Source organism: Salarias fasciatus, chromosome 4, assembly GCF_902148845.1.
Source record: "Salarias fasciatus chromosome 4, fSalaFa1.1, whole genome shotgun sequence".
Lineage (NCBI taxonomy): Eukaryota > Metazoa > Chordata > Actinopteri > Blenniiformes > Blenniidae > Salarias > Salarias fasciatus.
This window is the reverse complement of record NC_043748.1, coordinates 20,275,495-20,346,306: the sequence shown is the minus strand read 5'-3', so window position 1 is coordinate 20,346,306 and position 70,812 is coordinate 20,275,495. Positions and strand designations below refer to the sequence as shown.

At 47.0% G+C, this 70,812-nt stretch overlaps 2 protein-coding genes across 6 annotated transcripts in view; both read left to right on the top strand.

Moving 5' to 3' along the window:
* The first annotated feature begins 19,404 nt into the window (after positions 1–19,404).
* Positions 19,405–55,579, top strand: syt3 (synaptotagmin III). The gene is made up of 11 exons (XM_030088749.1): positions 19,405–19,712; positions 30,513–30,908; positions 32,302–32,410; positions 33,429–33,605; positions 39,193–39,319; positions 44,663–44,881; positions 46,347–46,467; positions 50,131–50,302; positions 50,914–51,043; positions 53,059–53,152; positions 53,611–55,579. The coding sequence occupies exons 1-10, from the start codon at positions 19,562–19,564 to the stop codon at positions 53,146–53,148; spliced, it is 1,692 nt and encodes a 563-aa protein (XP_029944609.1). The 5' UTR covers positions 19,405–19,561; the 3' UTR covers positions 53,149–53,152; positions 53,611–55,579.
* Positions 55,580–63,220: 7,641 nt separating this feature from the next.
* The window catches only part of med25 (mediator complex subunit 25), a 7,615-nt gene continuing 23 nt past the window's right edge, over positions 63,221–70,812 (top strand). Inside the window, exons 1-20 of one of the 5 annotated variants that reach the window (XM_030088746.1) lie at positions 63,221–63,337; positions 64,017–64,152; positions 64,236–64,281; positions 64,351–64,475; positions 64,556–64,654; positions 64,760–64,880; positions 64,962–65,118; positions 65,975–66,096; positions 66,177–66,252; positions 67,339–67,607; positions 67,944–68,054; positions 68,137–68,222; positions 68,309–68,366; positions 68,441–68,548; positions 68,716–68,892; positions 68,994–69,107; positions 69,343–69,414; positions 69,665–69,835; positions 69,920–70,037; positions 70,351–70,812. The exon at positions 70,351–70,812 is cut by the window's right edge and continues 23 nt beyond it. In XM_030088746.1, coding sequence (XP_029944606.1) covers positions 64,028–64,152; positions 64,236–64,281; positions 64,351–64,475; positions 64,556–64,654; positions 64,760–64,880; positions 64,962–65,118; positions 65,975–66,096; positions 66,177–66,252; positions 67,339–67,607; positions 67,944–68,054; positions 68,137–68,222; positions 68,309–68,366; positions 68,441–68,548; positions 68,716–68,892; positions 68,994–69,107; positions 69,343–69,414; positions 69,665–69,835; positions 69,920–70,037; positions 70,351–70,454 — 2,259 coding nt within the window. In that variant the 5' untranslated portion in view covers positions 63,221–63,337; positions 64,017–64,027 and the 3' untranslated portion in view covers positions 70,455–70,812. Of the gene's footprint in view, positions 63,375–64,016; positions 64,153–64,235; positions 64,282–64,350; positions 64,476–64,555; positions 64,655–64,759; positions 64,881–64,961; positions 65,119–65,974; positions 66,097–66,176; positions 66,253–67,338; positions 67,608–67,943; positions 68,055–68,136; positions 68,223–68,308; positions 68,367–68,440; positions 68,549–68,715; positions 68,893–68,993; positions 69,108–69,342; positions 69,415–69,664; positions 69,836–69,919; positions 70,038–70,350 lie in introns of all 5 variants that reach the window. The other 4 variants (XM_030088744.1, XM_030088745.1, XM_030088743.1 and 1 more) reach the window with 4 other exon arrangements.

Genomic DNA, 70,812 nt, shown 5'->3' with positions numbered 1-70,812 from the left:
CTCATGTTCAATCGCAAAGCTTCAGAAATGCTCCGTTTCCATGGAGACGAAGTCAAAGTGTTTTCTAAAATCTCTGTTCCGGCGCTCCAAGCGCCGTTATCGTATAAAAAGACATGTAAAACAGAGTTTGATGTTTCCTGAGGATCGATCGGTGACTGTAAACCCATGCGAGCACATTTGACCTTCGACCCGTCCAGACTGTTCTTGGCCTTCGTCCATTTTCAGTTCCGCGATTCTAATGGTCAGATTTGTCCTGAGCTAAAGTTTCAGTCCACATCCATTTGCTCGGTTTCCTCCCGTTCTGAGGCTTCATCCGACTCATGCCAGGTTTCGTCGGCGCTCTTCGGAAAGAAAAACTTGTTTGGCAGAATCTGCTCTCCACGTCTGTCCCCTTCGGCTCGACACGACACACACTGCTAGCGCTAACTGAGTCTGTCTCTTCTGTCCTGGCTTGCCCAAAGGGACAACCAGGAAGAGTCACAGTGTGGAAACCCAGATGTTTGAGAGCTAAACACTACAGAAATGTGGAGACGGCTGGGAGGAACAAAGGCCTTGGTGTCCGTCAGGTTCTTCATTAAGAAGCAGGCGAGGCGGCGCATATCAGCAGAGGATTATCGGCTCCGACGCTGAAAACCACAGACTCTTAAATATGTCTTAACAGGAGACCTCCAGCAGAGATGGTTGTGTTTTTTTTGTCCCATGTCCCTGGAGAGAGAGCGTTTTCAAAAAGATCCATTTCACTGGCTGCAAACACCGTCGCCGTGGTAACGAACACCCAAAACGGAAATGAAGTTTTGCGTTTTTTTATTGGGAGTCGAACCTCAGAGAACTGATGAGCTCCACTTGAATTAACCAGAGCTGAGATTAGAATCTCTGGCTTTATCAAGATTTACCCGGACTGCAGTTCAGTTCTCGCGGGTCTAAAGTGCAGAATCTACTCACTGTTCCATTATTCAAGGTTTTTTTTTTTTTTTTCCATTTGAAGGGAGAATATTGAAAAAGGCCACATCTGTTGAGGAGAAACGGGGCTCGACGCACGACGTCTCTCCAGCCGGGGCTTTTCAGGTCTCCTCACGAAGCTCGAGCTGCGTTCAGGCGTCACTCTGCTCCTTAATGCTGGAGTCCAGGTCTCCGGTTCCAGTTCATGAGGAGGTTAAATGCTATATCCAGAAATGGAGCCCGAGCGTTTTCTAAAAATTACGCCTTCGAGGTCAATTTGTCGTTTGGTTGTTTGGTGACGTATAATGATACCAGCGCTTTTGAATTCTTAGACTCGGTCCTTTAAGACGTCTCTATCTGTCAGCGGATCAGAAAGCCTTTCTGTTGAAGTCAATAACAGGTGTCAGCTTATGTTGCAGAGGAGGTTTATCTGCAATCTTTACAAGTCCCCAACTTTAAGCTAAATGGCGGATTTCCCTCCTCACCGCACATCCACCTCGTGTTTTGACTGGGGCTCTCACTTTAATGCATTAATCAGATTAAATAATTATACCCGAAATTAACGCATTAAAAAAATTAATTAAAGATTATTTATAGGACACTTGAGTGGCACTTCAATGTGAATGGAATTGTTGTCTTATTTAGAGGCATGTTTTACTTGTAGTATTCATGTTGACTTTAGTTTGCTTCAGTGGCTTTTTGAGACTCAGCCTTATTTTATTTCAGAATTTTTTTTTAATCTATATTTTACTGCATTTTTAAATAGTGCCCCAGGCCGAACTGTTTTGCTGGGATGTACTTAAACTTTTTCTTCTTTTGAATTTCATTAATGAAACACACTAAAAGTGTTACTTGAGTTGCCAGATTGGGCTCAGAATTTATTTTGGACGAGACGTCCTGACTGAGCTTCATTCATCATCAAGAAACATGTGGATTTCAAATCTTTTCTTTTGTTTTCATTTGATAAGTCAATTCTGTAACGTCCTAGAATTCCAATTCTTCACTTGGGGACCGAAAGCAGACATGAGATTAAAATGTGATTAATTAGATTAATTAATTACAAATCCTGTAATTAATTAGATCAATTTTTTTGATTGCATGACAGCACTAGCTTTGACAACTAAAAGATACCGTTGCTGTCGGTGTGGATTTCACCTCTGACCAGTCGGAGGCTAACCCCCCGGAATCAGGGAGCGCTGGGACAGCCTCTCGGACCGGGGCGTTCCTGGTGTCTGCGCGGTCCGTCTGCGAGGTGAAGCTGTCCCGAGACTGAACCTGAGACGTTCTTATCCCGACGCCCGCCTCGGAGGCGGCTCTCCAACGGGCAGCGGTAATTAGTTCTGACAAAGTGAAGTGACGCGATGCATCGTGACACAAGCAGACAGGAGGATCTGCAGCAGCCTGGGAGATACTGGGAAAATTAACCCTCTGTGGGAGTGTGTGTGTGTGTGTGTGTGTGTGTGTGTGTGTGTGTGTGTGTGTGTGTGTGTAAACCACTACAGTAAGTCAACACTAACATCGTGACCTGAAATGCCACCGAACGCCGGATGTCTCCAGGATGAACTGGAGGAACCAGAGACCTTTTCCTGGTGATTGTGTGGAGAGTCTTTAGCTGAGGGGGAAACACCAGAGAATGATTCATGGACGCTGTTGACCGAAAACGCCTGGATGAGCAGCTCGCTGCATCTGCATTTCTGCTCTGCCGAGCCCGTTCACCACGGATCGGGGAGGTTTGGGGCCACGTGAGGCCCCCGGACGGTCCCGCTCCGGGACCGAATGAGGTCTTTAATCACTGTCAGCAGGAGAGCGACTGTGTGGCGCCCGGATGAAATAAAGCATCTCGTGTCATTTTTCACCCGCAAACTGTCAAACTTGCTTTGATCAACAAAATTCCAGAAGACCTGGGAGAGAGGAAACTTTCACTGCTGAAGAGTCGGTCCCAGAACTTCTTAGGTCTGTCCCAGAAACTTCATTATTACTTGATTTGGTGTCGCAGCGACTCATTGAAATCATTGCCAGGTGATGGGAGGAGGATGCTCTGTAATCTGGATGTTAGAAACATTCACAGCGTTACTCCTTCTGTAAAATAAACCAGTTTGTGACATGACGGTAGCTTCATCCCGACTTTTCTGCACTCTTTCGGCTCCTCGATTCGCTGCTGCTGGAGTAGCTTCGGAGCTGCAGGGAGTCTTCACGCTTGTCACAGCCGGTCGGGTCAGAACGAACCCCAGCGCGATCGCTGTTGTTCCTCTTGTTTCAGAGTCTGAACGCTAATTCCCACACCGAAGCAGCGGAGTGTGTGAGAGGCGCCGGTTTGGAAACGTCTCAGTCGACGTCGGACCGACAGTTTGGATCCGACCGAGTTCAGAAGCAGGAAAAACCCTTCATGTGTGAAATGTGGAAACTCCTGCTGCTGCTTCGAAGCCTTTATTCTGTCCTCAAATACACTGTCTAAATTAGTTTTAATTAATTTGCACAAATTTTTGTGAGTTAATGCGATTAATCATGCTTTAAAATTCTCATTCAGTCAATGGTAAAGTTATTTTTGTCCAGTAATCCCAAGACGGTTATCTTCTGGATTTAACCCATTTATGGAGGATCGCTGAATCACTTTGAGAAACAGACTGTTTCTTTCTGGGATACTGTTGGGTTTTATTTCAAGGCTTATATATATATTTTTTTAGTTTCGTAGTGTTTCAAAGTCAGTTGAATGTAAACAAATGTCAGTAATATTTAATAAAATCTTTGGAAATGTGTGAAACTGACTAGATGTCCTAAAAATCCAACTGTCTCATCCTTTAATCTACTTTTGTTTTTTTAATATAATTTCTAATAAATTGCCGGTTTTAATGTCTCAAAAGTTGTGTGTCCTCCTGTTCTCATGGAGGTGGAAACGAAGCGTTTTCAAAAACGTCTTTTAACAGCAGCTCTGAGAACCAACAACTTTTTTCTTTTTTTGCATTTTCACTTGAAAACTGTGCCATGAGTTCAGCCGCAGGGAGACGCCAGCCTCCCCGGCTTCCCTCACGCTGTAACCAAAAAACCAAAACTGCTGTCTAACGTCTGCCTCGGTCCGATCAGTGGAAGCGTCTCTGGTTCTCCTGTGCTGAGCAGCCTTTAAAGCCCTGGAGGGGGCGGAGGGAGAGACGACCAACTGCTCACAGCTGAGAACGATGGTCTGGCCCTGCACCCCTCCCCCGGCTGCTCCAGCTCCTCCCCTCTCTCTGCCATACATCCCGGCTCGGCCGGATGAAATTATGAGGAATAAAGCATCCAGGAAGAGTTTCCACACCTCCACCTGCCGCACTCTGCAAACAACACCTCCTCCTCCGCTGCGCCGTGCACACGACTGTGTGTATATGTGTGTTAATTTCATTTATATCCACAGTTTTTCTCTCAACAATGTGGAGATTCTGCATGCGATTGGCCCAGAGATGACCTGAAATAAACCTGGATTGATCAGACTGTTATTTATTCATAAAAATGCTAAACGGCTGCCTTTAGTAAGAATGAATGAACTTGACTTAAGTGAATCCCGTTTTGATCTCTTTTGCTTTTCATTAGGATCAAACAAAGATCAAGACGAAGATTCCTACATTAACAGTGTCTTCCAGTCAAAAGCTCCTCTGAAACATTCACTGATCTACATCCTGAATTTCTTCTTCATACTGACAAATTAATAAAGGACGGGTTTATTATAATGATTCATTTCTGATTCCATTAATAACAACTTGCCATCCTGTCAAAAATAATCACATGCTGTCAGTCATCAACTTTCAGCGTAAAAATTAAAGCGGTCTGAGCTCGACAAGGGTCAGGAAATGATGCTGAATGGAATATTTGCATTGTGTCGTTGAGTGAATTAACACCTCATAATGACATGTCAGTGTCTTCGCCTCTGTTGCGGAGACGAATGAAGGATGGATGATGGGAAAACAGCTCGGTTGGGAGGCCCGGGGCGGCCGGTGATTGACTGGAGAAGGAGAGTAAACAGTGACCTCTGCTAGCTGTCACAGCGCAGCGCGGCGAGACGCTGAGGCGCAACGCGAGAGGACAGGGACGCAGAATAACAGCGAGGGGGACGAGGACGAGGAGGAGGAGGCAAAATGCTTCTGCAAACGCTTTCAGATCACAGTTTAGAATGTATTTACGAGGGTTTTCTGCAGGGGTGGAGTTGGCAACGGGCCAATTTTTGTAATTTTTTGTTTGGTCACTTGGATTGGGGGAGGGGGGTTGCACGCACTTAATTAGCTATATATATTTTTTTCAATCTAAAGAACTATCCAATCTTGAATTTTAAAACAATTATATCAGAAATATCATGGTTTAAAAAAGCAGCTTGTGTTTGTTACAGGTGGCTGCTTCACTCAGTGAAGTCAAAAAACAAAACAACAATAAGCTGAATTATGAAACACCTGACAACAGCAGCCTGGATCACTGTGGCTGCTGTCTTCAGTCAACACACATTCTTGTCTTTTAAGACAAGAATGTGTGTGAAGTGTGGAAAGTACATTTTAATAAATAATTATATTTCTGTATTGTGAATGATCGCTTTTCCTTAGAAACGAACATATAGAAGCGCCGACTGTGAGTCTTTACACATGTTTGATAAGACCTCTGACCTGAAAAGAGCTGGATTGTGACTTTGGGACCTGAACGCCTCACGGCTGCAGCTTCACTCCTGAGAACAACACGATGATCCCTGAACAACAAGATGATGAGAAAACAACAACAGAACAGTAAACAGCCACGCAAAACCAGAAATTAAAGCTACCAGAACAATGTTTCCCTCGTTCTCTCCAAGCCGCCGCTACGCCGCTCAGATCCTCCCCCTCAGAACTGAACTGTCCGTCAATAACAACCTTTACATTCTGTCCCAGATGCTCAGCATTTAAATCTTCTTTCCACCGTCCCAGAAGTTGAGCTCGCGTCCCGTCGACTGATGCTGGAGCACGAAGGAATCGTTCAAATCCAGCTGGTTTGTCGGTGGCTAACAGCTAAGCTAACAGCTGACTGAGATGCCTAGCAGCAGGACGCTTATACGAAGTGTCCCTGAATGCAGCACGGAGCTGTGCAGCTCAGGTTGTTCTCTGAATCAGAGGGTTTCAGGTGTTTCACAGGTGATGAAGGCGGTTTAGGAGGAGCTGGATCCTAACAGGTTAATGGACGGACTTACTGCCTCCGTGGAGCAGGAGCCTCAGATTCTTAAAATCATCTGGCGGGCCAGATATTATTGTTTTCACCCGCGGGCCGCCAGTTGCCGACCACTGGTTTTCTGAAACAGACACAGTCGAGTCTGACTCCACTGAAGAAGAAGAAGAAGAGAATTTTTTTTTGTCCATCTAAGCCTCGCTTACAAGAAAACATTTTCAAGAGAAAATAGAAAATCTTCCTTGCATTTCGGGTTTCCGTTGCACAGAGCAACTGAAGATGCAACTTTTCAAAAATGCTCAGACTCGGTACAAACGGGTGAAAATGCAACTTTCCTGAAGCGCTGCGACTGTTTCTGAGCACCACAGCTGCAGGAAATACATCTTCTGCACGACCAACAGCACCTACTAGTGGCCCAATATGAAAACTACATCATTCTCAGCGTTTCTGCCATTACGTTTTCAAAATGTTTCCATGAAGATGAGAACATTTACTGGAACCAAAATTAAAAAATGAGGCATTTCCACTCAAAGCATTGTGGTGTAAGAATCATCATGGTCAGTGGACTGTGACCAATTCCAAGACCAATATCTTGTTTAAGGATGGATGGAGCAGAAGGGGAATTCAACATGCAACCTCACAAACATACTAGATACTTTACACTCGACTTACTCCTTGGTAGAATGTGAAAATGTGAACTTTTCCCCTGATGCTAACATTACAAGATGACTGGTTCTACTGGAATGGCAAACAAAAAGGTGTTTAAATGGAAGTGAATGGGACAGTTTAGACAACAGAGGACACATACATACACACACACACACACACACACACGCACACACACACTCTTCCCTCAATCATAACCATGATTAGCGTAATTCTAACTATACCCGAACCTTAAAAAAAGCCTTCATCCAGAAACACAGCCTTTCTTGCTGCGGATTGATTTTCCTGAATAACGCCGCTCATGCTGTGAGTGTGTAATCAGATCCGGGTCCTGACAACAGTATTAAATACACACACATCACGTGCACTGCGCGGAGACATCTGAAGAAGTGAGCCATATATCACATGGCGAGGGAGAGTGAAGAGCACACGGCGTTCGCCGCGGTAATGTGACGTGGCAGCCGGCCCATATGCAGCGAACATCTTGAGGGGCAGAGGGATGACTCGTCTTACATAACCGGGGAAGTTGGCACCATCTCAGCTGTCGGCACAGCGGGAGCCCCAATCCCAGGGTTCACGCCTGTTTTTGACTCATTCAGCCGGAGGATTACCTCCTCATTAGGCCGCAGACCAACTCCTCGCTACTCGCCTGATAGCTGCGATTAAATTCAACTTGATGGATGTGAGGAGATACGTGACATGTGGATGTGGAGGGAATGTCTCTGTAACAGTCTCCTGCTGTTTGATCTACTAATGCAGCCATTTTTTGGGGGATTTTCCTCTGGGAATAAACAGAAGACCCAGCAGGGCTCCCTGAGGCACGCCGCTTTAATGAAGCATTTTGACAGCAGCGTTTTGAAAACCACGTTTTCACGTTGAGCAACTGGCAGGTGCTGTTTTTTGTTTTTTGGAATGAAACCATCCATATACAGTATATGCAGAGAATGACACTATAAATATCAACAATGGGAGAAAACACACGATCGTATAGACAAACTGCCAAGTTGGATTGTTTCTACGGTGACCGTCAACTCTAAAATTACCAAGTCCAGGAGGATCTGGACTGGGAGTCATGACACTCTGGAGGAAAACGCTGTTCTCTATCAGCTTGACGTAGCGCCAGTTCTGTGTTTCCACCACTTTAACGCCGACGCGTTGCTGAGTGTGCAGGTCCATTCTTCACCTTCTCCCGCGTGGACGCCATGAGCGCCTCCCTCTTTCCACACGGCGGGCAGACGGCGGCGTGAGGAGGGGTGTGGTTTAATGGAGATGCGGTGACGTGGTTCTTACTTGGCTCGTTACCGATGGAAAAGCAGGAAGTTGATTTGATCCACAAACACCGAACCGGCACCCGGTTCTTCTTGGTGGAAAAGGGGAACTAGAGAACCGTTCTCAGTGACTCAGACCAGCGCCGGACGCTCAAAAAGCAGTGACAGTCTTGCGTGTTCACATCAGTCACAGCTTTATTAGATGACTCTCTCTGGGAATAAACTGAGGACCGAACAAGGCGCCCTGAGGCACACCGCCTTGAAAAAACAAGCATTTCGCAGTAACGTCTGAACCTGTTCCCCACTGACTGCGGCTGGTCCTCATTATCCTGCCGGTGATGCTGCCATAAAACAGAAAAACATTTTCGTGCTTTGGGCCTCTCTCGGCTCCTGCGAGGCCTGCAGGAATACCGTAATCCAATCAGGACTCCAATAAGGCTACGTCTCCGTCTAACCGGATCTCGGCCTCTGGACGCTTCGCGTTCTGGTTCACACACACAGAGACCAGGCGGGGAGCCACGTCCTGGCTGGGAGCCGAGCAACACTGACCCCCATCCAGGAAACACCCCCACCTCCTCCACCTCTCCAGGCTTTATTATCTAATCAGAGCTTTAATAAGACCAAACAAGATCCTGGGCCCGTCCATGTTCCCCTCCAGGCTCAGAGTGGCCATTAACCTGCTCACCATCCCAGCATCAGCACCACCCCCACCCCACCCCCACCCCCTCCTCATCCTCCTCTTCATCCACACACTCCACCTCTCTCTCCTTTCCTTTACACGCCCCACATACATCAGAATGTCTTTAGCACTGGCAGAGAGAGGAGAGACGGTATTAGTATTCAGAGCACAGGGAGGAGGGGAAAAAAGGAAAGGGAGAGGAGAGAGAGCGAGAGAGAGAGAGAGGGAGGGAGGGGATAGTGAAACACAGAGGAGGAAAAAACACAAGGAGGGGGAAATATAAGAGAAGAACACGGGAAACGGGAGGGAAAAGAGGGGAGGGGAGAGATATAATACTGTTCATTTCTCCCTCTCTCAGTCTGCCATCCCGGCTGCTCGGTGCGTCTTGGAGAGAGAGAGAGAGAGAGAGAGAGAGAGAGAGAGAGAGAGAGAGAGAGAGAGAGAGGGAGGGAGGGAGGAGGGCGGAATGCCCCTTTACCAGCGTCGCATCTGACTGAAACAGCGGAGCAGCTCGTAAATCGGAAATTGTCCAGAGAGGTGGAGAGACAGTGGCTTTCTGCAGCGCCAAGGTAGGAGGATGCTCCCTTTGTTGCTCCCGTGGCCAGCGCGTGCGTCGCCGCGCCGCGCCGCGCCGCGCCGTGCCGCGCGCCTCCCTCGCACCGTCCCCGCTTTGATCCCGCATCCCGCACCGGGCTGCGCTCGATGCGCCCTGAATCCAGCGGCGTGCGTCCGTCTGCCGCTCACATTTGATGTGCATTATTTCGTGCCCGTGTTCTGTTGCATCCTCGCTATCGCGCGGCGCGTGCATCCGGAGACGCGCGGAGGAGGCACGCTGATGGCAGTGATTGAACTTTTTTCTTTAAAAAAAAAAAAAAAAAAAAAAAAAAAAAGATAATATATTGCATGGGAGGCTGGGAATGCGCGCACGAAAACACACAGAAGACAGGTTGACGTGCGTAAGACGTGCGTAATCCCCCCCTCCTCCTCTCCTCTGCTCTCCATCCGTCCATCCACCCCTCCACCCACACTCCACCCCGCCCCGCCGCCTCCAGCCATCAAAGGCTCAGAGTGCCCGGCTCTCCGGCCAAACACGGAGAACCCCGCTCGCCGTCCGAACGGCGAGAGCAAATCCAGCATCGACACACACTGACTCACCCGCCGTGCCGTGGCGGTAGGTGTGTGTGAATACACTCCCCGTCTGTAAATAGGTCCTGCTCTGCAGCTCGGCTGAGCAGCGCCAGTATCCCAGGGTTCCCGGCTGCACCGCCACTCGTCCCGCGTTACGGATCGTTTAAAGACGCCTGCAGGAAGCGGCGGACGCCTGGACGGCCGAACAGAGGCGGCCGTTAGACGGAGATATACCGCCTTAAGCAGATATTAGCATTCGATATCACCCGCCGTACGTTATTTATCTGCTGACAGGGAGTCCGGGAGCGATCACAGGACGAGCGAAACGGGAACGAGCTCCAGGCCGAGGCTGGAGAAAGCTATTAGCTCCAGTCGATACACACTAATATCTCGGCCTCGTACGCCGCCGCTCCAGCGGAGTGACCGAACAGACGTGCCGTAGTAGCCGGATCTGTTTATCAGTCTGTCCCGGCCCGGCGGGCGGAGAGGAGCGATGGTGGCACCGTCTCCGGCCTCCAGGGGAAGCCATGCAGGACGGACGGCGAGGGCTCGCCGGCCAACTGCGGAGAGGGGTCGTGACCCCCGCGAGTCGGGGAGCGTCCCCGAACGAGCGGCGGATCGTCTCACAGAACACGGGAGCATCGATCGGAGGCGGCGGGGCGTCCGGCCGAGCGGGGGGAGAGGGGGAGGTCACGGGGGCGAGTCAGCAGGCTGGAAAGGAAACGCCGCTGACGCCGAGCTCTCCTGGGAAGTGTGAAATCTGCCCAAACACTTTGGCAAATCTACAGATATCAAAACAAAACAAAAATGAGCGGTCCGATTAGGAATGACTCCCAGCTCCAGATGAAAACAAAGGCAGGAGATAGCAGAAGTTAAAACACCTGGAACATCCTGTTAGGTATGTCCAACGGATTCAGTCTGCTTTGTCTACTGAAGCATTCCGTCCTCTCTGAGTGTTCTCAGTTCAGTTAGGCTGTGATCAAGAAGCTGTTCAGAGAAAATATTGAGACGTTTTAGCAAAAAAAATAGAGGAGAGAGGAGTCAAACAGAACGGAGGCCGAGGTCGATTGTTATGGAAGGACGTAATCTGAAAACCCGAACCTCTGAAATGACTCCTAGGAAAATAAGAAAAGCTCCAGGTCGCTGAGACCCAGGATGTCTGTCGATCGAGGCCGAATGGCGAAGCTGCTCCGGCTCCGGTTTTTCAGTAACTGGGAAACTACTATATAACTTTTCTTCTTTCTCAATGCCCTCCTCGAAGTTCAGGTTGAAGGTGTTTGTTTGCCTCGTCACAATTTGATGAAGAATGCACCCTGTCCTGAGTCCTTCAACTCAAGGATGTCAAATGTAAGGCCCATGGGCCAACGCTGGCCCGCAAGAGGCTCTAATCCGACCAAATCACCAAAGCAAAGGATAAAAAAATTGATGAAAACACTGATTTTGAAGCAAATTTCAGTAACACTTTACTTGCAGCATACCTGTATAACACATTATAAGTAGTTATAAAGACTCATAAATGATCACAATGCCTTATAACCCACTATACAGCACAGGGTTAGGGTTAGACCCCAGGTCCTGCCCTAACTGATGTTATAAAGCATTGTGATCATTTATGAGTGTTTATAACTATAGCTACACAGTGCTATAATGGCATTATAATACTTTATAAATGTACTTATAATGTGTTACACAGGTATGCTTCAAGTAAAGTGTTACCCAAATTTCCAGGGTTTGGTCAGAATAATGGAGTGTTGGGTCATTGTGGTGATTCGTGGAGCGCAGCTGTTCAGAGCAGCAGACGCAACACAACATCCAGACTCAGCCATCGGCGATGCTAGCATCCAGGTGAAAGCAAACGAGCCGCACAGCCATGCAGTGCAGCAGCGAGAGGAGAAGCTTTTCAGGCGTTTCACTGTATTTTTTAGCAAAAAGTTTTAATCAAACTTGGCTTCATGTTGGGCTTGTAGACATTTTCTGTAGTAATGGTTTGATTCTGTGAAAATAGAGACATTTTCATCAGTCACATCTGCTCCACAACAAACAAAAACCTCAATAAATGCTTCATTTTAAAGGTTATTATGGGACTGTTTCACCAGTCCGGCACACAAAAGATGAAACTGGGCTGCATGTGACCCCTAATGAGGATGTTTTTGACACCTCTACTTTAGATATTATGCCTATTTCTCCATAATTTCACACATAGAATAAAGTGGTACATTAGAATATACAAATGAAGACATAACTTTGGAAAATGTCAAAGCCAAATTGCTTTCTTCAATGATTTTCTAAAAGAAAGTTTCATATTGATTTTTTTCCATGGAGATTGCCTTGAAGAGTGAAGCCAGGTGTTTTAATTACGGCACTAAAATCAGAACGTTTTCAAATGAAAACAACTGCCAGGTTCCCAGATCGACTCGAGATCACGTCGCCTTGACTTGTTCGCAGCTTTCAGCCCCTCCTGAGTTCAGACCACATGTTACCAACCAGTGTTGAAATAAAGCTCCCACAGCTCCGGAGTCTGAATCCGGGCTGCACCCGTACCACCAGCAGCAGCCTCATTTGAATGCAATTAAGAAAAAACCTGCTGAACTTGCATTTATTTTGCATTTATTACCCATAAAATCAATTCAAGCCTTTAATTCCTCCCATTTTTTTATATTTTCATCATGTTATGAAAAACTGCAACATTTCATGAATCTGATGTTTCTCCTTTGTTTCTTTAAAAGAGATGATTATCACATTTACATTTTGAAGAAATGCGTGAAAAAAGGTTAGAAATAATAACCTTTTTATTGATATTGTTTTTGTTTTGTTTTCCAGAAGGGTTTTAACTGGGAACATCTCAAAATGCATGAAAAATGCAAGCGTATGATGCATTTCTCTCCATACAAAGACAAATATCTAATTTGACTGGAAAACGGAGCCCCGGAAATGATGAAACGGTGCTGCAACAGATCACAGGTTTGCAGGAGCGTCTGAGCGTCTTCCACTTCTCATTCCGCAGACGGCGGCATTTCAAACGCCTTATCGCTGTAATTCCCAAAACCCGGCGGAGGAGTGTGATTCTTCCCTCGGAGACAGATCCCACATCCAGATTTCAGATTTCCGTGGCGCTCTCTAACACGATCCCCGCCGCTGAGAGGAAGCGCTCTCCAGGGTTTCGTCCTCTGGAGTGTGTTTGCAGCAGATGTTGGTGAAGTGTGAAGTGGGTAAACCTCTGGATTTCTTCTGAGTCATGCTGTGTGTCTCCAAAACAGTGAAGGAATCATTCAATATAGATAAATATTCATCAGCTGGGATGCACCAGTAACACTTTTTTTAGCACTTTTTTTAAAGGACGAGTGGAAGAACTCTGTTTTGCTGACGCTTGACGTCGTGCAGGACTCATAATGTTGCAGCGGAGTCTGATTCCGGAATCAGAATCATTAGTTTGTGTCCACATCGTGCAGAGCTGCTGCCTTTGTTTGTGTAAACTCGCAGCTCTGGCTGTGAATCCTCGCACTAATTTATGCTAGCACATTTTATTTTTTTTTTTGCCTCTGTGGGTTGGTGGTGCGCCTCCAGAACGTGTCCCTCCTCCAGAACGGATGAGGGATCCCTTCATTAAGAAGGGATGCAAACATAAACGCCTCATCTCCTTTATCACCTATAAGCCAGATTGAGGATGTAACGGCTGGACCCGGCCTTTAGAAATGACTCATTTCGTCGGCGCTCTTATCCCGAAGTGATTAACGGGAGCCGGGGCCTCGCTGAGAAAGCTCTGAACCTCGGCTCTTTCTCAGATACAGTCTTGAATTCGGGATTCGGGTTTCCACTCCGGGTCCAGATTTAGCTCATGATCTGATTGTGTGATTGGACGGGACGGATTCCTCCTTCCCCCCGTGCCGTGGTCAGAGCGTGACCTTGCGCGCCGCCGCTACCGCTACCGCCGCCGCCGCCGCCGCCGCCGTCTCCCCGGCCCGGTCGGACGGCGACCTTACCGGTGCGCCGCTCTGTGTTGTGGCGTATTCCTTCCCTGAGCGTATCGATCCCAGGCAAGGCAGCAGTCAATGGAGCATCAGTGGGAGGCTCAGCGCTGCTCTGTGCTCTCCAGCAGGAGTGTGTGTTGTCCGGCCAGGCGTCCGCGTCCTCAGCAAATATTTCACGTGCTGTGAATTCCGTCCGGCCGACTAACAGAAAAGCCTTGATTACCATTGTTGCTGTGTCACTCTCATCGCCGCTTCACCCCCCCTCCTCCCTCTTTATCTGTCTCGCCTCCAATTTAATGTCAGCGTCTCTCTTCTCCCTCTCCCTCCGTCGCTCTCGTGCTACACAATCCTTCTTTCGGCCCGTCTCTCTCCTCCGCCGCTCCCTCTCTCCTGATGCTCTCGCTGGCATTTGAGGCGGCCAGCCTCGTGCCAGACGGCCATTCCTCAGATTGAGATATCCCGGGTTTCAGAGTCACTCAGACAGATTTGCTATCTTAATGGCAGCGGGTGGGGGAGGTGGGGGACGGCTGGTGTTGGACGCCGTTTGATTAGCTCATTTCTGGATTAATTCCTCTGAACGGATGTGCTGAGATGGACGGACAGATACATGGACCACTTTATCTGAGGCTAGACGTGGCGTTCGGACAAGGACAGGAGAGGGAGAGCGTCGTTCCTCTCAGGAAACTAGAGCGTGAGTGGAAGCATCTCGTCGGGAGTGAAATATGTCTTTGCCTAATGCGGTGATTGATTGACGGGTGGGAGACAGACGGACACTCTGCTGGGGACGTGCCACTCAAGGCCTGACGCTGACGTTTCACAGGACAACATGCATCAAGCGATCGATCGTCCTTCCGCCGTCCGACCAGGCGCCTGCAAGGACGAGGCCCCTCTGAGCTGACCCCTCGCCGTGAACCTCAACCCGACGCTCATTTGTTCTCCGTCCACGTCAGACAGGAGCGATTCAAGGCGTCAGGCGGCGGATCTCTATTATGAGCAGGAGGAGTTCGACTCCCGGTCAACACTCAAACCCAGCGCCTCCTCGCCGTGATCAGGGCTCGTTCACACAACCTCTCAAGTCAAAACTCATCATTTTTGCCGATTTTGTTTCAGAAAAGAAACTGCAGAAACACTAAAAACATATTTGTAGCTTGTTGGACCACGACTTGGTGCTGTCATGACGCTTTCTGAAATGTTGGTACTGGTCCTGTTCTTCTGCACAGTAGATGGACAAGAAGAACAAACTTTGCCTGTAGAGTCTCATGATTCCCAGTCCAGATCCCCCTGGTCCTGGTCCCAGTCCTGGTCCCAGTCCTGGTTCTGGTGATTCTCCTGGACTTTGGTAGTTTTGGAGCTGAGAATCCCCCAAAATAGCCATTTGCTCATCCGTCCTCATGAATGTCTGTGTTTGAGTCTATGGTGTCTTCTTCTCTGCACATATGTGTGTAGTTTCATTGGAAAGGCAACCAACACTGCCCACTAGTGGCCTGGCATGCCAACTGCATTCTTTTAAGTGTTTTTCTGCAGTTTTCATGCAAACTGACATCGTTTTCAAAATGTTTCCATAGAAACGCCAAGCAACACGAGATGTTCTGATGTGAAATGTTGTGTGAATGTGGCCCAAATCAGGCTGACAGTCTGGATCTGATCCAGATGTGTTTGAAAGCAGTGAACAGGCAGGAGAAGTCACCAGTCCATCAGAGGACCAACACAGAGAGACAGAAGAACTGGAGTATCAGGAGAACATGCAAACTCCACACAGAAATGCTTCAAACGGCCCGGTCGGGAATCCTTCTGCTCAGATTTCATGTAAAAAGAAAATAGAGCATGCTTGGAAAAGCAGACCCCCCCCCCCCCCCATCAGTTTCCCTGATTATCAGACACCATTTTGCATACATTGTCTTCAGTCTGAGCCTGCAGGGACTCTCAGACTGTGAGAAACTGGAGTTTGGGCATCGACCTGTTTTTATTTTGACAGAATGAGATCAAAAATAAAGACAGCGTGCGAAAGAAGGCCAGTTTCTGTTGGATGAAAGCGCCGAGCGCTCGCACACCACAGTGTCAGACTTAATGCTTCTAATTATATCTCGGTCTGAAGCCGCCGTAGGACTCGCTTATCTGCTGTTTGTCTTTGCTGCTCTTGCAGTCGAGCTTCTTTCCTGACGGACTGTGTTGTGGTTGTTTTTTTCTTCAGGTGTTGTTGAAGATCTTTGAGGAGTAGCTGGACGGATCACACACACCGATGGAGCTGGATGACTAAAAGCTGTTTCTGGCTTTCAGCAAATACAGAGAAAAGAGAAGGCCCCCACCTCCAGCCCTCCACCAAATCTGATCGTGGAAGCTTTGGGAAAAAAAGGAGCTAAAGGTTATGCATACGCTGCGGGCGTAGCTCCGTGCTTCTCTCGCCCAGAGAAAAGTTTTACATGAAGAGCGTCTCCGCTGTGGATCGCAGATTCAGCATGGCCCAGGAGATTCGGATCCGAGCTCAGTAAAGGTAAAAAGCACACAGACCGCGGCTTCGTGACATTATTAGAGCTAATAAAGAGCTCCTTCATTTAGACCGCTCTTCCTTCGGTGCTGGGAGATGAATGGAAGGCAGCTGCTGGCTTTCTCAGGCGAGGCGAAGCTCATTTGTTTATATCGCTCCATTTAGGCACAAAGCAACAACAGACATGTAGAGCTAATAAGAATCTCTTTCAAATTTACTACAAACTCCTTCAAAAATGGGGAATTTGGAAAGAATGTATAAATATGATTTTTTTCCTTTGGCACCTGGTAAATATTGCACCAAGAGTATTGTTGGTGGAAATATTGATATTTTGCAGAAAATGACGACATTGGAATGATGTTAAGATTTCACAAAAATATGGCACTGTTTCGTTTTTAATTATGTTTAAAATTATAAATATATATAAGAAATCTGCATTGCACTCAGAGAAATATCCAGATTTCCAGAGATCTCACATTTTCAGCCTTTCCTATGTTAAAACATGTATTCTAAACATTATAACAAGGCCCTGTTTACACAACAGCATTATCAGGTGAAAATGAAACACTTTTATGGCATTTTTGGCTTCGTTTCCGTGACAGAGGTCCTCGGAGACGCTGACCTTTTTGAGAACATCTTTCACGGTGGAACTTTTTAAAATTGTTTCTACACTGTTCACTGCGAAAACGAGAGAAAACGCAAATATTTGGAAATCCTTCAACTTGGTTTTCCTCTCAAACAGGGGAAATGCACCACGGCTGTAAAGAGCTGTTCTGAACAACGTTTATGTTCTCCTGGACCTGCTGGTTTTAAAGTTGCTAAAAGAGAATATTTTTTCAAAGATTCCGCCTCATGTTTGGGAATGAAATCTACAATTAAACAAAACAACCAAGAAAAACCAGCCGTCTCTGCCTCATTATGCTCCTGATTCGTATTTTTGATTCTGAGTCGGCACAGAAGAGCTCGTAATTATCTAAATTAGCCTGTGATTACAGGAAAATGTGGTTTGTTTTGAAATATTTCAGCAAAGTTTGAAGTTGACTGACCTGCTGGTCATTTCTAGACTCCTAAATTATCCTGGATCCTCAGGAGAAGCGTGACAGCTGGGCTTCGCGCAATTAAGTCTGCACCATGTTAAGTGAAGAAGTGGAGTAAATAAGTTGGTGTTTGAGGCTACGAGCAGGCAGCTTGTGAAATGTTGATCAGTATGACCACTGCATTGAGATTTGGTTTTCAAACATTATATGTCAAACATCATAATGAAATGTGCAGAATCAGCACGTAAGTCCATGAAACTTCATCCCCACACAGGTTTAATTTTTTTTTTTTACATAAATTTCCTTAAAAAATATGAGTGGGGTGAGTGGTTTAAGGCTCATTAGCCCGTCGGTGTACGTCTCCTGGATGGTGCCTCTCTCCGCCCGACAGCCTTCTGCTGCTGCCGTCCTCGTCGAGGTAAATGGAAAGCCATTTGTGATTCTCAAAGCATTTGAAAAATGCAATAGCGCTGTACCCTGCCCGAAGGAACATCCAAGATAATCCTCAGACCGAGACGTTAGCAGTTTTCATGAGCAAGTATTTAAAAAAAAAAAAAAAAACCTCCAGTTAGGCTCATCCAGCTGAAGATCTTCAGATCTTAGACGACGGTGCTGAGACCTGGACCGTCACCAGAAACATCACAGTTTTTTGACACTTGTCTGAGTTCTATTCTTGATCCGATGGCCTTTGTAAAGGGCCGTTCTCAATGGAAATGACCCGGTGGCGACTGGAGTCTCTGCTCTCCTGGAGACTAGTTAGGTCTCTGGGGAATCGGGGAAATTCAGAAATGTTAGAGTTTTTGGAGACTTTTTCCAGTCTCCAGTAGGTTCCAGGTTAGACAAATTTCTTCTGGGACTGGGAATATGTCTATGACATCTCTGCAACGTTTCCGAGACCTGCTGGGCAACAAGGAGACGTTGCAGTAGCGGCGTGGTGACTTCTCCGCTGCTTGTTCCACTTGACGCCTCGGTGAGGCCGCAAGCCACATTTTGGTCTCCTGAGTCGCCCGAGTCCCTGCGACTGATCAGCTGGGGCAGTCGCGGTGACGTGAGATCGGTCCTTAATCCACAGTGACGTTCTCTGAGAGAGGAAGAGGCGGAGGACTGGGCACGAGCAGGAAACCCAGAGACGAGCTCTATAGTGGAACTCACAGGACAAGAGAAAACATGGCCGACCCAAACTGAGTGGAACACAATTAACAGAACAGGATCGGCATCAAACTGGGTCAGACTGGTTTAAGATCGTCAGATTAGCTGTACATGGTTCAGGGACGTGTGTTTTTGTGGATGCCCTATAGTCCTGTTAGGAGGGACGAGGTGAAATCAGCCAGACAGATCTGTCTCAGGACCCGTTTACGCATCAACAGTTTCAAGTGAAAATGATAAACTTTGTTGCATTTTAAGTGTCCGTTGACATGACAGTGGCACTCAGAGTCACTAAAAACACAACATTTTGAAAAAAGCTCCCATGGTGGAACTTTTCGAAAACACTGAGTAGATGGTAGAGGCACTGCTGCTGCTCATGCACATCACCGCCATGGGAGATTCACAGCAACAACAACAATAACGGCGGCCTCCAGGTTGGCGTGACTCCCAGTCCATAATCTCCGAGACATCCTTTTCAAAACCGCACCATGTACACGTGAAACATTTCTGAAATGAAAATGAAAAAAAAACAAGTGTTTTTTACTTGAAACGTTGCTGTGTAACCGGGGCCTAAGTAAGACTCGTCCACGTGACCAAACCTGTGGTGAAACGTTGGGATTCGAGTGCCAGACGTCTTCAGAAGTCAGGATTATTAATATTCAGTTGTGTCTTCTCACCTGTTACATAACGCCAGCTTTCTCCTGCCTCTTTCTGTCCATGCTCAGAGACAAAGCTCTCTCAGGGACTCACTGACGGGTCTGGCACCCGTGGTGAAGGTGACCAATCTGCCAGACACTTGATTTGTGGTTTTTATGTCCTCGCACTCACGTTGCCTCTTTCTCTCCCTTTATGTCTTGTAGGTTTGGCGCGAGGGGAGGGTGTCGCTCGGGCACACATGGGCAGGTCGGTCCGGCGTCAGTGATCCAGACCCAGACGCCCGACGGAGCCCCGTCGTCTTCGTCACTCCCGCCGGTTCTTAAAAGGTGGACGGGGCCAAAACCGAACTCTCCCGGGCGCCGTCCGACAGGCGAGGGCGGCGAGCGCTGCGCGATCATCGGCCGACTGCTGGGTGGGAGTGCGATGCGGATTGGAGGATGTCGGGGGACTGGGATGAAGACCTGTGTAAGAAGGCGCTGGTGCTGGTGGAGGAGCTGTGCTTCAACTCGCCGCGGGGTTACAGCCAGAGCGAGCGCTGCCAGGAGTTCAGCTACCTGGTGAGGGGAGGCAAAAGACCGATGGACACAGGTAACCCACGCACCTGGGGCTTCTCCTGAATCAATCCGACCGCGTATTGATTTCCCAAGTCTTTTATTCCCTGCATTTAACAGTATATAAAAAAAAACCCCAAAGTGAAGCTGGCCTCTCCGTGCCTCACAGCTATTACTTCACAAGAAAAATAACCTTGTTGCATCAAAGAGTCACTCCTGCACTTGAAAGGTAGCTTGTAAAAAGTGGTAGTTTTTATTTTTTTTTCTTTTCTCTCCTTCTCGCCGAGGAGAAGCCGTGGTCAGCTTGAGACCATGTTCTGCAATGATAACAAGCTTTCACTGTGAAGGAAGTGTCAGAAATCCACAAAACATCTCCCACAGAATAAATGGCTGCTCGGCTGCGAGTCCATATGCTCGCCGTGGTTCAAACGCCGAGCAGAAACGTTGCTAATTATGCAAATCCCTGACATGGCAACACTTGTATGTTTGATACTGTTTTCTCGCCACGAAAACAGCTAAAGTTAGCTTTCATTTGCAATTCAGTGTGTTTAGACAAACCACAGTCGTTACATGCGGCCTGTTTTCCTACTTAAGTACTGGGGGTGTTTGTGATTCGTTTAGTTTGCCTGTCTTCCAGGGACGGCAAACACATTTTAATTCAGGGGCCACATACAGCCCCGGTTTTATCTGTAGTGGGTCAGACTGGTAAAAAATTGCTGCGATAACCTTTAAATTGAAACTTTAAAGATTTCCTTTGTTGTATTGCTGAGTAGACATATTGATATTTTCACTAAACCAAACAGCTGCTACAGTAAATGACTATAATCTCATCATGAAGCCAATTTTAATGAAACTTTTAGATGAAATACCGAAGAAGCGTCTCCTATTGCTGTTGCATTCTGCATGCTTTTGCTAACTCCTCCTGACAGCATGGCTTTGAGGCTCGTTCGACGGCAAAATGGTCGTTTGCTTCCACGGCAACATCGCCGATCTCTCCGCTCAAGTCTCAGCGTTGTATTGTGCCCCCTGCTCTTAAGACAATTGTTGGAAAAAAACGTATTGTTTTCTTGGCAATTTTTGCCATTTCCTTGGTGGGTTGTCGGGCCAGACTGGAGCCTCTTGCAGGCCAGTTTTGGCCCATGGGCTTTATGTTACTGTCCATCTCCTGCAAAAATCAGCGCTTAAAGGTTCAATTACCCTCTAAAAATCATTTTTCCAACATGGGATTATATGAAGGATCTGATTTCCTGAAACAGTCCATGACGTTACCCTCGAGAGAAAACAGAGCCTCGTTATGTAATACCCGAATTGTTTTGTCTTGAGAGTGATACCATCCAGAGAACATTGTTAGTGTTTACATGTCAGGTCGGAGCCGTAAATATCTGAGGCTTTAATGTATAATAAGGCAAATGCTAAGATGAGTGCCTGCATCTGAGAATGACTCGAAGTACCGTGCACTCAGAACAACAACAAAGCATGAAATATTTATGGGCCTAGATTGAAATGGCAACGGTACAAGTTCATCCCATTTCTTTTATGCTGTTATGATTCCCCAAAGAGTAGAATTCTGGAATTGGTATAAGTTATGTATATTTGAAAAGATAATTCCTTCTCGTTCAACTTATCTTTTGACGATAAAGATACGGGATCAAAGCAAAGGTTAGACGAACTATAGGATTATTGCCAGAAGTAGAAAAAGCTTCTGTTCAGCATCGTCAATAGGAGGAAGATCCTCTATAATCTGGATGTTATCTGGAGTTAAATCAGTTAACCTAACTCTAACATTAACCCTACATAAATATAATTAGGGCTGTCACTTTAATGCATTAATTAGATTAATTAATCACACCGAAATTAATGCGTCATAAAAATTAATCTAAGATTAATTACAGTGCACTTGAATTGCGAGTTGCCTCATTTAGAGGCATGTTCTACTTGTAGTATTCATTCCGAATTAGCTTTAGTATTCATTTATTTATTTACTGCATTTTTGAATGGTGCACCAGGCCGAATGGGTTTGCTGGGATGTGCTTAAACTTTTCCTTCTTTTGAATTTCATTGATGAAACACACTGAACGTGTTTTCTGAGTTGCCTGATTGGGCTCAGAATTTATTTTGGATGAGACGTCCGGACTTGGCTTTCATTCATCATCAATAAAAATGTGGATTTCAAATCTTCTCTACTCAGTGTATTCATAATGCAGATATGAGATTAAAATGAGATTAAATAGATTAATTAATTTAAAATCCTGTAATTAATTAGATTAATTTTTTTGATTGCATGACAGCACTAAATAGAATATTTTTATTTGAATCCATCATGTTTTTGTGAATAATATCTTTAGATATAAAGGAAAATGTCTGTCATTCTTTGGCTTTATTCACCTAATTAGTATATCAGAAGCTGTGAAAATGGTTATTTTTAAAATCAGTTATTTCATCACAAAAAGCAAAGTTTGAAGATCATAATGACCATATCTTTGATCTGTCCAGGTCTGTAAGGTCTACCCAGGACCAAAATGTGTGTCAGATTATGTAATCTGGGTATCAGCTGACGTTACATTGGCTTCTGGAAGGAAGATGCTCTGTAATCTGGATGTGAGCTGAAGTTGCATCAACTGGTGTGAAGAAGATGCTTTATAATCTGGATGAGTGCACTTCATGAAGTGCGAAAAAAGTTCGTAGCTCCTTGAAGGAGGCCTTGAAACTGATATTCATTGGAATCGTCCTTTAGCTGTAGAATTCTGTTGTTGTATCGGAGCATTTTGTCCAACTCACCTTAAACTCCCGCCCATTACTGTCCAGTGTTTGTGGGATGGCATTGGCGGAGGACTTCCTGCTAATCTGTGGCGTGGGTACAGAGCATTGTGTGCGCGCTCCCTCTGTGGCTTTTGGAAGTGCAGTGTGCTGTTATGCAGATTAGCGTGAATCCTTGGCTCAGTGTAGATTAGCTTGGATTGGCTGCGTGCTGCCTGTGGAGATTTGGACGGCTGTGTGAAGAAATGTCACGGCGTGGTTTTAGGTTTTAGGCGTTGGCCCCCGTCGCTTACCAGCTGCGGCTTCTCGGTGTTTGCCGATGGAAGTGTTCGATCCCCTCGGAGGGCCGCTGCTGCCGGAAGCTGTCGGCGGACGGCGGAGATGTGTTTGATGTGGAGCCGTGTTCGGCTCCCGACGGGTTTGCATCAGTCGCTGATTGACAAGGCGCCCGAGTCCCCCTTCCCGGCGCTCCTCACAGCTCCTCTTCCCACCCACCTCTCCGCCTGCTGACTTTCGTTTCATGCTCGGCGGATTAGCGGCGGATCTTTGGCAGGATCAGTGCTGGAGACGGAGCGCCGGCCGCCCTAAAGAGGGACAAATGGAGGAGCGAGGTCTGGCCCCCGACAGTCCCTGTCCACGTTTGATCGCCGCCGTGTCTTATCAGCGCCCGGTGAGCTGCCAGCCACCCGCAGCCTCCTCGCTCTGTTTTTCCCCTTCCTGATCAATACATTAACCTTTCTCCTTCGTAAACTCCTCCCTTCTTTAGGTTACGCTCTAAATCATTGTCAGCTTGTTTACCTCCGGCTCTCTATTCCGTCTGCTCCTCGCTCTATTTATCATTATCTTTTTGATTTGTGCTCTTGTCTTGTTCTCGTGTCGCGGCGGAGCTTTGAAGAGGGCTGGAAGTTTGGAGCTGCTGTTGTATTGTCTAAAGCCCTGTTTCCACCGTTTCCTTGACAACGTGGAGTTGACCGTCACCGTAATAACAATCCAACTGGGTCATCTGTCTATATGAACGTTTATAATGTATTGTCTGAGAGTGTTCGGCTTCATCACAACAGGAAACAACAGCAGCAACTTCGCTTCCATGGCTTTGAAAACGTTGCCGTGTAAACGGGAAACTTTTCTGAAACTGAAATGCAAAAGTGATGTGTTTCCACTTGAAACCTGGTGATCATTGAAAACCTGCAGCAGGACGGTTTTACAGGAGCTTCTCTATTCCCTGTGTTGTCAGTCTCTCTCCCTCTCTGGGGTCAGGTCCAGAACCCCGCGGCTTTAAGCCTGAGAAAGCAGTCAGGATGAATTCCGCCTTTTTTTTCACCAGGAAGTCCCCTTCAAATTAAGACCTTTTTCAGCATGACCTGGCAAAGGTAGCCTGAACTGTACTCAGTTTCAAATGAAGGCAAAAGCCTTACTAATGGATTTATGTTAAAAAAAAAATTCAGAAACAAGGCAATTCCAAGTGCTTCAAAAAGACTTGGAAATATAATGAAATGGTACAAACTGGTCCTGATTGATTAAGTTTCCACTTTAAAAACCTGCTCTGTTTGGTGTCACATTTTATTTTGTACTTGAGGTTCTTCGTTTCTTCTTAATTGTTAATCACAATGTCAATTATGTTATTGTTAATTCTCCTACATAAATTATCTATATTCATGATGTTTTTTCAGGATCTTACCTATAAAAAGTCAGAATCGTCTCATACTCATTAATGCATTAGGATTTTAGTAGCTAAATTAAAAAAGGGTTGAAACGATATCAGTTCAGGATTCTGTAAAAATCGATTTAATTGTTTTAACAAATTAAATTTCTATAGCTGATCAATTTGAAATGTTAACCAGTTTGTACCTCTTAAAGGTCAGCGCCGCAAAGAAGGAATCATAACATTTAGGGCTGCTTGGGGTTTTCCGTTCAAACGGCTGGCACGTTTAACGGTGTGTTTCATAACTTTCTTTCCACTTGGTTGAAGCACCACAGGCTGTTTTTCCAACGCATGAAGGCAAAACCACGTCCTGAACACGAGGAGATGAAGTGACTGAACTCTCACATCCCTGTCCGGCCGTTGCTGACTGGATTTACGTCTCATCACCACGAGTCCTGGACGCTTTCAGATATTTAGTAGGAATAACTACTGCATGGAGTCCTTGTACTCTTCAAAAATACTGATACAGTTGATCAATATTCTACAGTATACAAACAAACACACATGCACATGCACACACACACACACACACACACATACACACACACACTGACCTCTGCTTTCTGAAGATGCAGCAGTCTCCGTCAAGACAGCTGAAAAGTGTATCGTCGACGTAGAGGCTGTTCGCACATTATTTGCCTATGAAGTATGAATTATGTTTGACATTTAGAATCGATATTCAGTATCAGCAAGCAGCTAAAGGTTATCTCTAGTTTTTTCAAAGAATTCGAACCCCATCAGAAAGCAAAGGAATAGATGATATGAGGATTGGCCACAGTGTTCTACATTTCAAACAATAAACACGCAGTAATATTATAAAACTGATTGAATTGAAGCTATTTCACAAAAAAGTCACAGAAAATTTCTAATTTTTTTTGTCAGTTCTGCCACCACAACACGTTGTTACCTCCAGGCAACCCAATCACGGTGATGTGAGTATTTGTAATTTGCTCCTTCCGCCCCGAGGTATCCGTATCGACGTTATCGGCGGTGGAAACCGAGAGGGGGCCGAATGGACGCAGTCAGCTTTTTATGTCCTTTTCAACATGCGCGCCGGTGTGTGTGTTTCCGGGCCTGTCACAGCCCCGCCGCCCTCCTCTGTTTTCTTTCTCTCTCTTCCTTCCCGTCACTCTTCTTCTTCTCCTGTCGGTGTTTCCCACCTTTGCCCTGCGTCTCTCTCTCTCTCTCTCTCTCTCTCTCTCCCTTCCATCACTCTTCCCCTCTCTTGTTTTGCTTTCTCGTCCCTTTTTTCCCCCCCTTCCCCCCGTCTTGTTCTCCACAGCGACAGATCGATGTTCCCTCGCCCTCCTCCCTGCTTCCGCGGCCCCCGAATCATATCTTTTGAACAAGTGCTGATTAATGACATACACAGACTGATGAATTATTCACCAAAGAGCGAGCGAGGGAGCGAGGCAGAGCGAGGAGGGGGGGGGGGCAGGAGGCAGGGGTGACGAACAAAGCCACGGTTGCTGAGGAGAGCGTGCACAGGCAGGCGGCACGGGGAAAGGAAATGACAGCGAAGAATGAGGGGCGTTTGAGGGGATTATATGGAGGAGTGAGTGAAAGAGAAAGAGAGGCAGAAGACGTTGCCCAGGGCCCGGAGGATTGGCTGCCGCTGTCGTGTTTTCGCTCATTTGCTCTCAGTCTGCTTGTCAGCCTGTTACAGATAAAATTTTAGTCTTTTCTGTGTGATTTAACAGCGCTTATGTCTTTGTAATACCCATAAAAACGCTGCAGAATGAGGTAAATTAACAGAAATGGGGGACAAAACAAAAAAATAAAAGGGCTTGTGTGGAGAATCGGGACCCGTTTACACGACAACGTCTCAACTTGGATTGTTATGACGGTGACTGTCAACTCTAAAACCACCAAGTCCCGGAGGCTCTGGACTGGAACCAGGACCAGGACGCTCTGGAGGCCGCCATGTTTGTTGTCATTGTCCATCTACTGAGCGCGTGCAGAAGAGCTGTGGCGACCCGAGGGTTTCCAGAAGGCGTCGTTTTCCTCCATTCACACGGTGACGTTTCTGAAAAGTTCCACCTCAGGAACCGTTTTCAAGAAGTTGCATTTTCAGTGACTTTGGATGTGGTTGTCGTGTAAACGGACTTCTAAAACGCTGCGAAAAGTTTCTGTTTTTCCTTGAAATCACACACAGGCCCTCAGAAAACGTTTCCCTCTCCTCCTATGAAGGTGAATCGGTGCAGTAGCACGACGGCGAGGAGCCTTCCTGCCCTCAGACAGGAGGTCTTCCTAATTGGTGCCCCGTGTTGCGAGTCGAGCCCAGGAGGCCGAATGGCAACAAAAAAAAAAAACTCAACTAAACAAAAAAAATAACCCAACGAAATGCCGCCAGGTAGAGGAGACTCTGCAAAGTCTGCAAATGCAATCATAATGAGTCTTAACGGTCTACTTGCTGCTCATGAATATTCATGGTCCGGGGTGCAGCTGCCCGGCGGTTCAGTGCAGACTCAGATCGGTCCTTTCATCAAGACCATCATCAGGATGTTACTTATTAAAAGATAGACACAATCTATGGCGTAATTACTCGCTGAATATTTATAAAGGAATCCAGTAATCTGGGTTTGTGATTTGTGGACGTGCACGCCGCTCTGCGGGGGGTGGGGGGGGGGGGTCGTCGACCCTCCTTCTGGTCCACGCATTTCCAACGTCTGCCGGATTATTTTTACCGCAGGGTGGATGAAATTTATCTCCACTGCATAGTGATTAAAGCTGCTTCTCCAGCAGACCAGACCAAAAATCCTCAAGTAAACGTCTTTTAAACCAACGTGAAGCAAACTTTAACCCTTCACCGGGCCAGGACCGGGGAAACTGCATCTCAAGGCAGAATCCAGTGATCTAATTTAGCCTGCATGGTACATTACAGGTAATTTGACGATTTCAACAAGCACAACATGCATTTTCCTCATCATCCTGCAAAGCATCTGCAATAATTAACCAGGCAGCCGAGACTGTGGGCCTGATTTACCAGGTATGCTAAACTGCAGAAGAACTGGTGATTATGGCGCCTGTGTGAGAACATCAGTTCAGAAAATGTGCTTTTTTTCACTGTTTCCACAAAGACAATATTTTCAAAAAGTTCCACCATGGAAGCCCATTTTTTAAAAGTTGTGTTTTCAATGGCTCTGAGCACCGCCGATGGCCAAATGGTCTCCAGAACCCTGGAACTGGTTTTTGTGTCGGTCAGGGGTGTTCAACATGTGGCTCTTCGGTCCCTCTGTTGAGGCTCAATGAAGCCTTCACAACATGATACATGAATAAACATTTACCTTATTTTTAAATTATTACATGATTCGTCACTCTTGGTTCAAAAGGGATTTAAAAAAGGAACAAGTAAAATTATGAAAAATAGCAAAAACCACAAGAAATGGGGGAAAAAAATTATTGAACAGGTTAAATAACCCGAAATGTCTCCAATTTCTAACATAAGAAAATGAAATATGGCAGAAAAAAAAAACATAGAAAACTGTTTTAAAAGAGGTAAAATGACTAAAAGAGCTAAAATTTCAAAACAGTCAACCAAAAAAGCTTGAAAAGTGGCAAAAATAGGTTCAGTGTAATAAAATATTCACCATAAATGAAACTTCCTGAGCTGCATTCGCCTCATTTTAATGGTTAAATGTTCTTCACTTGACGGAAAGTCACTGAAATGGCTGTTTTGGTCACGAAGGCTGCAGAGTCCTGGTCTAGATAAACCTCCTCCTGCATCCTGCCTTTACCCCGCTGGGATCCGCTCCGTGACCCCGGGTTGGCTGAAGCAGTAGAAGAAGACGGACGAGGTGGACGTCTTCCTCGTCTCTCCACCATGACCGGAGCTATAAAAGTTCTCCGGCTCTCTCCCGGCCGTCCTCTTCCCTCCTTTATGCTCTCTTTAATGGGGGCTGCTGCTGGAACCGTCCGGCGTCGTCTCCTGCTGCTGAAACGGCGCTTTTATTTCACTCCGTACACTTTTTCATGGGGGGATGAGTCATACTCCACCCTCCCCTACACCCACGTCCTCACCCCCGCACCCCCCCACCACCCCCCCCCCTCCACGTTCAGTCCTCAGACACAATCCTCCAGTCGTCACAGATTAAAACACCACGAGGAAACGCGGGGTGACATTGCACAGACATCACTGTGTTTCTGGGTTTTCTTTCTAAACGTATCCCCAGATTTTCCTTCCTGCCCCCCCCCCCCCCCACCCCCCCCACCCCCCACCCCCACCCCCCACCCCCACCCCCCCGTCAGTGTTTGCCCTCATTTCAAGCTCCGGATTCAGATGTGGAAAGCGAGCTGGAGGGGATGGCTGCATATTGCAATCTGCGCCTCCAGCAGGTCCGCTCTCCTGCTCCGTGATGTGTGATTTGTGGATATTGTGATGCTGATGGTGTGTGTGACGGGGGTGTACGCGCTGCCGGCCATGCGCTGATTTACTGTTGATTTTTCCAGCATATGTGTAATGTGTTAATGTGTGAATGCCAGCCGCATACTGATGAGGAGGACCTTTTTTTTTTTCCTTTTTTTTAATCGGGACCCGTCAGCTGGCCGGTTCACCACTTTGGACCGACTGCACGCGATTTCCTCCCAAACACGAGTCGCTCTCTGCCAGTTAATTCCGACAGATTTCCATCTTTTCTGGTTTTCAGAGCAGTGAAACGGCTCGACAGCCGCCAGACGGATTGCTGTCACGTTTGGTGCGAAGCCCCATGTTTGCCCTTGAGGGTGGTTTAAAGGTTGTTTTCCTCAAGCATCAAGCTTTTAATTGGTATTTTGATATATGACAAATTGCCCGCACCCTGTTTTTCCCCCAGTATCGTGTGTTTGATGCAGAGATTAACATTCTGTTACTCTGGTGAGCATTAAAAGCGTTGGCGTTGCCATCCACTGTAAATAATTGAGCATGTATGATTGATAGGCACTACCATGTTTGAAAAAAAAAAAGATTAAAATTAAGAAAACATTAGGAAAGTAAGTTATTACAGTACGTATTTTTTTCATAGACTGATTCCAGCCCAGCGATTCATGCAGGCGACAGTAAGTTTTGTGATTTACTGGAGCTGCTTGTTAGCCGGGCTTGAAAACGAATCGCTGAAGACACTTTGTGAGTTTCAGGTATCATAAAATAATGCTAACAATTCTTAAATATTAGCTGTGTAGTAAGAACTTGTTTTTTCTCCGTATTTGCTTTTCCTCACCAGTGAAAAGCTGCAGTTTACATTGCAGAGCTCCGTTCTGCAGGATGCTTGTGCCGAGCGGTGTAACGATACACCAAAACCTCGGTTCGATGCGTACCTCTGTTCTGAGGTCAGGGTTCGGTTTTGATACAGTACAGGAACAAAATGCAAAGCCTAAATGTTTGTTGTTGTCCATGCTTCAAATTTCCGCGTGTCTGCGTACGATTTGCCGCGCACCACCGATGTGCACGCACTTTCTCTCCTGCTACATTTTGGACTTAGGTTCCAGGCAGGTACACTGATCCACGCATCCTTAAGAAGCTTTTCCGGCACTCTAGACTGTTTATCTGCTCCTTTATTACAGATTATTTATCGAAAATGAGGCACAGACTTTGTCGCTCTCTGGGTGTCTTTGTAGACGGAGCTGCAGCCTGTTCGCTTCACTCAGTCACTTCTCAGAGTTAGCGTCCGCCATGTTTTGTTTGCTGTGGCGCTCTGGCGCATGCTAACACCGGCGCGACCTGCGCGTGCGCGCAAGGCGGTCACAGAATTTGTCCTGCGCGCAAACGTCTGCGGACAGGAGTTCATGACGATTTTTACATCCCAGGGACCAATGCACACCCACGCGGACGTGTGAAGCATGGACGAGCCTGCTAGCAGTAGCCATCCTGCGCACGGGCTGCCGGTGCAGCTGCACACGTTAGCGGCAGAACATAAACACACGCAGCGTCCGGCCCGTGGCCCGTGAAGTCACCCGTGCACTGACCTGTACCGAACCGAATGTCACGTACCGAAACGGTTCAACACCAGTACATGTATTGTTACACCCCCAGTTCTAATTCTACACAGGTAATACAAGATGAAATGTCCTGAACGCCATTAACAGCCTCTCAGGTCCAGATGACTTTTTTTAACATGGCAGCATTGAACACGATGTCCGTTTACATGGCAAGAAATGGCAGAAAATGTAGTTTTTATACCAAGAAACAGTCTGGAGCAGTTGTGTTGTGGAGCAGACACATTCACACAATTCACTGTAAATATTAACTATGGAAGAGCATGGACATGATAAAGACAGACCACTAAGGACTGCTATTATGATGACTGTCAACTCTAAACCTACCAGGACCAGGAGCCTTATGTTTGCCCCCCTGGACGTTGACGTTGACGTTGACGCCTCCTGCCTCTTCCTCTCGCCCTGCAGAGATCTCTGTCAGCCTGCTGTCGGTCATCGTCACGTTCTGCGGCATCGTCCTCCTCTCCGTCTCGCTCTTCGTCTCCTGGAAGCTCTGCTGGCTGCCGTGGCGGGACAAGGAGGGCGGCGGCCTGAGCCTGACGTCGGGCCTGCTGCCGGGCAGCGCCGGCATCGGGAGCCTGGGGGGCGCCGCCGGCTCCTCGCTCCTGCCCCCCCTGCTGCAGAGGAAGGAGGGCCACTCCTCCTCCTCGCTCTACCCCTCCCTGGGCCAGCAGGGCCAGCACCACCCCCACTTCTCGGACCTGGTGGGGCTGGAGCGGGGCGAGGTGGGAGGGGTGGTCGGGGGGCCGCACGAGACCCAGGAGCACTCCTACCTGGACATGGACTCGTACCCCAACAACGCCGGTAAGACGGAGACGAGAGTCTTCAGTCAGAAACGCCTCCTAACAGACTCATGCATGTTCCTTTCATTTTAGATAACAGTAAATATTGTCTGGAGTCAACTTAGCATCCATGTGTTCGTCACTCCAACCACCAGGCATCGAGGTCACGAATCAGCCGAATGCTTAATTTACTGCTGGATTTACTTCTGGAGCTTTTCTTTATCTTAAAAAATCCACATTGATCCTTCTTCATCACTGTTACCGTTAGTGTTACTGTTCCTACTACAATTACTATTTAAACAAATACTACTAGTCGTAAAAGCTCTTCCTGCAGGATCGAGCCTGATATCCAGTACGGGTGTCAGTGCTCCCTGACCCTTAATTGATTTATTTATTAATTTTTTTTTCTAATTTAATTCTAATTTTATCAGCTCAGATTTGCAAATTAGTTTCTTTTGTTTCTAAATTATATGAGAAAATATGATTTCCCCTGAATTTGTTACCGTTATAACCTTTATTTAGCCAATAATTATCATTTATACAGTATAAAATCAGTTGCAAGGTGTAAAACAAGCTAAAATATCACAGATTTAACAATATTGCTTATTTTAACATCCCACTCAGTGCAGAGCTAGAAAAAACTATGTATGAACATTTATTAGTACATGTTTGTTTTGCATTCATTTGTTAATGAACACACTGCCTCATGTGTCTTTTGCTAATTTCTGAAAGTGCATACTTGCAGTTGCATCACTGATTCATTGACTGGGAAAAAAACCTAAATTGTAAACATATTAACAGGTCTAAACACACATTTTCATAACTTCTGCACACAGAAATATTCATATTAAACGTTTTTCTGCAGCTTTTCCAAATCAAATTGTGACTTTTTGCTGTAGAAAATGTGAAAATTATCAAATTGTCTGCATTCCTGGTGTATTTTTATCACCGGGAGCGCTGATAGAAATGCTTCCTGCAGACAGCTGTACGGCAGGACGGTGAAGTTCGTCCTGACGGCAGCGTCTTTCACCAGCAGCCACTCTGATTCCAGGCCGTTCCTGAACATGGCCTGACATGGTTTCCCCCGCCGCCGCTGTGTTTACCGGCTGTGGGACCCCAGCCGGTTGTTCATCATTATTCCCAGTCAAATGTTTGCTGGCTGCCTTTACTGCCGCTGGATGTGCCTCCTTTCACATCAGCGCCCGAGCTTTAATGCTGGCTCATGTTCTGCTATTGTAAATATGTCTGTTCGCTCTTTCTTTTTTTTTTTTTTTTCCTTCCACCGCTGCCGGTAAATCACCGCCTTTTAAATCAAAGTAATACAGTCGATGCGATCGATGGCGCTGACGAAAACGCCGGCGTCCTGGAGGAGGAATGTGAGTCAGTGACGGTTTGTTTGTTTCCCCCGCCGGCAGGAACGCTGAAGCTGAGTCAGACGTCTCCGGACGTCCCCAACTCGGAGGGCGGCGCTCATCCCCAGAAAGACCTGCCCAACGCTCACTCCCAGCAGCAGGTCACCCCGCGGTCAGTGTCTTCCTGGACAGGCGTGGTTTACGGGCTGGGGTTGTTTTTTTTTTTTAGCTCCAGTTGCCATGGAGACGAAATCAGAGCATTTTCAAAAAGTAGCATTGCCAAGATCTCTGTGTTTTGAAAAGTAGCGTTTCCCTTTGTTTCCATGGAGATGGAGTCTGGACATTTTTTTAAAAATTCCATCTTGACGTTCAATCAAAAAACAACAGAAGTGTTCCGTTTCCACATCTGAAGGCTCACTGTAAACTCAATATAGAAGTAAATTAAATGAAAGTAGCACAACTTCTAGCTGCCATCGTCCAAAACCTCTGGAGAAAGGCTGATCGATCGTTTTCCACTGAATCCCAGAAGCCCCAGCAAAAACACCACGTAGTATGAATTCATATGTATGGAAGGTGTGAAGGGACTTCCACAACACATTACATCTGTAAACGTGTGTGTGTGTGTGTGTATGGACTTGTTGCTAAATCGATTCCGGGGTGATCCTTAACGTCCGGCTAATGACCTTTAAGCTACGCGCTAACAGCAGGAGGCCTCTGCTCGCTAAAATGCTAACTGTAAACAGAAACCTGAAAATCATGTAAGTTGGTGGATATTGATCTGTTAAAGCTTCTCCGCTCTCATCGACACTTGTGAAGCCTGGGAGAGACTTGTGGCTGGATTTCAGTTCCTAAACATAAAAGCTTGAGGGATGCAGAACTTTCACACACATCACATGAACCAGGGGTGTTTCAAATTCAAAGGAAACATTCATTTTTTTGTTTTTGTTTTTTTTTTATTTAATAAGAGTCGTGTTAACAGGAAATGTTTGACTCTCCTGTAAGCAGCCTTGGGTTGATTATTCTCACCGTGACACACAGATGTGTAAGAATCAAAGGATAATCTGATTTTCATAATCAATCCGCTGAGTCACGACCTGTTCATGTGTAAAGATATGTAGTGTGTGTGTGTGTGAGTGTGTGTCTGCTTTTCATTTAATATTCACCCCAAGAGCTCTTGTGCGTCTGTTCAGGCCCAAGCCCATGACTCACCAGCTCTCCAGCCCCGACTTCCACGGCGAGGAGAAGGAGCAGGTGACCAGCATCGGGCAGATCAAGCCGGAGCTGTACCGACCCAAAGGCGACCAGGGCGAGGGCAAGCAGGGCGACACCTGCGGCAAGATCAGCTTCCTCCTGCGCTACGCCTTCAAGTAAGTCAGCGAGCCGGCGCCGGGACGCTCGGTCTGTCAGACATACACACACACACACACACACACACACATCCTTTAAAGACCGGCAGAGCCGCGGTTGCGTCAGCACCGCGTTAGCCTGAAGGTGCTGCAGCAGCGTCTATTGACTTTAACTGTCTGGGAAACCGCTTTGATCAGAACTGTGAAAACTCGTACCGCGGCTTCACCTTCACCACGGAGGAAAGTCGTCACCAGGACCGGACCGGCCGAACGCTGTGCCGCACCACGTGTTTTTTACGGCGGTCCCCGTCACAGCTGCGCCTTCCTTTCTCGACTGCCGATCTGTGGAGCCGTGCTCATAGACGAGTAAACAAATCCAACACGTTTCCAAGAAATGAGAGGAATGATCAGTGGTTCGTCTTGGAATCAGACAGAACATGGGGCGTGGTTGGGGGGGCGTGGTCGGGGGGTTCGGGTTTAGGTGGGGGTGGAGGTGGGGTCGTCTAAAGGTCGGATTCGCTGCGGTCTCCGGCGAGCGTCGAGTCTCTCCACGCTCCGCTTTGATCGTGGCGGCGGTTGTGAAGTTCTTCAAACACTTTGGTCGGAGGGCCGCAGACAGATTCTGGTTTAGAGAGGGGGTACTTCTGGCTGAGAAAATATCTCGCAGCGTGTTTATCTACTTCAGAAGACACACACATACACACACACAAACACACGCAGCAAGCCTCGAACTGAAGTAGAAAGCCGAGTTGTGCGGTGGCGAACTTTGGGTTTCATCCTCGTTCTGGAAAACGCCACCGTCGGTGCGACGGAGCTGTTGTCTCCGCTGTGGTCTCGCCTGTTTATGATAATGACGCTGGAATATTAATGTCTGGGAATGAGAAAGAGGCGCCATTAACCCACAGAGCGGCAGCCGGGCCTTTGATGTGCCGTGCACCGCGGATCGCGCTAGTTACTTTCATTTCTGCTGCTCCGTCGAAGGTTTTCTGCGGGGAGGATTTGGGGCTGAGCGTGCAGCTGATGGGCGCCTCGCCGTGAGCGTGTGCATGCGGGTGTGTGTCGGCTGGGCGGCGTGGACGGCAGCGGGAGCGGCGCTCGTTTCTGTAGAAACATTACAATGGGCCAAAGTGCTGATGATCAGAAAAGAAAGGGAGCGAGCAGCCGGCTGGCTCGTGAATTATAAATGGCGAGCCACTTTAAACAGCAGCGCTGTCAACACGTAATAACACCATGCTGCGTTATAGGTGGAGGTACACACACAGGGAATCAGCTGTGCACGGCAGACCTGGTAATGATGGAAGCTGTTCACCCGATCATTTATGGCGTCGCGCGGCGGCTTGTCGTTCCGCCGTTTCGGCGCCAAGACGGCGATAAGATCGGTACGTTAATGCGCGAGACCCCTCGGTTTGGAGTGTAACCGTCAGAACAACAATGTCAGTCTCCCTCGCATCCGCTGGGAAAGGTCTTTCTATTGACAATCCCATTAAAAGCTGACACATCTCCTCCGTGGGAATAACAGCTCGCTGTCGGGCATCGTCTGCCAGGAATAATGCCGTGAATTTCACTGACTGTTCAAGCAGGGAGAGGTATATTCTCTGGAGCGCGCCTCGGGGATTGTGTGAAAGCCTGTTTTGGTTGTGGTTTACTGTCCTGTAAGACAGAAAAAAAAGGTATTTTATCACATGAAGTGCAGGAAAATGTGTTTTAATCAGTGAGCTGAGTTTTTTTCCCTCGTTTCGTTTTTTGTGTCCATAAACTGAACGTCTCTTCGTCCATCCAGGATGAACGAAGGCCGTTTATGGAGCGGGGATTATGGACTGGGAGTCGTGACGCTCTGGATCGTTGTGTTTGTCTTATGTTTGCTTCGGGAGACGAGGACTGGGAATGCCAGACGGCGCCGGAGTCGATAGAGAAACTGACTTTATAGACAAACACCGGTGAAAAGCAAAAATTCCACCGAGTCAAAAAGACCAAAAACTTAAAGTTTAAGAGAGCGAGGGAGAGCAATCCAACGAGAAACAGAGAAAGGAAGACTAAAGCTCAGGAGAACAGGCCGGCAGGATGAGCCTGTTAAATACCCAGAGCCGCCGGGTGAGAACCGTCACTGAATCAGGCACAGGTGAAACACATCAGCTGAGGAACAGCAGTCAAACATGAGGAGGGGAAAGAAAGGGCTTCCGTCCCGTTGTGGGTGGGGATCGGTGTGAACGTGGCTTATTAGCGTCGTGAACGACCTCAGTGGGTGGAGAGTGAGATCGGCCTTGACCGACGAGCAGGTGGACTGTTGAAAGTTTGCAAAAAATGACGCCTTATCTGGCGAGATGAGGAAAGTTGTGTCTGAGGGTTACGGAGATCTGTATCGACTCGAGTTTTCCTCGCCGATGATCGCTCCTGCAGCTCATCGCTTGATTTGAACACCAGTCGACGGCTTCTCAGTCTCTCTAGCTCTGCACAGAAAGGTTCCCGGGCCCGGACTCGAACCGGGGCTCGTCCCGGCACACCAGTCCTTTCAGATTACTGTAACCTGGAGCCTGGCTGTGAGGCGACTGGAGAGTGTCCTCTGCCAACGCGTCACAGAATCATGTGGGATTATGTGATTATCAGCCCCGTATTTAAATGAGCCAGGGCTTTCTAGGTAAAATATTCATCTGGCTGCAGATGTGTTTTCCCGCCGCAGTTCGCCCTCCGCGTCGTCCCGGTGATCCGATGTGATTGCGCAGTCGGCGTGTTTTATCCCGTAGCCTTAATTGAACGTGATTCGGAGGTAAACACGTGTCCGTGTTATATCTGCTATGGGGGAGGGGGGAGGGGAGGGGTCGGGGGTGGGGGTGGGGGGGGTCACCGCCGCACTCCGCCCCGCCGATCCCTCCCCGGCCCCGAGTTCACGCCGCTCCCCAATAGCGGCTAATGAAGTGCTGACACACCGGCTAACACGGCGAGACGCACGCTAACAAGGTCTGATTAAAGGCCTCCGAGCCATCTTCATCATCATCTGCTAATTAAATACACGGCGAACGGCGCGGGGGAGCGGCGGCGGCGGCGGCGGCGGCCGTGTGTCGGAGCGTTGGGATGCAGCGGCCTGCTCGAGCGTGCACGCGTGTTGCATGCTTACATGCTTTGCGTGCGTGACAAAGAAACACTCCCGGTCCTGCTGCTCTGCTTACCATGCACATATCCGAGTGTGTCTGCTTCAAGCTATTTTTAGACCAAAGCCGCAACAATCCTTTCTCTTTTTGTTTTTTTTTGTTTGCTACATTAAAAGGAAAAGTAACACCAGATGCAGAATCCTTATCATCTCCCTGTTTTTATCTCTTCATACAACTAAAATGTATGAAACTATTATTGGAATAAGTGATGAATGAGAGAGAATTGGTATGAAATTAGTTCTAATAATTACAAAAACACACATTACGGTGTGTGTTAGTCTACGTCAAACACATTCCAGTTCAGACGTCACAGACATCTAATGCTGAATGAGCTGGACTGGTTAAAAAAGCAAAGCCTGAAGAACCTTCAAATTTAAACTTAAAAATGTGTTTATTCTTGTGAAAATTGTCACAAAAAAGAAAAAAAATTACTACCAAAAGTTAGTCACCATGAAGCTAATTATCATGATACTTTCTGGAACAAAATACAGCAAAAGTTTGATTTTATAATCAACTTTGCTGCTTTTCAAATCATAATCGACTTCCGAGTACACAAAACTCTGATGCAGCAAATTAGTTTATTCATTTAACAAATGGAATTCCCAAATTTACATCCACATTTATTGACAAAGTTAATTGTGTATTTTTTGAACAATGTCTCAGAAATGTGTTTCAAATATAGATGGTTATTTAATCCAATATGAATGAATGCAGCTTAAAGTAACCTAAACATTCATAAGAAAGGCTGAAGATTGAACAGAGAATAGAGAAAAAAATCTGATAAATACCACACCTTGGAGAAATGACAAACACCAAACCTTCTAGCAGCCTGATCACATGATCTATCATGTAAACACTCGATCTGATTAGAGTTACATCGGCTCTGTTTACGATCCGATCAGAGTCCATGTAAACGTCAGATTCATGTCTCCTGTCCAGTCACCACGTCTCTTCACCTCCTGACCAGACTCTGAACCAGCACAACGTTTCTCTGATGCCGCAGCTTGAAACAAACTGTCGGGATCTGAAACTCTGTTTCCATGGAAACGGGAGAAAACGCAGCTTTTTGGGAACCCTGCGACTGCGCAGGCACGCCGCGGGTTTAGTAGTTCTGCACAAACATAGAAACAGTGCCAACTTGTGGTCTGGTATGCTAACCACGCCGTTTTCCAGCGTTTCCACCGTTTCCATGGAAACGGACATCGTTTTCAAAATATCGCCGGGTAAACGCGACACTTTTCTGAACGGAGACTCAGTTCATGCAACTGTTCACAGCTACGTTTAAACTCTGGTGCTTTTTGTTTTTTCTCTCAGCTGCTGAAGAGAACAAAGCAGGTTTCTCTGTGAAGCTTTAGCTGAAATCAATACATTCCATCGGCTCCTAATGCCTTCCAAAAATACACGTCTCTGAACGACGGGTCGAGTGGACGGAAGATCGTTGCTTTAGAAATTATTTTTAGTTCTCAAGAGAAAAAATATTGTATTTTTGGGGAAATAAAAATACCTCAAGAAGATACTAATCATTTCCTCCTAAATAAGCTGATGACTTTCGATTCCCTGGTGACGCTGCAAACCCCGGGTGGCGCGCCGCAGCTTCAGATAATCCATACTCTATTGACTAGAAGGACATTACATATGCAGTCAATCACACACTCTTAAACCTTCATGATGCTGCAGGAATATGCTCACATGATTCAGAGTGTGTGTGTCTTCATTTTATATCTGTTTCCTAGGAAACTTTGTAGATGATGATTAAAGATCAGTTTATTCATTCAAAGTCAATAAAAGACTGTTTTTTCTTCGGTTTTCCACAGAAGACGCTGTCAGACTGCTTCTTTTTGAGGTGGAAAAGCTACAGTCCTGCTCATTTATTGGCATCTTCAAGCATTTCTACAGGAAAAAATGAATCGATATGAGTATAAAATACCTGAGTTTCCTCATGACTGTTCAGCCACAGCGAGTCCAGTCGCTACCAGTTCAGTTAAAAATGATTAATGAGCCCCGATCCCGTCTCACTGCCTCCGCATCTGTGCTTACATTTGGCTTCACTGATCATGCAGACGTGATACAGCTGCAGGAAAAGCACACACACACACACACACACACACACACACACACACACACACAAAAATGCATGCATGCACATATGCACGTCCCACACAAGCTATTCTGGCACCCGAGATACAAAACCTCCCACTCCACACTTCTGCACAGGTGCTGGAAGTCTGTGTGTGTGTGTGTGTGTGTGTGTGTGTGTGTGTGTGTGTGTGTGTGTGTGTGTGTGTGTGTGTGTGTGTGGGCTCCTCCTGTCTGGGTCTTACGGAGTATTTGTGTAAATCCCGGCGACCCCTGGCTCTATATCAGAAGGTGGAAGTCTAACGCCGTTTGCTGTGTGTGTGTGTGTGTGTGTGTGTGTGTGTGTGTGTGTGTGCATGCGTGTGTGCGTTTTGTGCACGTCTCAGCACGGAGCAGCTGGTGGTGAAGATCCTGAAAGCCCTGGACCTGCCGGCGAAGGACGCCAACGGCTTCTCCGACCCGTACGTGAAGATCTACCTACTGCCAGACAGGAAGAAGAAGTTCCAGACGAAGGTACGCCTCCCCACCTCCCGCCTCCCGCCTCCCCGCCTCCCCGCCTCCCGCCTCCCCACCTCCCCACCTCCCCGCCTCCCGCCTCCCCAGTTCAACCAATCAGAAACCTTCTCAACATTCTGCTCACGTGCTCTCTCTTTCAATGTGTGAGGAAGCGTCGACGGAGCAGCCAAATGCTGATCAGGTGTGATTACATAAGCGCGATTACAAAATCCAGAGACGACAGTGATCCGATGGGAAAACAGAGCGGGAGATATCGCAGGCCTCAGTGGGCTTCTGGACAGGAGATACGCTCGGTAAACAGATTCAGCGCCGCACGAGGTGTGTTTCCTTCGCAGACGGACGTACTTCAGGACGATGTAAGCAGGAAAAAGATAAATCAGGTGTGTGTGAATCAGGCCAGGCCGATCCGCTCTGTCATCTTCTGACTGGTTTAGTGAACAAGAAACTCGACATGGAACAAAACAAGAACTGAAATCATGAAGACGCGATGATAAAATGATCTGGAGGCCAGAGTTTAGTTTCCAGCCCATGTCTGTGTTTTGAGCTCGGCTGTTTTGACCTCGGTGAGGAACGCTGGTTTTACCAAGTTATTTGTTTTCCTCACTTCTGAACAAACTGCTGCCAAAACGAACCAAAACAAACGAGAAACCAACAAAGTTAAGCAGCTTACAGTGAAGAGAAAAACCAAACGAGCGAAGTGAAGAGGACTCCTGCAAAAGAGCAAAAAAAACCAAAAAAATCAATAGTGAGCAGAAAGGAGAACCTCCAGTTGCTTCTTAAAGAATCCAGATGTCTGAGACAGCTCTAGTTTGTTTGAAGAATCGTGGCTTCTCTCAGAGGAGTTCAGGCTTCGTTTGAATAATTTAGTCTCTCTTAAAGAGCTCGGGTCTGGTTTGAAGGTGTGTGTGAAGGTTGTTCTGAGGAGTTCCAGGTGTGGTTTGATGGGTCCAGTTTGAGGAGCTCTGCTGCTTTTGCATTAATGGGTCAAAAAGGCCTAAAGAGTTCGAATCCAGTTGAATGAAGGACTCATTTAATCATTTCATACGATCCTTGAGGTGATCTCAGCTGGAGATGAACTGGATCAGACTGCAGGTCCGGTCCTCCCAGTGGTTTGATCGACTCACTACATGCTGAAAAACAGTAAACCGGGGCTCAGCAGCTGATTTTCCCAAAGGCTCACATGACAAATCTGTCCTGAAATTGAGAGCTGTGACTGAAGTTTTGCTCAGGAAGTGGTTTTTAAATGGTTTTTAGGAGCTACTGCTGCTCTGGGTCACTTTTTCTTTCTGTCCTTATCAGGAAATTGTAAATTTTGCATTCAAAGATTACAATTTCTTCATTAATCATGTTTTTTGAGATGCCAAAGTACTAAACCTGATCAAAAGCAAAGTAATGTGACCATTTTAGATGTGATGAAGCCAGAATGACTGCACTGAATGCATGGTGTGTTATTGGACTTATTTCCAGCCGTGTTGGGGTCGGAGCTCCTCGTTACAGTATCAGGAACCTAATCTAATCTGGAGGCATCATTTATTCAGCGTAATGTGCTTCAGACAGCGGCGGCTCGCCGCTGCCCGGCTCCCGTGTGTCATCCTGCTGTTTGAGGACAGTAAAGTCAATATTTGAGTACGTCCCGCGATGTTCCGTGCCGGGAAACGGCGCCTTCGGCCCTCAGAAAGCCCCTCGTCTCGTCTAATTTATTCTCCGAGGAGAAGCTTAAAAAACTCATGAGCTGCGCGGCCCCGGCCCGCCGTGTGATATCCAGAAATATCACCGAACGGCCTCCGGTCGCAACGCGGAGAAATCTCTGAAAGGGTCAGCACCGAGCGCAGCGGGAAAAACAGGAGCTGAGAGCGGCGATGAAGCCGTCCCCGCTCGGAACCGCTGCCTTTGTGCGTCTGTCTCCCGCAGATCACAAAAGCCCCATCAGCCCCCGAAAAAGCATGAACGCTTCCCCACATTTGCATAATACAGCTCCTCTTTTGTCTGGAGTGGAGGTGATTGTTTAATTTCAATCGCGCGCTCGTTACCATTGAATCTCTGCTCGACTCGCGGCGCTTTTCATCCACCCAGCTGCTTTCAGAGCCGGAAACAGACATCAGCTCCGTCCCACAGCTGCAGGTTTCATCCAAAAAAAACAACAAGTGGTCGTGGAGCGAAAACGAGCCGGAGCGACGGGTCCGAAAACACGGCCTGTGCCACTTTTTAATCATCGCCCGCCTCATTGCATCGCAGGAGTCAGTGGCGAACAGGAAATCAGGCGTTGGAGATGGAAGAAAACAAAGAAATCACATCTGAAATGTGTTAAAATGTAGTGCTGGGCAAACATTACATTTCTTAATCGCGATTAATCGCAGAATTTTTCTTCGATTAATCGCGATCAATCATATTATACGCAAAAAACAATAATGAATTCAAAATACTCTGTAATGATCATCCTGCCCCCAGCCGGGGACGGCGACTTGGGGTTTTTTTTTTTTTTGCAAGAATTTTGCAAGAAGCATAATTTTACAATAATAATTTTACAACTCATCAAATATGATTTATAATAACTTAAAATACCAAGTCCTTTACCAAGATTGCCCCCCCTCCACACACACACACACACACACACACACACACACACACACACACACCACCACCACCAAGAACAGAGCAGATGAAGAATGGAAGTTTGTTACTTCCTCAACCTTCATCATATCTCCGACCCTCAGACAGAGAAGGCAGGATAAATTCAGTCACGCCGAATTGTGCCTCATCCTTACCTTTATGAAGCCAGATTGTGTGTTGAAGTGAAATGCACTTTATTTTGCGTGTTTTCAGCGCCTGAAAAAGGCCCAGCGGGACGAAACGTTGTGCCGGAAAAAGAAGCGATTTAAATTTCACTTTCATTTTTTTCACATTTACACTCCTTACTTTTTCTGTTTGTGCCTTACACCTTTGGCCAGGTTCATTATGGCAAATAATGGGGAATGGACTGTGTTTCACCGCTAAAAGCCTTTTTGACGCTCAGCTGTAGTACGGTGTGTGTGTGTGTATGTGTGTGTGCGTAGAGATATAACATGTAAGGTGCTTTCAAAGACCAAACTGACAAATATAGAGACAAATATAAAGAATAACAACAGTAGATAATTTAAGAATAAAATAAGTAATAAATGAAGAATAAACTGAATAAAATAATAACGTCGAACTTCTGGAAATGTGAGGAGAAAATAAGTTTTTTATTAGTTTAGTTTAAGGTCTTTATGTTGTTCCAGCAGCACTGATTTAATCTTTTATCCCAAAAGAAGAGGTGAAATTCACTTTTCTCCCCCAGACGAGGGAACAAGGTCGGCCGGTGTGCTGGAGGTTAATTGTGTTGCGCGGAGGCGTTTCGGCCGGGACGCCTCGCCGTATTCATCAAACCGGTGTGTAATCCCATCATTCCGCGTCCTGCTCCGCTCCGCACGTGTTTTTAATACCATACATCCAGTTCACCCGGAACTTCAGGGCATCTAATGATGCTTTATTTTGTTTTCTATTTATGACTCAACAGGTTTCTGAGTTTTTTAAAATTGTGGAGGATGAAAACTTTTCCTGCACACACACCCATCCAGACATGCACACTTCTATACATACACTGAAAATACACATATAGCATAAAAGAAAAAAAATTTTTTTTTTTTTGGTAGTAGATATAGTTTCATACTTTTCTCTGTTGAATTCCAAATAAATTCAGTTTTAATCGACTCAGCGATTCATAGAAGGAATACACCGATATGTAAATTTTCACTGACACCAATATTCCCCTGTATTAGTACTGCAGTTATGGCCCATATTGATACTTATGAACAGAAAGGATAACAGAGACTGAAATATGTTCTTTTTTTGCCTGCTTGAAGGAAACACATTCAAAAAGCTGTTTTAATTGTGCTTTTTCTGCAGTATATTTGAATATGTTCCTTTATTTGAGGATTCTGAGTGCGTCTTCAAAACAGCTGTAAGCCAGGTTTATCCTGCTGAGGGAAAAAAAGCTGATGTGTGTCTGGACTGAAATATTCACAGAAAGCAGCTAAACTGTGTTGAAAGAGCGGCGCTGTCCGTTACGGCGTACAGGTCAGGGTGCGATTCCCCGGCTGTACATAGCGTGGATGATACGGTGAAGGAGGAGAGGCGCTGGGGAATGAAGAGATGGTTAATGAGCCAGAGACTGACGCTGTAACGGCCTCACCTCACCGCTCAGGGTCACTGGACGACATGCAGAACACCACACGAACTGCTGGAGGTCATGACCTTTATGCCAGAAAACACTGAGGACGTGACGCGAAGGATCAGGAGATGTTTTGTTTTGTTTAATTCCTTTAAGCGCCTTTACTTTCAGATTCTACTCTGGGACTGGTTTTTTTTTTTTTTTTTCATCGTTGAAGGTTTATGTTTTATTTGTTTTGATATTTAGTTTTTCTCAGTTTCACATCCTCCTTCATTTGTTCATTCTCCTCAATTTTCTCCTTTTGGCTTTAAGTTTTCCCCATTTTCTTTCTTCTCTTGCTCCTTTCTTTTCTCTTTTCCTTGTCTTTATTTCCTTCTTCCTCTCCTCCTGTCCCCTTTCTCATTTCATTTTTCTCTTCTTCTCATTCCGCCTCTCCCTTGACCCTCCGTCTTTTCTCATTCACGTTCCTTTTAGTTTTCTCAACTTTTCTTCTCCTTTCTTTGTTTATTCTCCTCAATTTTCTCATTTTGGTTTTTACTTCTCCTTTTTGTCCTTCTGCTTTTTTCTCCTCCTTCACCTTTCTCTTTTCATCTCACTTTTCCCTTTTCTATTTTCTCCTCTTTCCAGTATCCCCTCATTTACTCTCCTCACCCAGAATTTCCTCTTCTTTTTGTTCTCCTCATTTTCTTTTCCATTTTCCTCATTTCTCTCTGGTGTAGTTTTCCCTTCTTTATTTTATCCTCCTTTTTCTTCCCTTGTTCTCCTCCATTCTTCTCTTCTTCTTCTTCTGCTGCTCTTCTTTTCAATTCAACCCCAGCTTTATTTATAAAGCAAACAGTACAGCGCGTCATTTTGAGGCTCTTTCACAGAGAAAAACACAACCAAGTCTCCTTTCTCGTCCTCCCTTTCTCTACTCTTCTTTTTAGTCTCTACTCTTTCTTCTTCTTCCTGCTTTCCTGCCTCTCCTCTCCCTTGCTGTTCTCCTCCTTCTTCTGTGGTCTGTTAAATAAAGCTGTTATTGCCCCCCACCCCCCTCAATGTTTCTGCCCCAGATAAAAGATGAATGTTCCCCTCTGGATGTTTCCCCCCCGTCTGATCGAAGCCTCTCTCTCCCCCCTGTCTGATCGGACCTCTCTCTCCCCGCCCCCCAGGTCCACAGAAAGACCCTGAACCCGGTTTTCAACGAGACCTTCCAGTTCGGCGTGCCGCTCAACGAGCTACATTCCAGGAAGCTGCATTTCTCCGTGTACGACTTCGACCGCTTCTCCAGACACGACCTGATCGGCCAGGTGGTGGTGGACAACCTGCTGGACTTCAGCGAGGGCAGCGGGGACAAGCCGGTGTGGAGGGACATCGTGGAGGGCACGGCGGTAAGAAGCCCCGCCCCCTCCGATGTGAAGGAGACATTAGACCTGGCAGCTTCGGAGTCGACAGTCGTCGTAATAACAAACGTCTGCGTGTCCGCCGCTGTTGATCTTTACAGTTTATAGTTCACATAAACAAGCAGCGGCGCCCGCTGGTGGCCTGGCATGCTAACTACATTATTTTCCACTTTTCCGCCATTGTGAAGCACCTGGACATTATTTTCAAAAACTGTGCGTTTTCACATGCAACGCTGTCGGAGAGAGACAGACTAAAAACAAGCAGACTCGTCTTCCTGCTCGCCCGCTGAATTCACAGCCGTCTGAGATGTTTTCTCCCTTCAGAACCATCTACTTGAATTCACGGGACGGAACAGTGCAACTTCAGCTTCGCAGGTTTCACAACAGTTAAAGAAAAAAAGCCAAAAGTTCAATATTTAAAGAGCCGTATTAATCTTTCAAGAGCAGCAGAGACACTTTTTAGATCGGGAAATTCAAATGAGACTCTCAGGTTGCTCTGATTGCTTGGAACAGTATGGATCTGTACATGAAAAAAAATCAGAGGATAATCAACCAAGGTTGTATGGAAATCACGCCATGAGATTATCATAGTAGTTCACTGATAGGCGGCTTTGGGAGGATGTGCGTCTCCGTGCACACGCATGTGCTCGTGCAGCGAAGGGAGGATGCACGGGAACCGTGCACAGCCCGCAGAACGCCTGCAGGACAGATTAATTTAGAGTCTGGAAATGTGAAAGTCCAGCTCCGGAGAGTCCAGACAGATTACTGGAAAGGCACTACCAGGCACATCTAAACTTTATATCAGCCCGTGTCCAAATAGATTTATATGAAATATTCATAGAAGGCTATTAGCAAATTAGAAAGAGGGAAGTCTTAAAATTTTTTTGGCATGAGCGTTTAATTTGAGAAATAAGTTTGAGGCGTCGGCGTGCCAGTGTGTTTCAGCGTTTCACTTTGGGAAGTATTGATCGGCGAGGCCGAGGAGTCGCGGGGCCGCGCTGTGACCTGAATACCGCCGGTATCATTATGGCGGCGGCGCCGGGGCCGCGGGCGGCGAGGAGATCAGCGCAGCCCGGAGAGTCGCCGCCTCCGCTTAACACCTTCCTCCACTCGAGGACTTCGACAGATTGGCACATGATTCATTTACAGCGACGGCACTTCCCCTCCGCCTAAACACTCTGCCTGTCCGCATTAGGATGCCCGCCATCGCCCCCCCCGCCGCCTCCCCGCCGCCCTCCCGTCAATCACGCCGGCCGCTCCTTCCAGCAGGAGACGATCGTCGCACGCCGACGGACGGCTGTCGCTCAGGCGTCTCTGTTGCTGCTGGCATGTGTGTGTGTGGGATCGCAGAATCCCTGCTTCATCTCTGATCCCTGTCTGTGTGTGTGTGTGTGTATGTGTGTGTGTGTGTGTGTGTGTGTGTGTGTGTGTGTGTGTGTGTGGTGACCTACAGGAGAAGGCCGATCTCGGGGAGCTTAATTTCTCGCTGTGTTACCTGCCCACCGCCGGCAGGCTCACCGCGACAATCATCAAGGCCACCAACCTCAAAGCCATGGACCTGACTGGTTTCTCAGGTAAACACACACACACACACACTCACACACACACACTCACACATGCAGGTGCCTGTTAAATAAAATAGCATATTTTAAATAATTTAACAAAGAAATAAGAAAAAAAATCTGCTTCCCTCTTTCTGCTGCAGCCTCGGCCGGCCGGACATTATTGCCGCTATTCGATATGCTTTGTTGCATTTGGACTAAACTGTCGGGCTCCGCTCTCCTAAAAACTTACTGAGATTCTAATAATCACCGCTGCTTCATGAGGGAGAACCCAGATGGTTAAAATAATTTCCTAAACCTCGGTAATAGAATACAGCATGTTAACCAAAAGAGAGCATTGTAGCAGTATAAACTAAATTTAACCACAGGACTCGAGAAAAGAAACGAGCAGAATGGGGAAATTGGGAAATATCACAAAATACTGACAAGTAATCTTTCATTTACCTGTTACACGTCTGCAAACGGATGAAATTATGATGAACAGATTCTGGTTTTCTGTTCTGCAGCTGTAAACATCCCGGTATGTAACTTTTCACATGATAGATTAACTGACACAGGAGATTATTAAAGGTGCATTAAGGAGTTTTTCAACTTTAAAAATACTTATTTTCCACCATAAACATGTTACAAATATTCAGTGATGTGCACAATATGCCCTGAAATATTCATTGTAAGTACCGCTAACAGCTAACAGTCACTTGAAAGTTGTAGTGCCGGTCCGGCACCAGAATGTTTTTGGGGAGAATTTGAGAGGATGTGACGTAATGCGCGCTCCCGCTGGCCTGATTTCCTTAGCTTTCGTTTTGTCCGCCATTACTTCGCCAGATGCTTAGCGAGCAACAACTGAGCAGTATTGAGGATGGAGCTTTCAGAAAGTAAGAAAAGGCCGGCTTCCAGCACTGCCACAGCTCCAGCACAGACCTCACCAGGCAAAAGAAACTTAAATTTTACTCGAGCGCTACTTAAAGAGAGAGGAAGGAGTTCTCCTCTTCCGTGCACGTACATGGACGCAAGCCACAGGCACGAGTGTTTCACTAAGCTGCAGTTACGCCCAAGGCCTGCAGGGGCCGTTGTTTCGTATAAAATGTGCAAACTCCTGAATGCACCTTTAAAGCTCGTGTCCGGAGTTTCCGTTCGTTTCCAACGTATGTATCATTTTTCAACAGAGCTTAAATGTGTCAGTCTGGTTCGATACTACAATATAATATTAGCATAAAGCAATATAAAAATTTATTTATGAGCTCCGCCTTCGTCTCATAGACCCCCATGTTATCCGAAAAAGCGCCGGTCAGCGTCAGCCAATAGATTTCGAGCTTCCGCATTCTCGTGTTGTCAATCAAAGTGTGGAGCAGCCAGAGAGCACAGCCGCTCGCCCAGGCAGAGGAGAGTTAGCTCCGCAGCAGCCGCCGCGCTTACCTCGGATATATCCACTGTCTGCTGAACATCCACCGTAAACAGCTAGCGTTAAACATGGAGGATACTGTAGGAATCGGAGGCTCTCATTTTCACCCGACGGATAATAGCGTGCACAATTAAAGGGGCGTGGCTTGGTCGCTCATGAAAGCAGAGGGAGGGCGGAACCTGAGATGTTGGATTAAAAAAAAACCTCTCTCTTTCAAAACTCCGGACACGAGCTTTAAGGGGAGTATTTTCATGAACAATTACTTAACTATGTAGATATTTGACATATTTGTTGAAACTGTCACAGAAATACTTAAAAAAGAAGAGAGAATCTGAGTTCATCCTTCATCAGTATGTCATCTGATGTGTACTGTGGCGAACATTTGAATGTGTGAATGAGTGTTTCAGGGAAAATGAGCTGCAGGTGTTGTTATTTAGTTACAGACAAAGCAGCAGATAGATTATCAGCGAGGCCGTGAAGAAATGTTAATGCTCATATATAATTAACCAGTTTTATAATGTGCTCCGCAGAGATTTGTTCTTTTGTTCTACTTTGCCCTAAATACCTGATGAGAACAATCCTTGTACGTTAAACGAGTTCTGAAGTGATAATGACCACACTCTGTTTTTTATTTCCACTGCGATTCCTGGTGTTTTTATACCTCAGTGGCAAAAGCAAAAAAAATGAAAAAGGTTTCCAAAAAGATCAAACATTTTTTGACAGTTCCCCCTGGAGATCAGACTGTTACACGGTACATGTATGTGTGTTTGCAATGTTTTACACATGAAGTCTGCATGAAATGAATACAAGTCAATGTGACGTACTCATAAGGCAGAAAAACAGTGTGTGAGTGAATTTGTTCTGCTGCTCCAGATAACTGAGACTCGAATCAGATGAAACCGGAATCTCCTGTGAATTTTAGTCCCCGTTTACACAAACGCCACCAGTGGAAACGCAGTGTTTTTGCATTTTTGTGTCATTTAAGTTTCGTGTCTTAATGGAAACGATTTGAAAACAATGTAGTTAGCGTGTTGGGCCACTAGTGGGGGCTGTCGGCTGTTTTTTGTAACGAAACCACACACACCTGCAGAATATGCAATAAACACTAACAATGGCGAGAACACGGATATTCATGGTCTTGGATTGCTTTTCCGGGTTTGTCCTGAAAATGTCCAATTTGGAGACAGTAAAAACCACAGGGGTCCAGTGGGGGCTGTTTTTACACCTCTATATAATAATAACAACACTTCAGGAAACGAATGTCAGTCAGTGTGTTTTCCACATAACGTATGTGTGTGCATGTTGCTGTTTTGGTACCATTCAGGGATCAGTTTGTCTTGTGAATACTCGGGAATAACACTCAGTGGAGATTAACCTTCTGATGTTTCTGGTGCAAAATAAAAATCTAAGGGTTACATTTGAATGGCGTGTCCCTGGGGGCGGGGCTTGCTGTTGCACTTTGTGGAAATGTGCCTCTGGGTCCAGTAATCGAGATAAGTCTCCAGGAAATGAATGGAAGTCGATGTATTGTCCTCATAAGACGTGAAAACACAAGCGTGTGTGTGTGTGTGTGTGTGTGTGTGTGTGTGTGTGTGTGTTGTTGCTTTTGTACCATTATGGGACCAGTTTTTCCTGCAGGGACGGGAATAACACTCAACAGAGAAACGCCTTGTGATGTTCCTGGTGCAAATTGAAAAAAATGAAAAGGTTCCATAAAGGTCAGATTTCATGACGCTGCCCCTGGAGGCGGAGTCTGCAATCGCAGCGCATCAAACTCCCGCCTCTGGGTCCAGTTGTAGTAATAACGATACAGGAAATTAGCGTGAGTCAATGTATTGTCCCCATGAGGCATGAAAGCAGATCATCTGTGTGTGTGTGTGTGCGTGTGTGTGTGTGTGTGTGTGTGTGTGTGTGTGTGGGTCTTCCCTGCTGGCTGTCACAGAGCTGCACACGTTGAATGGATCTCTGGAGTGATTCAACCTGTGCTGCCTTTCTTTTCCTTTGTGTTCCTAATCCAGCTTTGCCAAGGTGACTTGATTTTCATGCCTTTTATGTGTTACAGATGCGGATACCTGTGAACATAATACCTGACAGCGTCGCGCAGTCCTCCCCCTGCCTTATCTCATTTTCTCTGCTTCCTCCCCCTCTTTCGCCGTCTTCCCTACACTTTCCCTCCTTGTTCTTCTCCGCTGCATCTCACCCCACCTTTCTCCTCCTTCAATTTTTTTTTTTTTTTTTCACGTCCTCCTCCCCCCTCTCTGTCTCTGCTGCAGACCCCTACGTAAAGGCCTCTCTGGTATGTGACGGCCGGCGGCTAAAAAAGCGGAAGACCTCCATCAAGAAGAACACGCTGAACCCCACGTACAACGAGGCGCTGGTGTTTGACATTCCTAATGAGAATATAGAGAGTGTGTCCATCGTCATCGCCGTGATGGACTATGACTGGTGAGCAGAATGGGGAGTTTGATTGAGTGTGTGTTCTCCCCGGGCTCATTTTTGGGCTGTTTGGTTCTGACGGCGTTGTGTTGAACACGATGGCGCCCCCCTCCTTGCTCCCCCGTTATGAGTCAGCCTCCTGGTGGATGCTCCCTGTTTTACATAGTCGGGCACCTCATGAATAAGCATGATTTATGCTAATGGCGAACGAAGCGGCGTAACCCTGCCAGTGTTTGTCTGTCTGCCGCTCGCAGCAACACTTGGCTGCTCGATGTGTTTGTGTGTAAACGCGCCGCCTCCCCTGTTATGTGGCCTGCCCTCCATTTGGCATCTCTATAGGTGTGCGCTTTTGTGCGCCTGTGCTCGTGCCGACCCCCCTCCTGACGCGCAGCCTTTCACGCCGGGGCCGCGCGTGTTTGCGAGGCGCTATTCAATATCCTCCCTCAACCGCTGTACTCCTTTCCCAGCTCTCAGGGTTGATAAATGAGACTCTCTGCCTGTTTCTTACAACCCCTGTGTCCCTCTCTCCCACTCAGCTTTTTTTTCATATCCCTTTCTTCACCCCGTCTTTTCTCTGAATATCTGCCTCTCTGTGTCTCCCGTCTCCTGCTGTACATCAGCATCGGTCATAACGAGGTTATAGGGATGTGCCGTGTGGGCAGCGAGGCCGACGGTCCGGGGAGGGAGCACTGGGCCGCCATGCTGGCCAATCCACGCAAACCAATAGAGCACTGGCATCAGCTTGTGGAGGTAATGAGCATATGATCCTGTGTGAGTGCATGACTCTGTGGGTGTGTGTGTGAGTGTGTGTACCAACATTTCCTGGCTATGATCACATTAGGCTACAGTGCATGTTCCAATTTGCCGTTGGAGCTGAATGATTTCCTTCATATGACGATCATTACGAGTCGTGATCGTAGAGGCAGCAGCAGGAACGAACGACGAACAGCAGTGTCGACAGCGATCGAAGGGTTAACCGCAGAGGGAAGTAAAAACAATCCTAACAAACAGTTGTTCAGTGAAATTGATCGTATTTAATATCACGTACTGCCACCATCCGGTCTGCTTTCTATACTGTTATTTGGGAAATAACCTATAAAATTGCCTCATTATGTTAAAAGCTATTAATGTGATTTGCATAGCGAGCTTTAATTGTGAAATGGTAATTACCAGAAGTTATAATTAAAAAGGTTTAATTATGAACCCCAACAGCTATTGGCATGATATACATTTTCCTGTTTTGAGAGAGAGAGAGAGAGAGAGAGAGAGAGACTTTTTGATGATGATGAGGCTTGTTTGTGTGACTAAATATGCAACATGCATTCAAGCATTGAGATAGAAAGTGTGGCAACATACATACAAATCACATTTTTAGAGCTGCACAATTTTCTGTTAAATATTGTAAAAGACTGAAATTATGTTTTCATCCAGTTTGCATTCAGAACGATTAAAATTCCAATCAATTCACAAATATGCGAGTAGCTGGTCTAAAAAAAATAAGCCCAATTGACAGCTATAATGACTTCCTAGGTCAGAAACAGAAAAATGAAAGAAAAGAGACCAAAAATAACACCGTCAGCTCTGCTGGCGAAATCACAGACGCACATGAGCCCAGTGGCGAGGGGCAGGAGAAAGAACACTGTGAATTCTGAACGAGTCTGAATGCAAGTCAGTGAAATCGTCTCATAAGTACAAATCTAAAGTTTGGCACAGCTGTTGCATTGAGTGTGTTTAAGTGGTATCAGGCAGCCAAGTTCAATTAAACTGATGAAAGACGCCGTGATGCCAAACCATCACTGTAAGAGTTCCAACTCTTGCTTACTTCTACAAAAAAACCATCCGGATATTTTAAATTTAAAGCCTTCAAATCAATTCTGCTTTGCAGTGCCTGTGGGTCCCTACTTTCAGTAATATCCTATGACGTGAAAAACCTGGGATTAGATTGTTTAGTCACAATAAAAAGCCACTCATATATAAAACACTTCTTCAGTAACAATATTCATGCTTGTTTGCATTAAACGCTGCTTTAGCCTTCAACTCGTCACCTGAACAGCCCGTGAAACCGACCCTGCGTGTAGCTAGTACGCCGTGCTAAGAAGGTGGACGGCCGCCGCTGTAGAGGTTAGACAAACAGACTTCCACCCAGAGCTGGTCTGGTTCGAGTCGTCAGGCTGTCAGGTCGACACTGTGGGTGTCTGGTTAAACCCCGGCCGGCTCTCGCTGGGCCAGGAAGGGCATCCGGTGTGAAACCAGACATGTGGATCACATGACGTGCCGTGGCGACCCCACAGCGAGCTGCTGAAATGCATTTTCAAAGGATTATATGATGGTACACAGCTGTCTCTGAGTAAACATTTCTGTCGTATATAATCATGCAAATGATCATGGCGGAACCTTGAACCTCGAGCTTGAGCTGCTTGTGCGACGGCAGTTATAGGGTCAGTTCGCACGATTGAACCAGATCTGAAAACTCTGTTCTGCATATAAGACTTCAATGCAAACATGCCGTGCATGTTTAATCTCACTGATTGTAGCTGTGGTATTATAATAATGATTGGAGGGATATAGGTCTCTTCAGAAAACTTGAAAGGGGGAAATTTTCTCAAGCTGAAAATGTTCACCTCTTTTTAAATGTACGGACAAATGAGCAAAGAAGTGTGAGAATAGAGGTAGAAATGGCGGTACTGGTCAAAACTGTCATTTACATCAACTGACTGGAAGCTAAATTCAGCACTAATTCCAGCTAAATGTCTTCTCCCTCGCAGGAAAAAGCAATTGGTACATTTGTGTCGAAGCCTGCTCCGGCCTCCTCCCCCAAGCCGCACATCGTGGTGGACAGTCCCCATTCCGATTAAAACGGTGAGCCTCTCCGACTTCCAGCGTGCTAATACTCTCCAGTCATCAGCGTAGAGTAATTTGTGTCATCGTTCCCCAGCGATTCCTTTATTTCTGCTCTGAAAATAGATTATTTTTTTTATGCTTAAGTCCTGCTAAGACGAGCGCGCCGCGCAGGAGTCGTCCTTCAGTCAGATTTACCCCGGAAAATAGTCGAGTCTTAAAAAGCATGACTTAACTGTGAGTGTGTGATAAAGTGGAGGCTGTGGAGCTGTCAGATGGAGGAGCTGGAAGGCAGAAGCATCTGTATAATCTAGATGTTATGGGTTATGTAATGCAGCTCCCCCTCCCCACAAACCTACTGTACTGCATATATATATATATATATATATATTTATATATCTCCACTCACCAGCCCGGCTGTATCTCTGTCTCTCACTCGCTTAATCTGCCTCTTCTCCCTTATTCCCCTCTTTCCTCAGGTCATCGTCATCTCTGCAGCTCCAGACTTTCCTTTCTTTCCTCCTCATCTGTGAATAATTCTTCTCCATTCCAAGAGCGAGAGACGCCGAGACACTGCTCGTGTCCAACTGCTCGTGCCGTTTTTGCTCCTGCTAACGAACCGTCCGACTCCTGCGCCGTATCCACCGAGCCGGGAGCGAGGATTACAAAAAAAAAAAAAAAAACCACACACACAAACTAACAGACAAAAACAACTACATCCATCACATGCTACACTTTGAGCATCAGACTACACATTTACAGACGCCGAACGGTTCCACGGGACTGACATCAGGTGTACATTTGGGACAAAGCAAGAAAAATGAACACACATCTCACACTAACACACACACACACACACACACACACACACACACACACACACACACACACACACACACACAGAAATACACAAATACTGAGTTTGTAGTATGTGCGTAGTTCATGTGTGCTTCGGAATAGTGTAGTATCTCATCTAGAAGGAGTGTGACGTGACAAACTTTTCTCTTGAAAACAAAACAAAAAAGAAAAAAAACAAAAAAAGAAAAAAGCAAGCCATCGTGGAATGGTCATCTCAACCAGGACCAAAGGTTCGTGCCCTTGTACAGACTCTAGATGAAGAAAGTCCCTATGTCAATATTTTTCTTTGCCACATGGGTGTCCAGCAGTCTGTGCCGTACTGTACGGGAACGTCTCACCTAGAAGCTAGCAGGACAGAACGTCCATGGTGGATCCTTCAGGCCGTTCTGGAGGCCGTCTCCAGAGTCAACTCGCTTATTTTCCCCGGAGGAAAGACTACCGAGCATCCAGCGGTCTCTATTGATGTCAGAGGAGCGAAGAACGAGGACGGACTTACTGGTCTTAGCATGTCTCACAGCCTGGGAGTGTGTCCCTCTTCCTCCTACTTTGTGTCTCGGTCCTCATGGTGCTCATCGGTATTTGTTTTTAAGCCTCTTGTGTTGCTCCGTCCGTTGTGTGGCAGGATAAACATGCGACCGTCGAGAAGAGAAGGAGTTCGCTCATGCCATTTTTTTAACAGTCCGCTGAGGACGAGTGGAAGCGAGAACGATTTGACCGTCCCCGGACCTCAGACTTTCGCCGACGTTCGGCCAGACCTGGGAACCCGGGAACCGGATCGGCCGGAGGACGCGTCCCTCTCGGAAGGACATCACCTCTGTGTTTTATTTTTCTACCATTCTTTGAGTTCGGGCGTCGTCTTCTCCAAGCTTCAGCCGCCCTGGACTCCGCACCATGTCCCAAACCAGAGACTCTGAGAAGGACACACACGGCCGTGTCGCTTTTACTAGTGTGTGTTTCTGTGTTTGTGGGCGTGTTTGTTTTGTATTCGTGCGCGTCCGTGTGTGTGTGTGTGTGTGTGTGTGTGTGTGTGTGCGTGTGTGTCACTGTGACCTTGTGTGTGACACGTTTCTGTGCTCACCGTCTCCCCTCGTCCGTTTTATTTCTTTCTTTCCCCCCAAAACTTCCGGCGTCCTCAGACCTGAAACTTCGTCTCGGAGCCAGACGTGTCTTTCTGTTCTGTGTCTTTACAAAGGAGCCATTTTCTGTGAGTGTGTGTGTGTGTGTGTGTGTGTGTGGGTCAGGATGTGTGTGTACTATATGTGCCTCATTGCACTAGGTGGGGAAACACTGTCTCTCATAGACATTAGTTTGTACTGTCTATGTCGTCTCTGAAATGAGCTGCCAATCATTCAGCCCCTCCCCCCTCCTCTCTCACCCTCTGCCTGATGTAAGTAACTGTGTTGATTGTGTACTTCTTTCAGTAATTTGTGTACTGTATGTCCGAGGGTAAAAAAAAAAGAAAAAAAAAAGAAGAAGAAAAAAAAAAAAGAAAAATCAGATGGCACAGTGATTGAAAATTTAAATCTGTTTGGTGTGTTTTGATTACATTTAAGAAGAAGGAACACAACAAAAAAAAGAGGAAAAAAAAAGACAAATTTACATCCCCTTAACGCAAGACGACAGGGAGGAGGTGTTGTGAGAAAACAAGCGCCTGAATTTTTCTGCACTTCCTACTGTATGTAAAACCAATACAGACTTATAAAGCCATGTCTGTCACCGCTACTACTACTGTAACCTCAGCAGAACAGTACAACACCTCACTACAGCTACTTGTATTTCTACTGTTGCCATTTCCGTCTCTCTCTCTCTCTCTCTCTCTCTCTCTCTCTCACGCAAAAACACTCTTCTTTTATTTTTTACCAAGACTAAGAGTGTGTTTGTGCTGGGAGATCTCTCTACTGTCTCCTCACCTCTGGATCAATGGATTAAAAGGATATTGTAGTTTGTTGCGTTCATCTTTTCAGTCAAGTAGGGCTTTAAAACATAGCTTTGACATGTTTCGTAGAAACATGTCAAAGCTATGTTTTAAAAACCTACTTGACTGAAAAAACAGAGACATATTACCGTATTGGCCCGACCGGAGGACAATATTTTATTCCAGAAATTGTATTCTCAAAAATTGGGTCGTGTTATAATTGAGGACTAGATTGCTGTTACGCATCCGCGCCACTAGAGGGAGCCAAAGTATGTTTTAAAAACTCACTTGACTAAAAAAACAGAGACATATTACCGTATTGGCCTGACTACAGGACGATATTTTATCCCAGAAATTGTATTCTCAAAAATTGGGTCATATTATAATCGAGGACTAGATTGTCGATACACATCCACACCGCTAGAGGGAGCCAAACAAAGTGATCAGGAAGCGAATGGCGTGAATGTATGCTTATTTGTTCGCTATAAAGGTGAAAAAAAAGCAGGAGCTGATGAAAAATGGAGGAACGAATTTTTTGAGAAAGAGAATGTAGTTTTAACTGAATACTGCAGTAATATTTCTTGATCTTAAATCACATGAAATGTTACCTCTGTTGTAAGTTTTCCTAGACTAATTGTACAATTAAAAAAAGGTGTTTTCTGAGTAACCTTATTGTTTTCAACATATTTTTTATTTTCACAAAATGATATTTGAGAAATAGGAGTCGTCCTGTAGTCGCGCCGATATGGTGCTTCTGTCAAGTGAAATCCGTCGTATCGCGTTGCGTCACGGCCTTCGACCGGCCCAGAAATCGACTTTAGTCACCGAGAGGGAAATTTCCCACCATGCTGACCGTCCTTCTGCTCCTCCTGACGCCGTCCTCAGTGGGATTCGAGGGACAGGCGGATATGAAAAATGACCCGCCGGCGCTCTGACCTTTAGGCCCCGTGGTTTTGCCAGATTAGGGATGAACTGATTGGCTTGTTCAAGTAGATATAGGATTGATCCATTGGTCTTGAGGGTCCATAGTTCTTTTCTCTCTCTCTCTCTCTCTCTCTCTCTCTCTCTCTCTCTCTCTCTCTCTCTCTCTCTCTCTCTCTCTCATTTAGCCCTTGTGTTACTGCCTTGTGATAGATTACTGAACTCAAAGTGGAACCAGCACATTCCTTTATTCAGTTCCTACCTTGCCCCTCCCCCCCTCCCCCTTTCTGTTCCTGTCTGATTCCTCATTCTCTCCTCCAGCCTTCCCTCCTGTCCTCCCTCTTCCTCACCTGTCCATTTTGTCCCCACTTGATTTTCTTCCCCTCCACACCTTCTTGCCCCCCCCCCTTCTCTCCTCTTGTTCGTGCAGTTCTGAATGGTCATGGGGAAACATGTCTGCATGCTTATATTAACATGAATGATGTCAACTTGATGCAATGAAAAATTATATAAGTGATGCTTTAAGCAAAAATCTGACAATGAACTTGATACTAATACTACTAATGAAGACTAAATGGAGACCTAGCAATTCTTTATCTCTGTGGTCGAAAACAACAATGAAGAAATAACATTGTTTATGCTGTATTTATCTTTCTCAAATTGGTATTCTTTTTTTGATTTGTTTGTTTGTTCTTTTTTTATATATAATTTATTCAAGAAGTTTACTTTTTTATGGGTTCTTGCTGAGAAATTGAGTGAGGGGTTCAGTCAGGGCGATTGTTTCAGTCGGGAGGAGGGATGTCGGTGAATGTGTAACACTGTGGCTGAAGCAACGACTAAGAAAATAAAGGATATCTATCATCCAGCCGGGCGTTTCTGACTGCTTTAATGGGCGTCGGGCGAGAAGCTGCCGTCCAACACGCTGCTAAATATAAAGCGGAGAAGCCCAGAGCGTTCAGATGTACACATTCTATATTTAACCCAGAGCAGCAGGAAGGCGACGCCTCACCTGGACAGACGCAGCCTCAAATAACTTTCTATTTTTTTATTTTTTTATTTTTTTCCACCTCTGAGCTCTCGGACTTTCTGCTGTGCATTAAGTGGTGTGTAATTATTCAGCCACTTTTTCATGAATTCTTTATTGTGGCCGCATTTTTTTTTTTTTTTTTTTTTGCCTAAATGCAAAATGGAGCAGGCCTCGTGCTCCCGGCTCCGTCTTCATCTCCACATCGCTCGCATTTCACGTCGTGTGGCTCTTCTGCTTTACTGAAAACCCACCGGTGGCAGCAGCTCGAGGAGGAGGAGCGGAGGATTAAACAAATGATGAAGGAGGAGGAGGAGGAGGAGGAGGAGGAGGAGGAGGAGGAGGAGGAGGAGGAGGAGGAGGAGGAGGAGGAGGAGGCAAATGGGTGTGTGGAGACGTGAGGACGGCTCCGTATATAGACACACTCGTCATGGGGCACCTGCAGCATCCTGACAGTGATAACAGTTCTCACACACACACACACACACACACACACACACACACACACACACACACACACACACACACACACACGTGACGGCACACCAGTTAGCACGGCTGTAATGCTGTGGACTGTTGAGAGGAGGAGAGAAAAAAACTGAGAGGAGGGGGTGAGGGGTAACTGCTGTCTCCATGGCAACGTTCCCACCGTGCAAAAAAAAAAAAAAAAAAATAATTTAGTCGGAAAGACATTTCACTCAGTTCAGTGAGCTGAAAGAGGCAGAGAGGGAAGGAGGGGGGAGTGTGTGTGTGTGTGTGTGTGTGTGTGTGTGTGTGTGTGTGTGTATCACACTCGGGGGATCCATCTGAAGGTATCAGAGCCAGGCGTTCGCCCCACATGCTAATAAAACTAATGATCATACATGACGATAATGAAGCGACGGCGTCGTTACAGACGAGGCTCGGTTCACTTTCTGCTCCTTTTACGTAACTCGAGCTTCATGTCAGGACTTCAACCAGCTGCTCCTGCCTCCCGACTCAAACCGCCAACTTCCCTTCACGTATTTTAAAAGAGATGCCAGCCTTTTTCTGTTATTTAATAATAATACCCCAAAAACCTTTCAGAAATAATGAATTCAATGAATGCACGCAGGCGGAGAGTTTGACTGGTGGCAGCCTTCCTCTGCGGGGGGACGGAGTGTTAATCAGGAGCGGAGCCCCAGGATGTGACCTTCTCCACAAACCACCTTCGCCGGGAACTTGATATTCACCTGACGGACGGGAACCGGTGTGAGACATCCTCTGACATTACGCCTCCGCGGCCATGTCTCTAAATGAAGAACGCTAAAGAGGAAATTCGTGGAGAGATCAGGTCTGACTCGCTCGGAGGGCCGTCTGGCTCTCCACTTTCCTCCCAAACCGGGTTTATGGGTGTTTCCACCAGCGAGTCTGGGTGTTTATAGATTATAGGTGCAAAATCTTTAAAGAAACACCTGGTTTGCGTTATTTAAGCAGCGCCTTTGCATAATAAAGCCACTTTACTGGTGTCAGCTTGAGGCCTCAGCTTCCAGTAAGTCACTGAAAAATACAACTTTTACAAAATAAGAAGAGTTTTCACTTGAAACTTGGTTGTGTCAATGAGATCTTAGGTTTTTTCCTGGCTTTAAAATGTGTCCTGTGTGTTTGCCCCTGCGATGGCCTGGCGATCAGGCCACGCCATGTCAGCCGGAATCGACTCCTGCGGTCTTAAGTTGGGTAAATCTGGTGTATAAGTCGGGTGGAAATTTTAAGGCGAGGAGTAATAATCCATATTTAAGCTCCTTTTCATGACTTACTCCTTCGGCTGCGCCCCGCCAGGACCGGATTAGACGGAGAAAAAGCCCCGGAGAGTGAGCGAGAGGCGAGGTGCAGTGGGCGGCTCCGCTGGCCCGGCGGTGTGGACGTGAGTGCGTCGGCACGCTGGCTGTGATTACCTGTTGTGAGGCGACCATCTGGCCCTCGGCCTCCCAGCTGGGATCAGCAGCGAGGAGACGGATTGTCTTCGCCGCGCCACCTGGACCTCGCCGGCCATATTCCTCATTCATATTTTATTACGTCACACTCCGACCAAAACACAGCCGAGGAATAAAACAATGTCTGGGCTTCCAACGGGGAGAGGAGCCTTTTCTGTAATTGCTTGGCAACGGCCGGCGTTGTGGGCGCCGGAGTTCAGAGCAGCGGAGAGCGCCGCCGCGGCACGGCCCAGTCCACGCAGGCAGATTCACATGCAAACGCTCGCCGTGCGTTCTGTCAGTCCGATCTGGCCGCTCGGAACGAAAAGCTCTGCGGGGGATTCCGTGTTTGCAGCCGCGGCCTCGCTGGAGCCCGGCGCTCGCCGCCCTTCCCGGGGAAATGAGAGCCCGGCTCCGTGAGAGGGTTCAGAGTTTGAGTCTGATGGAGTCTGAAGCCGGCGCCGCCGCGGGCAGAGGACATGCTATTGTTGGACCCACAGACCGGTGCGCTGATGTGCTACAAGTACAGGTTAGCCGCCGGTCTGCTGCGCCGCTCTGATGGGGGTGGGGGGGCTCCAGAGCGCCGGGCTTCACCGGGATTCCAGTATCACATCCAAGAAAAACACCGTGGACTCATGAAGCCTGTTGCCTCCGGAGCTTTCCCTAAATGTCTGTCCGAGGTGGAGATGACGCCACCTGGAGGCGCTCCATCACTCTGAGAGGAGAAAGTTACAATCTGTACTCTAACTCCAGTTACCACAGCATAACGAGAGGTTCACTGTCCGTCCTGCAGCTCTCTGCTGACCTCTCCTGGAATCTGCCTCAGCAGCACACAATCCTCCTCTGGAACCGTGAAGGTGTTTATCAGCTAGAGGTTTATTTTATCTGGGTGTGACACTTCATCAGGAAACAATTTTTTTTAAAAAAATCAAAACCAAGACAACTTCTGCATTTCCTCTGGTTTCATTTGAACTACAGTGGCTTGCAACAGTAGCAAAAGTAGTAGTTGTGGAGAAATTTGAAGCAGGGTTAGATTAAAAATAAACAAACAAATTAAAAAACTCATCTCAAGCATTGAACACCTTGCAGTGAAATCCATCATCTGGAAATAGAAAGAGCTCCACAGCACCACTGCAAACCGACCGAAACATGGCAACATGAAGCACTGACATCCGTGTAGAGATTAACCTTATTTTATAAAAAGGAGACGTGAAGCTGTGCAGACATGAAAATAATCTGCTGCACTTTCCGGAGCAGTAGGATAAATACCAGGTTAACCTGTCAGTACGCAGGCAGAGCGCCTGGAAAGGAGTCTGAAGTATGATCGGATCATGAATTTGTGATTGTTTCTCTCTCTCCTCCTTGATCTCTTTCTGTTTCTCTCTCTCTCCATCTCGATCTCTTTCTGTTTCTCTCTCTCCTCCTCAATCTCTGTTTCTCTCCTCCTCGATCTTTCTATTTCTCTTTCTCCTCCTCATTGTCTTTCTGTCTCTCTGTCCACCTCGATCTCTTTCTGTTTCTCTCTCTCTCTCTCTCTCTCTCTCTCTCTCTCTCTCTCTCTCTCTCTCTCCCTCCCTCTTTTTCTCTCTCTCTCCACCTCGATCTCTTTCTGTTTCTCTCTCTCTCTCTCTCTCTCTCTCTCCCTCTCTCTCTCTCTCCACCTCGATCTCTTTCTGTTTCTCTCTCAGCCTCGCTCTTCACACGAGGCTAATTTCCAGGCTGGCTCTGCTTAGAAAAATGAAATACTTTGGATTCAGTATTAAGCCATAAATATTTTGCGGCTGTAAATGGACTTGCACATAATTACAGACTCTGAATTTGTAAATCAAGTTTTGACATCCCATTAAAAAAAAAAATCTACCCGATAATTAAAGTTTGTGAATGTGTCCAAAATGACCTTCATTGTTGCAAAAAAAAAAAAAAAAAGTATTGACTTTCCATCTGAAAAGAGCAGCGTGAGAGCGAGCCAGGTCAAGCTCAAGTTAAAACTGGAACAGATTTTTCAGGGAGTGTCATCAGTCCTGTACGGTTCTCTGTAATGATCAGCGATGTGTTCTTGGTAGTCAGAGGGGAAATCACTGTTTGCTGACGATGCCGCTCTGTGGGAACGGGGCTGGACTCAGTAGGAACATCAGCATAAAGAAGCTGGAAGTGGTGCATGTCCCGGCTATGAGACTCTGATATGGTACTCCTGTGTCAGATCGAGGTGGGAGAACTCCCGCTATGCTTCGTACCAGAACAACAGGCCGTGCTGGTGGTGAGCAACACCCAGGGAAACAAAGGAAGACGAGGAAAATGCATGAACCAGGCTGAGTTTTGGCTGTGTGAACAAGACACTGTATTTAATTAATAAACACCACACTGGTCTCCGTGAACACTGAGACACTGAAGAGTCTGTGGAACAAGTTATTCAAATACACCAGGGACAGAGAGCGACTAATGAGGAGCGTTTCCCCGAGGAGAGAGTAATGGAGCTTGGAGTAATGGATAATGGAGCAAAAATACTTAAGTATCTGAGAGAGACGGTCTTGGTGGAGGGGGCACCTGCATTTAAACCAAAGACGAAGAAGACGACAACATTCTTCACCCAGTGAACTGGAGCTATCCTGGTGTGAAAGCAGCCTTAAGGGGAATAAAGTTTGGAGTGAGGTATAAGTACGTCTGCGACTCAGGTGGGTTATGATTTATGATAACGTAGGAAATAAAATTCACATTTATTGTCATGACTTTATTGAAGCTTTATTGTCTTTCTATCCAACCACTTTGGTCCAAAGAAACTGAAAACCGTGCATCATTTTTCTTTCATTTCATGGTATGTTGGTCTATCACATAAAATACGAATAAATATATGTTCTTTTGCGATTGTAACATGAGAAAAGTTCTTCAAAAGACACTTATTAACTTTTTTTTAATAATTATTTTTAACCATCCTTTTTTGTAAGCAACAAAAGGTCTTTCATTAAATAATATATAAGTTATATAGAATAGGTTATATGAAAAATATTGGTACTGGTCAATAACAAAGGAAGAATATCTGTATTTATACACATACACAGTACTGACCATGGATCAGTGCAGATGCTGTTTCTGTTCAAATCTTTGCTTCACAGTCATTTGTAGTCTGAGCTATAATGTAATTTGTTCCATAGTGGGAATATTTTTCACAATGTAGCTCTATTTTATAAGCATTTTTAAAAATAATTTGTAAAATGCGTCTTAGCTTGAAAACACAAAATGAGCTGTCAGACAGAGGGGTGTTGGATTCATTCCTAGAAACATGAAACACTTCCTAAAAATAACCTCTGTCTTTATTTTTCAACACTAAAATGAGTTTTCCCTGTGTGCGCTGTACATCTGAACCTGTAGAGGGCGCGCGTTCACTTTGAGGTGTTTATTTTCTCCACAGAAGAAGAACTTGGGGTGGGCGGGTCTTTACGTCACTTCCGCAGTCAACAATTCCACCGTTGGAAGCTAGCGGCTAATATTGATCTCTTTCAGCTCCGATAATTTGTTTTCCTCTTCGCCCTGGGACGCGAATCCAAGCCGCGGAGCCGCAGGTTGGTCCACAGCGCCGTCAAAGCTGCATGATGACGGGTTAGTGGAGGATTTTTATCAGCGATCATCCTTATTCATCCAGCAAGCTAACGGGATGGAGCAGCCCTGTGAGGCTCTGCTGCTGCTTGTTTTCACTTTTCTTTTCTCATATTATCCTCAGAAATGTGCCGATTTTAATCATAAAATACATAATAATCGGTAGGACAGCTTCCTTACTGGCGCTGGCTTTCAATATTCAGACACGTACCTGATAACCAGCATCACATGTGCTGCTGTTCATCCAAAACAAAGGTGCTCTGAACACCGCTGGATACAGTGTGTTTCAGTGGAAATGAGTTGGGGATAGAAGGAGAGGACAGAAAGCAACAGACAGACAGACATCCACCCTTTCAGTTAACAGAAGGATTTTAAATTCCGTTCTATACTTCACAGCAATCCAGAGAAGAGAAGCTGGTGTTGGTGTCAGACTCTCACTGCTGCATTTTCAATCAACAGAAGACTTTTTAATCAGTTATTTAGACACTTTAATAATTGGAAATTACAATTGTCTAATATAGGAACACGTGCATGTGTTGATTTCTCATCGAGCACAACTCAAATGGAAAAAATGTCCAACGTCGTCAAGTTCCTTCACAAACTGATCAGAAGCATTCTCTGCTGCCTCCTCCTGTGGCTCCTCAGGTCCGGCCCTCATGGAGCCGTCCTCCAAGCCCGGGTCCAGCCAGGTGTCTGACGTGGTGTTTGTCATCGAAGGGACGGCAAACCTGGGGCCGTACTTCGAATCGCTGAGGAAGAACTACATCCTTCCAGCGATCGAGTGAGAACCTGAAGAAGTCTCTACTGAAAGATAAATATTAGCGTTTAAGCTTGAATTAATGCTGGTTTTGTTTCTTACTCCAGGTATTTCAATGGAGGAGCTCCAGCAGAAACAGATTTCGGTGGAGATGTGAGTTTCTCTTCTCTTCAGATCCATTTCCGTGTATTTTGGTGTAATTCCCAGCTGTCCTCTCTCCAGTATGGAGGGACGCAGTACGGCCTGGTGGTCTTCAACACGGTGGACTGCGCTCCAGAGTCGTACGTCCAGTGCCACGCTCCGACCAGCTCCGCCTTCGAGTTCGTCTCGTGGATCGACAGCATCCAGTAACTCTCCGCTCTAACTGCCGCTTCATCTGCTGTCGTGATCATTTTACGGTGGAGATCTGATGACGGTCTGGCTGCAGGTTCATGGGAGGAGGAGCGGAGAGCTGCAGCCTCATCGCAGAGGGCCTCTCTGTGGCCTTGCAGCTGTTTGATGACTTTAAGAAGATGAGGGAGCAAATGTACGGCGGTGTTTGTGCTTGTTAAAACCTAACTACAGCCTTAAGTTTCTTAACTCTGTAGCTGGAAGCATTGAAACGTCTTGAAATCGTCGTTTGTGTTTTCAGAGGTCAGACTCACAAGGTGTGTGTGCTGCTGTGTAACTCGCCGCCGTACCTGCTCCCGGCTGTGGAGAGCGTCACCTACACCGGCTACACCGCAGACAACCTGGTCAAGATCATCAGGGATGTGAGTTCTCGGGAGCTTTTTGTTTTTTTTGCGGGAGGGGGGTTTGGAGCTGTGTCTGACGCGTGGCTGAACCTTCTCCAGAGAGGAATCCACTTCTCCGTGGTGGCTCCCCGGAAGCTTCCGGCTCTCAGAGCTCTGTTCGAACGGGCCTCTCCCGTCGGGGGCGCCGTCGAGCCGCTGCCCGACTACAGCCAGGATCCTTTCCACATGGTTCTCGTCAGAGGGATCTCGCTTCCCGGTAAGAAACGACCGCAGTTCTGGTCAAACCTCTTTCGATCAGGAATACGAAGAAACGGCGTCGTCAACCCTCCCGACTCGACCAGAGGGGGTGTTTCCGCTGCACATGTAATGTTTAGAATCTAGAAACTGTTCCAAACCAGCTCTAGAAGCACAGTTTTAACTTTCTGGGATGGTTTTCACAGTTTTTATGTAATAAAATCTTCATCTTTGCAGCATTAGTTCATTCAGAATAAAAAGAAGTTAAAATATCAGTGAGACCGAACTGAAATTAAAGACGAGGCAAAAAAAAAAAAATTATTGGATTGGCAAAATCAAAGACACGCTGCAAAAATTAAAAAATCTTACCAAGTTTTTAAAATTTGTTTTGAGTGAAAATATCTAATTTTACTTGATTTAAAATAAAATCTCATAAAAAATATATTTCAGCAAGATAGAAAGACTTGATTTAAGAGAAGTTCTCTGAAATCAAGACAATTTTCACTTCTTCTATTTGCAGATTTGTTTTACTTAAGTTGAGATACTTTTACTTTGAAATAATTTAAAAATCTGTCTGTAGAACAAGTGAAAATCATCTTGACTCCAGAGAACTTCTCTTAAATCAAGTCTTTTTTTCTTAATGAAATATAATTTTGTAGTGAATTTATCTTAAATCTGGTAAAATGAGACATTTTCACTCAAAATGAGGCTAACGAAATGCATGTGGAATTGTGATTTTCTCAAATTGATCATAAACGTCCCGTCACGCCGTTCCAGTTCCGTTCAAACAGAAATCAAACATTTCTCCCTGAGCGGAGCAGCCGGGCGGCGATCGGCTCCAGCAGAGAAGAAAGAGACGAGCGTGTCTTTGCTCTCAGTCCCTGCAGGTGGAGGCTCTGTCCCGCTCAAGCCGGTGCTCCCCCCTCAGCCCGTCAGCCAGCAGGTGGTGGGGCCGTCGCAGCCGGCTCCGCCCATCAACCCCGCCCACCCCTACCACCAGGTACCGGGCGCCGAGCCGCGCTCCGCCTCGCACGCCGCCGCTTCTTCTCATCCTCATCCGGTGTTTCCGCCCTCCGACAGAACCCGCCCCCCCCGACCGCGGCTCAGATCGCCGCGCAGATGGCCGTGGACGCCGCCAACATCCAGAAGAGTCGCTGTGAGTTGCCGTGTTTGCGCGCCGCCGTCGGGATTCTGTGTGTTTCTTCCTGTATTTTCAGAGAGCGGTTTTCCTGAGACAGTCTCTCATGACGCTCTCACCTCGTCACGCAGATTTCACATGAACCGTCAGACGCTTCATACACACCAAATACAAAGATCTAAAGGAAAACCGGCAGATTTGTACCGCTGTCTTTAACCGGCGGGAAACAGTTCTGTTATGATCTGCAGCTTCCAGTGAAAATATGAAAGAAATACAGGAGAAAGTCGAGTTTGAGCACATTAATCTGCTCCTCAAGTCCCTTTAAAAACACGCAGTGCTCAATTCATTTATGAATATTCTCTTCTGTTCAGGCAAGTCGGCTTTTTTCGACTCTTTTCTAGATGTTTGGACGCTGTTTTAGCCGTCGTCTTTATTTCTCCTTGTTCTGTTTGATCGGCCTGTTCTTTGGCTTTTCCTCTCGTTCTTTATGCTTGAACAGAAGAAAAGACAACATGTGGACAGAGGAGGCGCTGTGATTGGGTGATTTATGCAAAACTTTTACTCGTAATTTAAAATCAAAAGATGATTTATGTGAAAATCGGAGTCTGGTGAAGCAGCACGGTTATAGAAACTAGTGATCGCGAGACCAAAACATGTTCTGAAACCGGGCGCTTTATATGTTTATTTGCACTCTGAAAATCTGCATTTTTTTGAATGGGTTCCAATGAGACCGGGGCTCTTTTTGAAACCATCATCGCCCCCTGCTGGAATTCCCTCAGAATTACAGCTTTTTTGCATTTCCACATTATCTTCATGTTTTATGAGCGGAGGCTGGCGCCTGGTTTAAATGGAGGGAGACAACTTAGCACTCTGCCTCTGTCTCTCTAAACGGCGCCCTCTAGGGGCCTGGCATGCTAATGACACCGTTTCCGTGGAAACGGGCATCAGTTTTAAAATGAAAAACTTCTCTTGAATGAAAAAAACCCTAAAAAAATGACTCCTTTTTGCTTGAACTGTCAAACGGGGCTTTAGTGAAAGTGTTTTGAGTCATGACGGCTGTCCTTCATGTGGAGACGTGTCCCTCCCTGTCTGCTGCCCCTCCAGTCCCCGGCATGGGGAACCAGGTTCCGCCGTTCAGCGGCCAGCCCGCCATCCCGTCGGTGGCCGGCGTGAAGCACGGCCAGCCCAGCATCTCCACCGTCACCACGGCCTCCCAGTCCCTGCTGGCCCAGCAGGTCCCTCCCGGCCAGCAGCAGCCGGTCCCGGCGCCGGGGCAGCCGCCGGCCGCCCAGCAGCTCCAGCAGGCCCAGCAGGTGGCGCCGCCGCAGGCCGCCGCCAACCAGCCCACGGCGGCCGCGGCTCAGGCCGGCATGGTGAGTGAGGACGGCGGAGAAGGCCGAGGTTCAGAGTTCAGGCTGCGTTCACACGACAACGCACCTGAAGCAGTTTCAAAAACAGCGCAGTGTGAATGTTGGGCCACTAGGGGGAGCAGCTGCACTCAGTAAACAAAGAAAAATCCCTCGAACGTGAGGAGGGTTGTTTCCTCTTTTCTAACTTTGAAAAAGAAAAAAAACAGTTTAATTGTTATTTAAAATGTAATTTTACTGTTTGCAGCCCAGGAAATGTGCTGGAAATTGAAATCTTGTTTTTCCTCATGTTTTACTTGGATGAATGTGAAAATGGAATCCCTGCTTGTTTCCTGCGGGCAGGCCGGAGTGGCGGGAGTGGCCGGAGCTCAGGGCAACAGCAACGCCATCGGACAAGCTCAAGGCGTGGCCAACAAGATCGTGGCCTGGACCGGCGTTCTGGAGTGGCAGGAGGTAAAACCAGGAGAAACCAAAGCCGAATCGGTCTCGTGGTCTTCCCGTTTGTCACGTTTTCTTTGTCTTTCAATCCCCGCAGAAGCCCAAAGCCTCGTCGATGGACTCCAACACCAAACTGACCCGCTCGCTGCCCTGTCAAGTCCACGTCAACCAAGGAGAGAATCTGTGAGTGGAGAACCCGGCGCCGAGCGGCCGAAAGCTGCTTCGTTCCTCCTCCGGTTCCTGACTGAAACACGGTTTTCTTTCTCCAGAAACACAGACCAGTGGCCTCAGAAGCTCATCATGCAGCTCATCCCCCAGCAGCTGCTGGTGAGGCGCTGTTTTTAAAGCTGTGGTTCTCCTGGTTTGTCTTTACTCTGTAAATTGACGCTTTCCCTCTGCAGACGACCTTAGGTCACCTCTTCAGAAACTCCCGAATGGTCCAGTTTCTCTTCACCAACAAGGACATGGAGTCGCTGAAGGGGCTGTACCGCATCATGGCCAACGGTTTCGTAAGTACAGTTCTCATGCAGGAGGGTTAATGGAGGCGGGCCCAGGATAGAGCCTTGAGGAACTCCAGAGTTAATTTGACAGGAAAACTCCAGGAGTTTTTGAGGAACTTGAAGCTTTTAGAAACATGATTTTGATGCTAACGACGGAGACGCGGGCCCGTCCGCAGGCCGGCTGCGTCCACTTCCCCCACACCACGTCCCCCTGCGAGGTGCGCGTCCTCATGCTGCTGTACTCGTCCAAGAAGCGGATCTTCATGGGCCTGATCCCCAACGACCAGAGCGGCTTCGTCAACGGCATCCGGCAGGTCATCACCAACCACAAGCAGGTGCAGCAGCACCGGGCGGTGAGTGGGGGCGGGCCGGCGGAGGGGGCGGGGTCACGGGGTGGGGGGGCGGGGTCACTGGACTCCGTCCGGGCTCTCACTGCCGGTCTTTCCCTCTGCAGCAGCTGGGCGGAGCAGGCGGCCCCATGCAGCAGGGCCAGGTCCCCCCGAACCAGAACTTCATCAACAGGGCTCCGGGCCCCATCCCCGTTTCCCACGGCAACGTCCAGTCGCAGGTATGTACACACACACTCTCTCACACACACACACACACTGCTGCCATGTCTGTACGTTCCTCCCTCTCACTCGGCCTGGTGTTTGGCATCGTGACTGCTCCAGTGTTTTTCTGCATGCCTGGGTTAACCTGTCCTCCTCCTGCTCCCGCTCCTCTTCCTCCTCCTCCTCTTCCTCCTCCTCCTCTTCCTCCTCCTCCTCCTCCTCCTCCTCCTCTCTGGTCTGTCCTGTGTCCAGTCTGTGGTGGTGGGCATGCCCCCCGTTAGTCAGGTGTCTCTGATGGAGGAGCAGCAGAGGCAGAACAACCTGGTGAGACTCGGAGACACTTTAGTCACGAGCGTCCGTCGGCATGCGGCGGCGGCGAACGGTCCTCCAGCATGAAACCTCTGATAGCACGCATGCTAACGCTAATCTGAGCTGACTTATGTGGAGATAACTGAGCTCTGGCTCATTTCAAAGCATCTTGATTTTCACTTCCTGATTCAGCGACAGAAGTGAGTTTCCCACTGGAATAACTTCTGCAGCAGCCTCAGACTTCTTTTCCCGACTTTCCCTCCAGATGACGATGCGAGCCGCCGGGCCGACCAATCAGCAGCCTCCGGTCAGCGGCGCTCCGCCCAACCAGGTGGCGCAGAGCGGCCAGGCCCCGCCCCAGGGCCAGATCCTCCGCCTGTCCAACCCGGGAGCCAATCCTCAGCTGCGGAGCCTCCTCCTCAGCCAGCAGCAGCCGGTGAGTCCGCCCCCCTCCCCCCCCCCCCCCCCCTCCCCCCTCCCCCTCCCGGCGGGCGGAGCTGACGCCGTCGTCTCTCTGCAGCAGGGCGGAGTCTCCCACATGTCGGGCATGATGTCCCACCAGGGACTGGGACAGCAGCTGGTCCACCAGGCGCCGGGCGCCGCCCAGATGCAGGGCCAGTGGAGGCAGCCTCTGGCAGGTCAGTGAGAGACGCTTCCTGTGCAGACAGGAAGTCAGGAGGAGGTCCCGGCTTCCTGTGCAGACAGGAAGTGGGGAGGAGGTTCCTGAAGCGCTACGGCCAATCAGGCGTCTGCAGGACAGGAACCTTCATTCCTCGAGCTTCACCGTCTGTAGAGCTATTGCTTTTAAGAAATTTGTTTTCTTGGCCGGATTGGAGCCTGTTGCGGGCCGGTTTTGGCCCCCAGGCCTTATGTTTGACACCGCCGATTGAAGAGAAAATGCGGATGAGGTGAGTTCTAAGGCTGACGAGCTCCGCTTCCCGTCCACCACAGGTCAGATGATGATGGCCGGGGGTCAGAGGTCGGCCGTGCCGCAGCCCGGGATGCCGCAGGTCTCCAGCGTGATGGAGGACGAGATCCTCATGGACCTCATCTGAGACCCCCGAGGATCTGAGACCCCCGGGACTCCTCAGAGTCCGGTTCAGACTGTTGATGCTCTGGAAGCCATTTTTCTTTCTACTTTGAAAACCTGCTGTCTTATTTTAGTTTCTTTTTAATTGTTTGGTTCTTCCCAGCAGCGGCGGTGAATCATGGACGCTCAGTAGTTCATCACAACGAAGGTCAAGAAGAAGACATTTTATTTATCCAGACAACACTTACAGTTTTACCACAGTTTTGGTTTTTTTTGTTTTTTTTTTTTTTGCTGTTCAAATCGAGACTTCTGCTTCTGTTTTTATTTGGATCAAGTCATTTTTTTAAGAGAAGCGGAGAAGATCATGAACTGTTTTACTTTCT

Excerpts from the sequence above, each read along its gene's own strand:
- syt3 (XM_030088749.1), top strand. The coding sequence starts at position 19,562 with ATGTCGGGGGACTGGGATGAAGACCTGTGTAAGAAGGCGCTGGTGCTG. Across the intron at positions 46,468-50,130 it reads GGACCTGACTGGTTTCTCAG|ACCCCTACGTAAAGGCCTCT; the intron begins GTAAACACACAC and ends TCTCTGCTGCAG. Across the intron at positions 50,303-50,913 it reads GCCGTGATGGACTATGACTG|CATCGGTCATAACGAGGTTA; the intron begins GTGAGCAGAATG and ends GCTGTACATCAG.